This window comes from Salarias fasciatus, chromosome 11, assembly GCF_902148845.1.
Source record: "Salarias fasciatus chromosome 11, fSalaFa1.1, whole genome shotgun sequence".
NCBI lineage: Eukaryota > Metazoa > Chordata > Actinopteri > Blenniiformes > Blenniidae > Salarias > Salarias fasciatus.
In genome coordinates, this window is record NC_043755.1 from 13,434,508 (window position 1) to 13,504,307 (window position 69,800).

The 69,800-nt window shown below is 42.7% G+C and overlaps 5 protein-coding genes and 1 pseudogene across 9 annotated transcripts; 2 read left to right on the top strand and 4 right to left on the bottom strand.

Moving 5' to 3' along the window:
• Nucleotides 1-6,109: 6,109 nt before the first annotated feature.
• On the bottom strand, nt 6,110-15,838 carry trmt11 (tRNA methyltransferase 11). The gene is made up of 13 exons (XM_030103435.1): nt 15,725-15,838; nt 14,652-14,717; nt 14,433-14,506; nt 14,175-14,256; nt 13,957-14,049; nt 13,412-13,546; nt 13,160-13,316; nt 12,965-13,045; nt 12,713-12,877; nt 12,182-12,254; nt 11,463-11,597; nt 8,297-8,417; nt 6,110-6,394 (listed from the first exon to the last, which is right to left on the bottom strand). Exons 1-13 carry the CDS (start codon nt 15,800-15,802, stop codon nt 6,275-6,277), a joined length of 1,380 nt encoding a protein of 459 aa, XP_029959295.1. The 5' UTR covers nt 15,803-15,838; the 3' UTR covers nt 6,110-6,274.
• A 277-nt stretch (nt 15,839-16,115) lies between these two features.
• Nucleotides 16,116-20,998, top strand: LOC115396888 (uncharacterized). Of its 5 annotated transcripts, none has more exons than XM_030102960.1 (12): nt 16,116-16,160; nt 16,659-16,867; nt 16,922-17,276; nt 17,432-17,684; nt 17,803-18,128; nt 18,234-18,318; nt 18,409-18,543; nt 18,621-18,778; nt 19,549-19,654; nt 19,819-20,062; nt 20,174-20,330; nt 20,420-20,998. In XM_030102960.1, the coding sequence occupies exons 2-12, from the start codon at nt 16,659-16,661 to the stop codon at nt 20,696-20,698; spliced, it is 2,307 nt and encodes a 768-aa protein (XP_029958820.1). In that variant the 5' UTR covers nt 16,116-16,160; the 3' UTR covers nt 20,699-20,998. The 5 variants fall into 5 exon arrangements, 4 of the variants coding, with proteins under 4 accessions (XP_029958820.1, XP_029958819.1, XP_029958818.1 ...); XM_030102959.1 differs by having other exon boundaries at nt 16,659-16,853; nt 16,887-17,276; XR_003932411.1 differs by having other exon boundaries at nt 16,659-17,276; nt 20,208-20,330; nt 20,420-20,561.
• A 2,097-nt stretch (nt 20,999-23,095) lies between these two features.
• Nucleotides 23,096-26,460, bottom strand: hint3 (histidine triad nucleotide binding protein 3). The gene is made up of 5 exons (XM_030102917.1): nt 26,341-26,460; nt 25,452-25,569; nt 24,978-25,047; nt 24,475-24,601; nt 23,096-24,048 (listed from the first exon to the last, which is right to left on the bottom strand). The coding sequence occupies exons 1-5, from the start codon at nt 26,449-26,451 to the stop codon at nt 24,001-24,003; spliced, it is 474 nt and encodes a 157-aa protein (XP_029958777.1). The 5' UTR covers nt 26,452-26,460; the 3' UTR covers nt 23,096-24,000.
• A 1,410-nt stretch (nt 26,461-27,870) lies between these two features.
• LOC115396902 (nuclear receptor coactivator 7) lies at nt 27,871-30,344 on the bottom strand. Its single transcript, XM_030102981.1, has 6 exons — nt 30,204-30,344; nt 29,890-30,042; nt 29,649-29,801; nt 29,443-29,538; nt 29,231-29,304; nt 27,871-29,001 (listed from the first exon to the last, which is right to left on the bottom strand). The coding sequence occupies exons 1-6, from the start codon at nt 30,306-30,308 to the stop codon at nt 28,863-28,865; spliced, it is 720 nt and encodes a 239-aa protein (XP_029958841.1). The 5' UTR covers nt 30,309-30,344; the 3' UTR covers nt 27,871-28,862.
• A 13,178-nt stretch (nt 30,345-43,522) lies between these two features.
• Nucleotides 43,523-45,827, bottom strand: LOC115396485 (uncharacterized; annotated as a pseudogene).
• A 6,957-nt stretch (nt 45,828-52,784) lies between these two features.
• Nucleotides 52,785-55,822, top strand: LOC115396486 (zymogen granule membrane protein 16-like). The gene is made up of 6 exons (XM_030102370.1): nt 52,785-52,836; nt 52,936-53,059; nt 53,154-53,253; nt 53,468-53,557; nt 53,642-53,745; nt 55,663-55,822. Exons 1-6 carry the CDS (start codon nt 52,785-52,787, stop codon nt 55,820-55,822), a joined length of 630 nt encoding a protein of 209 aa, XP_029958230.1.
• The last annotated feature ends 13,978 nt before the right edge of the window (nt 55,823-69,800 follow it).

Below are 69,800 nucleotides of genomic sequence, written 5' to 3' on the forward strand. Positions count from 1 at the left end.
TTATTTTATTCTTTAAATCATCCTCCACTGGAAACTCCACAGCTCATAAATAAGATAAAGAAATTCAGAAATGGGATTGCACAATCCACCGCTTCTCTGTCATTATCTCACTTCCAGGACATCCTGGGAGTTGAAGATCGACATTTCTCTTATTTAAGTGCTGGTCTCTGCCTGACTGCCAAAAATTGCATTTGAGACAGACTGCACGGTGATACGGTGGTCAGTGTGCTAATTTCACAGTGAGAAAATCCAAACACATTTACATGTGAATCCAGGCTCAGAACCATTTTGTGTCGAACAACTGACACTTTATTTATGGAAATAATCCTTCCAAGTTCATCAGTGTAATTCTGATTCCCTCTTTGCAGGCAGTTAAGGAAGGGTGACAGAGGAGCGTCACTAACTCTCATCGAAATAATCTGGCAGTTTCTCTGAGAGTCAGTGAATCTTCAGCGGGTTCACCTGTGCATAAAGGACAGGTGTGAGTGTGTTGACTGTTGGGAAACACCTCACAAATTCACCCAGCAATCATAGGGGTGATATGATCTCCATGGGTCCCAGAGGACAAAATATTTAAGCGCAACGCGTGAATCCTGGCCTGGACTAACGCAGACCCCCATCCAAAACACATTCCACCCAACTAAACAACCATGAGAGCTGTCGCTGTGATGAGCGGAGCACAAATCCATGCAGCCAGGGATGCTTGTAGACACAAAATTGGCTGTTGAACACAAAAACACATACACACAGTGCCCCTACGCCTAAATCCACCCACCCAAGAAGCACTGACGTGCATTGCTGAAACCTAACTCCTGCTTAGCGTTTTCCTTACGTTGTTATTTCTCAGGAAAGAGGGGTGCTTATGGGTGAAAACCCCATATGAAGTGGGTTCAAGGACAAGGAGATAAAGAAGGGGACTTCTTTAACATGAAATAAGCATCGGTTGCTACTATTGCTCGTTAAAATTCCAGTGGAAATGGAAGAAACCAGAGAAATAATGACGCAGAGTGTCTCGGACCAGAGGCGACTGTTGGGGAACCTTCGGTCTGTGTGGAGTTTGAACTGGATGTCATGTCACTTTGCCCCTTTTTTCACGGATCATGATGCATTTGATTGGGTCACGAGTGTTGAAAACAATGTCGTAACTTAAAATGTGCTAACACCACATCCAACTGCAAAAGGAAAAGGTTGCATTGGTTAAAATGCTGTAAAACAGATTCAAAACAGCCATAAAAGTGTTCTAGAGAGAGCCATGAAGTGAACAAAAACACCACACTTAAAAAGCTGGCAAATGAAGTAAATATATCATGCAACGCAGAAATTATATTTTCTCTTTGTGGTGTTCTTCCTGTGTTTTTGCGGATATTTCCTTTGGCACCTTCACTTCCTCCTCGCTCTGCAAATACATACAAGTCTGCAGGGACAGGAGACACAAGTTTGCTCATTAGAGTGAATGTCAGCGTGAGGGTGTGTGTCTTTATTTGTTCTGTGGCAGATTGCTTTCCTGTCCTGGTTGTTTTCCATGCTTTGAGCCCAGTGCATGCTGGGATTGGCTTTGAGAAGGTATCAGTGGAAAAAGTATGATTGGATGAAAAATGTTCTCATAATACTTCCTCACCAGTGTCTTATATTAGGCTCACCCAGAAACATTGGTGCTTTATGGTCCTCACAAGAGTAGAAGAGGAAATGTGTCACATCCACAAAATTTGCCATCTTGGCTCTTTTGTGTGTGTCTGTGTGTGTGCGTGTGTGCTTGTGTGTGTGTGCACCCATTTGGCAGTTAGGACTCATTAAAACGGGGTGTGAGGGAGGCATTGAGCGGTTTCTTGTCATTAATGAAGAACAGCACTGACAACCGCAAGAACTCACACATATCCATAAACATTGTAAACAAAAAAACAAACCACACACACGTACAATCCGAACACACTCATTGACTGTTTGTCTCTGGTTCTTCGCTCCCCGCTGCTCTCTCTACCAAACAAAACACATTTTCCCTCTTATTTTCTGGTCGTGGTGTGATGACCCCAATGAGCGCAAATACTGACACAGACAAGCGTGAAATGTTCTAAAACCAACAACGTGTGTGTGAAGGGCTCTGGAGAACTTTAAGGTCAGATGCTAGAATAATAGCAGGGAAACACGGAGACCGCACAGCAGAATTTGTGTTTACTTATACCAAGTAACGCGTGAGCAGTTTGTGCTCTGCTCCTGCAGGATTGTGATATAGCAGTCAGGCGTGTTCGGAACGGGCCGCGGATAGGTGAAGGATGGACGAGGAAGTTGTGTGACAAGCCGTTCACTCACCCCCTTTACTTTCTGGGCCAACAACCCTCACCACTTCCAGGCGAGTATCTTAAAGAGGATGTTGTGCCTTCAGAGTTGCTCTGCATTTTCTCAACCGCAGCCGTATCACTTCAAAAGCTTAGCCCCTGAACTGTTTGTTTACAAGCGGAGCTGCATTGATTGTATGGCAAACAGACTGTATGCAGAGTTACAGTACATACAGCACATGCAGATCTGTCATTATCACTCTTTCTCTGCTCAAGGCTGTCATCTAGTGGCAACCGTTTCACCGGGGCATTGCTTCGCCGCCGTCTGTAAAACAACTGAAAAATATTCAGTCATAAAAACGTCCTGTTCTCCACTCTTCTCCATGTCTCATTTTGTTCTCGCACTTTATTTCAAGCATGGTTTGAGTTTCACACAGCTGCGTGAGATGTGACTCCCGCGGTGATTTGTAGCAGCATAATGACTCTTCCTGTGCCGTGCCGTCTCCTCCCAGACATTGAGATAACAGTTCTCACCTTACCTCCATCATCCACTGAAGGAGCTGGGCCGGGCGTCCCGGGGTGGCCGAGGGCGCCGAGTTGACCCGAGGGCGGCGAGGCGCAGAGGAGAGGGGTGGAGGACTTGCAGGTGTCCAAAACTCCCCTGGCTGCGGACAGGTGCACAACACCTGCGCCACACATGTGCACGCATGTGTGTGTATGTGTGAGCGTGCTGCTTGGACACTCCTGAATACCAGCTGTGTGCTGTGAAGTCTCTCTCTCTCGCTCTCTCTCTCTGTTACCATACGCTTATCGCCTCCATCTCTCACAGCTCAGACACCCACACAATCCTCCAATCCCCCCCTTCCACACACACATCCAGCACACCGAGATGGAAACGGGCCAAGCTCACAGGTCAACGGGAGAATAACCGCTCACTGTGGAGAATCATTGAGCTGATAATCAGGGTTATGTGCGAATTGGCACCGGACAAATGGAGCATTTCTGTCACGCTGAAATTTAGTGGAGTAACTGAACAGATAAACACGCTAATATTAGCAACATCTGGACAAACCCAGGTCAAGATAGGCAGCTAAGTAAACTGGCTGCTCCCTGTCATTTCATATTTAGCACGCTAATGTGCCATAATTATTGAAGGCCCATTAGCTAAGGTCACAGCACAGGAAACAGATTTTCCACACCGTCTAATGAACTTTTATTGTTTCCAGTTGCGTTCTCCGTCCCAATGGTCTCCTTCCTGAAGCATTGTTGTGTGTTTCTGTGCTTTTGGTGATTTTTCTTAAAGTGATTTTGAAAAGCTTCGATTGCTCCTCACATCTTCGCAATTTGAGTTCAGAGCCGCTTCGTTATCGGGTTTCGCTCCGACTCTCATATTGTGTGCCTGTGTGAAAAGGTCTTGAGAAGTACGAGCTGACTCAGCAGGTTGAAGGTTACTGTCAGACCGAGGGGAGTTTAATCAGGAACCACCGATCCAAAACGGTGGTCCTCTCCTCCTGCAGGGAGTTCCCCTTTGAGAAAAGCACATAGGAGGGAAGGGCAGAGGTGAAGAACACGACGCGGCGAAGAAGAGAAGCGCTAGAATGGGAAGGTAAAAACGGAAACAGCACTGGGAGAAAGAAAAGCAGACGCATAAAGCCAAAATCCCACTGAATGCACACAGCGTATGGAATAATGAAACAATGAAAACTCTTTATAATTATCGAGCAGATCATATTTGGGTTTTGGCCGTTGCTCGTGAGTTCGGCCTCAAATCATTTCATTATCGCTGAACAACATCAGGAAACGACTCTGCTGCAGTTTGCATCCGATTTAAAACAAAACCAGATCTCCTGAGTACACACATGCATAAACACACGCACAAACAGAATTTCCTCAACGTCTGGACAGCATTACGCGGTGTGTAGAGGAACCCCCCCCCCCCCCCCCCCCCCAGACAGACACACACACACACACACATCTACAATGCCCCCACCCCCTAATTACAGTCTTCATCAATGGAGAAAGAGCTTTTGAAAACACATTTTTTATTACTATAAAACAGCAACACACACACACACACGAACAGTAACACACAGCAATGACACTGAACTACCATCTTCAGTATTAAGACATTTCTGCTGTGATGTGACTTTATAAGCAAAACAAGATACCCAGCCCGGCAGGACAATAGCAAGATAAGTAAAGAAAGGTCTCGTGTGGAATCAGTTTAATTTAGCTTGATGATGATGGACAACAAAAGGGCACTGTGGGAACTGTAAACAACACACACCACAAACGAATGGCGAGCCGGGTATCATGTGATGGTGCCTGGAACTCTCTCTGTGAAGCAAGGGGGGGGTGGGGGGAGTGTGGTGGAAAGGCAGAGGCCCTAGTGATAAACACAGCAAATGGGTAATGTACATGAAGGCCTGCTCCATTGCTCTCAGGAGATGAATAATGAGCCCGGCTGCATGTAAACTGTGGTTGGAAAACAACAAAAGCTGCTGACTAACTGTAGTGGTGTGTGGAGAGGTGGGGACGCCCTGTCATTTGCACTCTAGACTGAACGGGAGGCCTCCCTCGCCCAAACATGCTACCTTTGTCAGAATTAAAACAGGAAGACTCGTCTAAATGTGTGTCCAGATTGCAGGTTTTTGTGATTTTGTTGCTAAAAAAACCCCCATCAAATCGTCAGTCTAAGTTTAGTGAAAAGGAAACATTGTGCTTTCCTCCTCTACGTTTTAATTTCTTTTATCTTGGTACCTGTTATTTCGAAAGACTTAAAAGTGCAAGTGGACACTTCAAAAGTGAAGTATTCCTCTTCTAAAGCAGCTCATTTAAAAATCTCTTAACGTTTCAGAAAACCATCATTAGTAGTGTGATTTCTCTTTTTCAAATAAACATATCAGAGTGCAAGTCAAACTTCTGCAAATCCAGAAAATTAAAGAGAGGCTTGTTCTGCAGCGTGTTGGACCCACTGTCACGGCTAGACTGATAGGGAGAATATTATCCGGCTGCAATAGAAATTCTCATGCTATAATTTATCTTCCCTCACCACAGAAACATTTTCGCAGTTGGCAGAGTTTCTCCTCCACAGAAAAAAAAAAGTACAAATGGGAATTAAGACTTTTTTCCTTCTAATATAAAACACCATACATGCTTGCTGTTTTTACTTTTGTTGTCAATCTGAAATATAAGAATCTTCCAGACTTTTACAGAGTGTGGGAACTGGTTTGTAAATCCCTTTGTAGTTTTGGCAAAGCTGTAAAATGTTATCAGAAACTGTGTCCGTCTATGTTGGAACTTCAGTAATATCACAATTACACACACTTAGAACATGTGTTGTGCAGACCATATTTATTTATTCATCCATCCTCTACATGAGGTTTAAAAGTATAGATGGATGATCCTGATGATTTTCAAATGATGTGACATGACTGTTGAGATCCATAGATCATAAAAAGGTAGGTAATGGCATTTTGACATTTTGGGGCTTTGTGATAGATGATCTTTCTCTTGTAGCAGTTTCACTTCTGGTTGTGCGCAAAAGCCTATTTAAAGGGAAAAAAGCGTGCTCGGAATAGGAATCCCTCTGATCCCAGAGTTTCCATGCCACTGTGCTCCCTCTGAGCTCTCTGGCATCCAAGATGCATTTATTGAATTGTGGGTCTAAAGCCCCTTTTTGTGATCCAGAATAATGAAGAAAAAAAAAACATCTTGCCCTGCAGTGATCTCAATTAATAATAATAATAAAAAAACTGCAAATATAAAGCTAATTTAAGAAAGTAACGTAAAAGCAAAATATCTTTACCAGACATAAAAAGGAAAATAAGACTTTCACACTTTCAACAACAGTTTATTCAAATTATTTACAGTAGGATGAAATCAATAAAAAAAAACTTCAAAAATGTTTGATAATGACCAAAATCTAAAAGTTGCCCGTCATCTATAAGGGCCTGCTGCAGAGCTCTGCCAATGTTTATGTCCTGATTCATTCACTGATATCAGACATCGTCCCTGCCGCTCTTCTTGTTCAGTCCACTGAAGTACTTCTCTCTGAAGGCGTTGTGTCCCTGGTAGGCGCTGAATCGCGGGTCCGATAGATGAGCCAAGGAGTCCTGTTCCTGTCGAAGAAGGAATGCTGAGGTCAGCTTTCTGGACATGTTCAAACTAAATAAAATGTTAGGAGGACGCTTCTTGAATGATGGTGCTGGCAGGTGACAGTGGCACTGCCTAAAAGTCAAAAATATTGAAAGATATAAAAAGTGACCTGAAGGCTAAAGTTGAGAAGTTCAGAGATAAAGTATGAGAGGAAAGGCTGACGTGGTGCGGACGTGTGGAGAACTGGAATGACTGTTTTGGAGCTGGAGCTGTCCGGCAAGAGGAGAAGGCTGGTGTAGCAGTAGAGGACAGGATGAGAAAATAAAGCAGAGCATCCAACATGAAGGAGAAATGACAATCTGACATTGCAAAACACAAGATCTGAGGAAACAGCTTTCTTCGGTCTTGTTGAAATCTTCAGAATAATTTCACAAATATTACAAAGGAAAAACAAACCTGGATAACAGGCAACTGTGAGTTTTGCTTTTGTTCCCTATTTCAAAGAAACATGACATAATTTCCACTGCAGCTCAGTAAAAACTGTCTGGGATGATTTTCTCACTAATTCCCTTTTACAGTTTCCATGTTTACATTAGAGGAAACAAAGCCGTCCTTGTGTGTGTGTGTGTGTGTGTGTGTGTGTGTGTGTGTGTGTGTGTGTGTGTGTGTTTGTGCGTGTGTGTATTAATAACGTGTATCGACTGCTATGAATCTCGCCTGCTAAACAGTTTGTCTTGGCTGTGAAGTCACTGCTGGTCATCAGAGGCAAGAAGGGAGGAGGAGAGATGCAGGGACAAGGAATAATGAGGTGAGCCGAGCGGGAAGTGATGACTCCAACACCGGGCCTGTAATTTATCAGAGACACCTTTCCTCTGCGTGATGACGCTGCCAAACACACTGGAAACTGTTTCCATGACCGGTCCGAGAGAAGACTCTGGGCAACAACACCGAAGCACCGACGCCGATCCACATGTAATCAGGACAAAAAGGACGTGACCGCATCCTTAAAACAGTTATACCGTCGTGTCTTCTCCTTAGACAAACTGTGTGTCTACGTTAACACACATCGCCGTGCACACTGAGCCTTATTTGGAGTGAGAAGGAACTCCTCCGACCTGAGATACGAGGCAGATAACATCAAACGAGAGCGCGAGTTTCTGCGTGCGTGTCGCACTGGGCCGTTTATGGGAGCAATTTGGGTTTTTTGAAGTGGAATGCATGTCAGATTCAGAGATGGATTGTTTTCCATAAGATGTGTGATGAAGCCATTTGGAGTTCCAGTATAAAAGAAATGAGCCAATCGCAGCCAGATGGAGAGGATTTACCCCAGACAGACACAGCGACACCATCACTTCCAATGGGATGACAGACTAAAAATACACATATTCATGCACACACACACACACACACACATATATACACACTACATTCATGCAGCAAATGCTTACATGGTTACATATATGATACATTTCTGGGAGCGTGTGTGTGTGGCTGCATGAAAAAAAAAAAGGGAGGAACACACATGCTCTCATTTTACATAAACTTAAGTCATATCTGTGTTGCTGTTCATGCTCACACATAAACACAATAAACACATTGTGTGGAGCACTCAGGTCGCTGCCGCGCACGTACTGTGTGTGTGGTCGGCTACGACTGCGCAACCACAACACATAACTTTAAAACTACATGTAGGAAGTTGTGTTTCCAATGAAAATATTTTAAAGAATTAGATTATATGGTTAACTACAGCCAAGCACGTCAGAGGAGAAGTGTATAGTTTAGTTGATTAACTCCATAAGAGGAAAGAGGGCGACGCCTCAGGGGGAGAACGGTGCATATGACCCGGATGAAAGCATATAGGTAGACGACATCTCCACTAATCAACGTGATCCGTCTCACACAAACACACACACACACACACACACCTCGGGCTCTTTGATCTTCTCCATGGTGATCAGCCGACGTGACGTGTGGCTGGAGAGTGTCTGCTCACAGTTACTGATGAGCCGAAGGCATGGATGAAGAGGAACCATCTCCTCGCAGTACCTGGAGAGAGAACACACACACACACACACACACACACACACACACACACACACACACACACACACACACACACACACACACACACACACACACACACACACACACACACACACACACACACACACACACAAACACACACACACAATTTGATTGTTACAAATGAAAAGCTACATACGCTCCTTTTGACAACGGTTCACATTTGAAAGTCTGTGTCAGACACAAACGCAGAATATTTTGAAACAGATTTTTTTTTTTTTTTTTTTTTTTTTAATTTTGCAGTCCACACCTATGTTTCTCTGCTCTGTTCTTCAAAAAGTTTTAAGCCGTGTACTGAAATCTTTCCCTGCTGACACTAAAACATTTTGTGCAAAAAAAAAGCCAAAGGTGGAAAAAGTGAATGTAACCTGACAGGTTGACTGCTGGCTCCATCATCGCCGGCCAGGCCAGGCTAGGGCCTATTAACGCCGGCTGATGGATGTGTTTGCATATTTGTGTCAGTGACAGTTTCTCCAAAGCACCACCGCAGTAGCAACGGCTCGGAGTCCCAGCCAGGCCCGTCCATCGCTGTTTACCTGGTTTCCATGGCCGCGTGTGGGCCTCTGCAGCAACGAGGTGTTTGGTCATCACAGTGAGGAGCAGCGACGCAGACGGGCCGTCGCTTCAGCCTGCCGGTCAAGAGCGGCTGGCAGATTCCTCCAGGTGCTCCGGTTTCATCCATTGTTTTTCATTCCCAAAACATGCATCTGAGTTTTAAGGCTAATTGGCGACCCTGAATTTCCCCTACAGGTGTGCAGAGAGGTTTGACCAGTGACGGAGCTGGGATCAGAACCAGCACCCTATTATAGTGAGCTGGTTAACTTCATTCACAAGGCAAGCACAGAAAATAGACGAACACACGCAGTGTTCATCACATGAGTCTTGCATTTGTTTAGTTGTGAGGAGCAACCAAGAATATCCCCATTCTGAAGTCGCTGCACACTAAATAGTGGACAGTGATCCATGTAGAAATGATCTTTCAAACCATTTGTTTTCGACTCATTTTTCCTCGTCTCTAAACTCCAACTCAAGTAATAAATGAGGTCCTTAAAATGACAACATTAAAACTAATTTATGCTCTCTGTGTCATGAGTGTTGCCTTTCCTCAGACAATACAGCCAGTTCATATCTTCGCTTCGCTTGTTTATGCTGTAATTAGGCCATTTTATAGCTGCGATGATTGATGCTGCGCCATCTGTCTTGATACTTTTTCCCTCTTTAATTTATTTTTCGAGGGGGGAGAAAGGGAAGAGAGTTTAAGCGGTCTGACCCGGTCTAGATGCTGTCTTTTGTTGACAGGGTTTTGTGATACCTGTCATCTCTCTTTCTTTCACACACACACACGCATACACACACACACACACACACACACACACAAAAACCCCCATTTTCATGCAGCCAGGCAGACACACACAGTCCCCACTGTTTCTATCACAGCTTTTGTTGTGTATGTGGGGGCAACAGAAACCTGATATCTCCCCTGTAGAGCCCCAGATTAGACCCAGGAGACAGGCTACGTCTGGGCTTACACACACAGACACACATGTCCAAAAACACACGCGCAGGTCAGCCTACAGACCGTAGAGACAGATAGTTTATATATCTGACTCGCCTGGCCTCAGACGTTTATTTTGGTACTGCGCTCTGACAGGCACGGAGTCAAGCACCCACGAGATGAGTAGCAAAGACAAATGTGTGAACATGATGACACAAATGTATGCATGTGCTCATACACAAGACCACACACAATCACGCGCGCGTTATTGAACACAGAGCCCGAGCTGGAAAGGAGTCAGAAGTTTGCAGGCGTGCGTCTGAACTCTTTGTTTGTGACTCAAACACAAGCAGACGCCGCTGAAACCAGCAGTGTTTTGCCGTCCCGCGCTCCCGATCTTGTAATCAGTAATCAGAAGCAGAGTTCAGGCCCTGCAGCCGTTTTTCTTCCTCTTAACGTCCGTTGCCCGCTGCAGCCTGTTGTGGTTCGTGCCTTTACAGTCAAACACCTGCACTTACAGTCAGCACTTCCCTTCCTGCGAAATGCACGGGACCGCGGAACAATACGCAACTTTGTCTCGGGAGAGCCGGCTTCTGTGCCGCAGCCCCGTCAGTTGTGGTTTACAGCGGCGCGGCTGTATGGGTGAGAAAACCTCAACACACCTGTACGGGACGCTGTGTCAACACTGCCATTCACACAGGTGGTTACACACTGAGGACGAGGTTTTATGTGAGCGGGAAAGCAACACTGCTGGAGACAAACGCCGGAAGCCAGAAAACCAGAAAACCAGAGTGGAAAAGTGCCTCTGAAAGCGCCGAGGACACACCCTGTGATTTTAAAATCTCTTAGCAGCTTGTGAAATTAATCAGTCAAAGCTGATTAATGAAGAGTTACGCACGACTGTCTGTTAGCTTCACATCTCCTCTAATTAATTCCCAAAGGCTACTTTATTTCCATACAGTCATTAAATACATGTCTGTTCTGCTGCTGCATTTAGCAGGGGTTACAACAATCATTTGGCAAATTGTAATTTTCATTGAGAAATGTTCTTCCTGCTGCAACTGGGACTGAAAGAGAGTTCTTCATATTCAAGGTCAAACATGAGCTTCATGTGCCATTAGGGAGGATTTGCTTATTTACAATCCTAAATTTTACCAGCTGCACAGTTTTATTGTTAATTCAAATTTTTCTGGTCGTTTGAAAAATTCATTCTAAAGTAAAAAAGGTGTCAGAGATGTCTGCTGTGCACTATATAAACCTGCAGTGTGCAGCTTGAGTTGATGGTATTAGTCTGCCCCCTATTGTTACATTTTATTACTTCCAGAGTTGCAACAAACCGTTCTGAATCTGAGCTTACAAGAGCAAAAAATGAATCTGTAAATCTTCTTCAGGAGTTTAAGGATGAAATAAAAGGTGCATTAATAAGCACACACCACTGAGGCACACACTGTTAGTTTTATCAGCATGAAAATATTTGCATAATTAAGGCAGAGATATGAAGTTAGTGGACTCACTCTGGCCTGTAGATCGGCAGCCAATAGACGAGCCTCCCGCCAACAACCAGGTAGTGTGCAGAGAAGTTCAACAGATCGGAGAACATGTCGCTGAGATGGTAGGCTTGAGAAACTGGGACGTGAGACTCGACGAAGCTGCACAGAAAATCAAAAGATTTTCACATTTAGAGCAGAGCAAACACGAAAAGAACCCAATAAAACCCAGAAAGACATCTCATGTGGTTATCCTGAGAGCACGAGAGAAAACACACTAATGTTTCTTGGCAATTATTCTTTTTTTAAATGATATATGTAACAAATGTGCTTTTGTGGTTGGAGCATCATGGAGGACTATGTAGCTTGAATACATAGAAAATTTGCCAAACCTCCTCAGACAATGTCAGAGAGTTTCTCTTTGTTGTAGCTGTCGACTCTTTTTTTTGAACTTCTGCTCCATGTTGAGTGAAATGTTCAGATTCTGGTGACAGGATTTAGATCATAGGGCCAAATGGAGATCAATCAAAGTGTCAGGCTGTTTATGGTTCTTCCAAACGCTACCGAGACCCCTGCTGTTTAACAGTTATTCATGGTGTTGATAAATGCAGCAACATTCAAAAGGAAAATAATCAGGTAATCCAATAATATAAGATTTATTGCCAAGAGGTATCTGTTATCAGAAAGAAATAATATTAACCTCTCAAGATAATAAACACATTATAAGTTAAAACAGGAGAACTTACATGCCATCGGGAGGTTTTGTGATGTCTTTGTGGGAGCCTGTTTTCCTTGTGGACTCACGGATTCCATAAGGCGCTAAAGACAAGATCAATCACTTCATCAATCAAAAATAAAAAAATAATTTAAAAAAATCGAAAAAACTCACAAAACAACAACAAATAAATCAATTTAAAAGAAATTAAACATCAGTCCCACTCCCAAAAAACGACAGAAAGCAGAGTTAAGGTAGAGGAGCATATTTTCCAGCAGCTGACAGGTAATAGAGAGGTATGATTTTCAATAGTGTACAACAGACGATACTTTAAGGTAGATTCATATCTATAATGAAACACTTGATTTCTGGTGTTGTGACTTTTAGATGACAATCTTTGAGTTTTTATCTAACTTTTATATTGTGTACAGTTTTTAAATGTTGAAACAGATTTCTGCCAGTTCAAACATGAGTCTGAGGCAAACACTGAAGAACACTAGAAGGTTTCAAACTAAAACAAATCGACTAATGCAGTCAATCAGTCGATCAAGGAGCGACTTACGATCTGTGATGATCGCGTCGAACAGAGGAGCCTCCCTCCACACGGGCTTGGAGGCATCAGACACCATGACGTCCACATACATCCTCTCTGTGCCGTACTGCCGCAGGTTGGCTCTGATGTTCTCATCGGGTCCTCGCCACTTCTGGTTCTTACGGCTGGATCGCCCTGAAACGAGAGCGCATCAACAGCAAATGTCAACCGATCTGAAAGATGATTGGCACTGTGGAATAAAGCCACAGTCAGAGAACTTACCTCTGCCGTGGATGGTGTTGTAGTCAATGTCAGTTCCGCACACATACGCTCCAAAATGAGAACAAGCCACCAGCAGGCTCCCTGAAACAGACCGAGACGAGGGACAGGAAGCATTTACTTGTAGCATGTGTGAGTGTGTGTGTTTGGGTGTGTGTTTCTAGCTGTGCCATTCTTGGGGAAACAGGAATAACGTACCTGTGCCAACAAATGGGTCGAAAACCAGGTCGTTCTCTTTGACCTTAGCGTGGTTGGTCATGATGAATGAGAGGCCGGCGTCCATGCTGGTGTTTCCTATGAAGTGTCTGTTCTTCACACTGTGGGAGCGAATGAGTTCACGCTGCCCGTCTGCGATCTAAAATGCAAGGATACATTTAAGAAAAAAAAAAAAAATGCATGAAGCTGCTTGTCAATTTTCACAATGTGAATTATCTAATTAACATGTCTCACCCATCGGCCAAAGTAGATGTATTCGGGATGCTCAGGGATGTTGTTGGGGTCGGTGCCATAATCCTCCAGCAGGCAGAAGATGTGCTGAGGACTCTTCAGACTCACTGTGCCCTCAAAGGGGAGATACTCTAAAGCCTGAGGAGAACGTTAAGAATATGATGACGTGCATATTTGGGGACATTCAGTGAAGAAATAGAATTAGGATTCACCTAGAATTTCTATTTTTCATATGAAAATTTTCATTTAGTGTCTCATAGGATAGAATAACACTTCAGCAATACTTCATCAGATCAGCTTTTCTCTCACAGTCCAAAAACAAGCATTACACATTAAAAAGCCTACGTTCTTAAGTCTCATCAGAAATACAGGGAAACTTTTTATTTTTCTTGGGGACAAAAATGAGATATATATGGAAAGAATGTCAATTCCGAATGCTTTGACTGAGCAGAATATCAATTTTAACTCTGCCTCACAGCAGTAATGTAAAGCACCTGGACAGCCTTGCCCATAAAATATTCTGAGCTATTATGAGCTTTAATACTCACATCGATCCTTTTGATTCTGTCTTCAAACAACAATGTTTTGTTGAAGGTGTAGACGTTGATTCTGTAGGTGGAATCTCTCTGCATGAAAGGACTCTGTAGAGAAAGGAAGATGATGATTAAGTACAAGTAAATACTTTTACTTTTCATGAACAGATTTTTACAATATCTTCGATTTTAATGTACAGGTCAGCTTTAATTCAAGGCGGAGCATTACACACCATGTTTTCAGATGGGTACTTCAGGAGAGAACTTTTGAGTTCACCGTGTGTTTTTCCATGGCCCCATAACTCAAAAGCAGACCTGAAAAAGGAACAAATTTTTAACTTAACCGCAATGAGACAGTCAAGAAAAGAAGATCAGGCACTGGGCTTTCTGGCTTTACGTTGATGATGTTTTGCTTATAAACGTGAAATGACATCCTTAAATCAGCCCTGACACTGTATTAACTCTGACACAAGCAAATTCCAAACACTTACTTTGCACACACGGATCTGGCCATGATGCAGCGGACATCGTCCTCAGACAAACCGTCCAGACACAAGAAAGGACACTGCAGAGGAACAGACAGCATGTCAGGAAATGAAGTGCAGAAATATTTGTTAAGTTGCTCTCAAATTATTATTTTACAACTATTCAGTTACTGAGGAACAATACAGAAAGCTGAAAGAACAATATGCATATCTTGACTTGCAAACCTTTTCTCTGGAGCTTTCAGAAGGACGGAATGGCTTTCCTCTGAGTGCCAGCAGAGCCTTAATTTCCTAAAAAACACACACACAGAAAACTGTTAACCTTAAATAAATATACAGGCCTAACTTTCAGCAACAATTACAAGTGTCCAATAGAAACAGCCTTTTATAGTTCCTATTTTGATAATTTTATCTTACAGCTCATCAAATCAAAAATCCATTTTTTAAAAATGCATTAATCTAACTCATGTGCTTACAGAAAAGGAACTATTGTATTACTGATGTATAAAACTACAAAGAGTTGTTTTTTTTGAGCAAATTATCTGGCATTTGGCACTGATTACTACATCACTGCACTGAGTGAAGATTTTGAGCTGTTGGCACTTTTACAGCATTATGAGAATTAAAGTGGTTTTAATAGCAGCTCATCTGTATTGTGGCTCTGATATAGCTGAGCCTCTGAAAAATAATTTATTATTATACTTATATCATAAGTAGGATGAGTATGTTGCCTTTGGATGTGATGCTTACAGTTCAGTGGCTCCATTTTCAGTTGAGGATTAGTGAAGCTTGACCAAGTTCCTGCATATGCTTCTCCTGACATTCTTCTACTTTTTTTTTTGTACAATTTATGTCCTTTCAATAACTCCAACGTAATAACGAGTTTTGAAGTGTTATTTAAATAAAAGGAAATGTTATAAATTGAAATCTCCAACGATGAAATTCGGGATCAGAATACCCCGTGATCACATGTCATGGAATAAACCTGTATTTACAAAACCTTCCAACGATCCAAAATGTGTATGTTCAGATTATACGAGAGTGTGTACTTGTTAAGATTAGATATAGTAGAAGAGGCAACGGAAACGTTACATAGCAGATAGAAAAGAGTTCATTTATTCACTGTCACATGTCAAAGGCACAGGAGGAGATCCTGCCATGTGTTTAATGCAGCTTGGATTTGCAGATAGCTCACAGCCTGTCAGTGAAGTCTGCCAAACTCTTTTCTTATCATATAAAAACAATTATATTATCATTTTAAAAGCGCAACAAAAACTTAGGTAGTGTTTTGAAGTTACCGGTATCCTGAAGTCCAGATTATCCTGGGCAAGATGTAATAAATACTGGAAGCGAGATCGACCTGCAGACGTAGCCATTTTTGTTGAGATTTCAAAATACGTCCGATTGGAAACTGCAGTTCGAGACAAAGGTTCCGATTTGGGCTCATGTTACCGTAAATGGTAAAAAAAAATGGGATCGCTGACCTGCACTTCATGACAATGTTTGCAACTGTAACACGCCACACATTGTATTTCTCACGCTGAAAAAAGTACCGGTAAATTTGTGTGGTGCGCCGTTGCTATGGACTAAACCTGTCACTTACCTGTCAATCAAAAAAGGAAAGGGGCGGGCTGAAATAGCGCAACAACCAATGAAAAAAAAGCATTGTTATCACGCGCGTCTGCTACCCGGAAACCGCAGAGACTGGTGGGATGAGCTCCACGCGGGAACAGAGTAAGTCATAGCTTGTTTCAAAATCACAACAAATTTACACATTGTTTTACACAAGTAATGACAACTTGATTGCTTTTACAGAACGTTGCTCAGATAATTAGCATCGATATACGTGTGGGCACAAATACACACACCAGAGAACTATAAATCTAACGTTTGGCAACACCACATGTTTTATAAGAGCTGAGCCAAATATTGTAACTTTTAAATAACTTGTTCACAGCCAATAACAGACGCTGGTCTGTAATAATGACTTGTTTTTAAAGCAGCGTGTGAAAACAGCGTCGTAAACCAGCCCCGCCCACTCCACATCCACATTTGGATTTAGGAGCACCCCAGCTCCAAAATATAAACATAAATAAAAGTATCTTTAATGAATCAGATTAAAGTGCATTGCATAGTCAATTTTTGTTGCTCACTTTTAAAGTCATATCATATTTTGTAACTATAATCCTGGCTAATGATGCATTAATTAATCAATGGGTGTGTCTTTCAAAGATGTCAAGGAAAAAGACAAAACAATCAAGCATCCTCTTATTCGACACGAGAGGAAAGACCCCTAAAAAGCCCAGATTAGAGGAGGAAACTGTGCAGGTGAAAGAAGAGGAGACACTGGGGACACTGCAGGTGGAAGAAGAGGAGAAACTGGAGACACTACAGGTGGAAGAAGAGGAGACACTGGAGACACTGCAGGTGGAAGAAGAGGAGACACTGGAGACACTGCAGGTGAAAGAAGAGACACTGCAGGTGGAAGAAGAGGAGACAGTGCAGGTGAAAGAAGAGGAGACACTGGAGACACTGCAGGTGGAAGAAGAGGAGAGGGTGGAAGACACAAAAAAGATTAAAAAAAAATCAGGAGCAGCCACTTACAGGACTGCTTTTAATAATCAGTGGACCTCTAAATGGCCATTTATTACTGTAGGAAGCACCAGCTCCTATTACTGGTGCTCTGTCTGCCGCCAAGAGAAGTCCTGTGCCCATCAAGGTTTGCGGGATGTGACAAGGCACATAGAAAGTAAGGCGCACCAGGCAAAACAGCAAGCAATGAAGTCAACCAGCACAATCAGAAACTTTGACTTGCCAGAGGCTACAGAAATGAGTGTCCAAGAGGTCAAGGTACATACTGTAACACATTAAACCCAAAAGGTTGATTACAATGTTCATGAATATCATGTTTCTGAAATAATATAACCAATTCTGTTTGTGGCATATATGAAACATTCATCCGTGACATGTAGCCTAAATCTTTATTTAATTTGTTTCTGTTGCAGACGAGGAGAGCCGAGGTGAAAGTTGCCGTAGCAATGGTTCAACACAGTGTCCCTTTTGCTGTGGCTGACCATTTCAGCCCCTTGTACAGGGAATGTTTCAGAGACTCTCCCACAGCTCAAAATTTCAAGAGTGCCAGCACAAAAACTACCTGTATCATTAATGAAGTGGTTGCACCACACTACAAGAACGAGCTGGTGATGAAGATGAGGGAAAATCCCTTTACACTGGTCACGGATGGCTCAAATGACACAGGTATACCTTTGACAGCTAAATTGCATGTTTCCATTTTGTCATGTTACACTGAAATAATACACATGAAGTACATGCATGCAAAATTGTTTATGTACCTAACCGTACGGTATTGTTACAGGACTTGAGAAGATGAACCCGCTAACTGTCAGGGTATTTGACACCACCAAAGTTGTCCACAGATTTCTGCACATGTGCACAAGAAGTGGAAGAAGCTGTGGCACAGCTGATGTCATATACAAAGAAATCCACAGTGTCCTAAAAGAGAATGAAATACCCTGGAAAAACTGTGTTGGCCTGTCAGTTGGTAACGCCCCAGTCAACATCAGTGCCGAAAATTCAATCGCAGCAAAAATGCTTCAGGAAAACCCCAACATTTACATTCATGGATGTCCCTGCCATATCATCCATAACACTGCCAAACAGGCAGGCGAGAGATTTTTTGATGTAAGTTTCAACATGTTTGCTTTCCATTAAATATCTGTTAAGCGAAGACGAAGTAAATAATTTGCTGTATAATCGCAATGTTTGCTCTCATATCATGTTCTGCAGATATCTGGATTTGACACGGAGGACCTCGTGGTTGACATTGGATATTGGTTTAAGGGCAGCACGAACCGCAAAGGCTATTTGAAAGGTTTGTATTTCAGTTAAACTCCGGTGTTATACACCAAAAGTGAGGAAAAATCGAGTTAACTTTGTTTGTTATTCTTACATATTTTGCTAGAATTTTGTGAACTCCACAGCAGTGAGTACATGGAAATGCTGCTGCACATTTCTGCGAGGTGGCTGAGTTTGGAGACGTGCGTCACTCGAATTCTGCAGCAATATGGCCCACTCACCAGTTACTTCAAATCTTTAAGTAAGTCACACATTACATTGACAGGAGTTCAGGATAGTTACTTGAGACACCCAATGCTAACAACAGTGTTTTTGCAGATGAGAGACAACCAAGGTTCAGAAGGCTGGTGGAGGCGTTTTCCAGTCCACTGACGGAGGTCCACCTCCTGTTCTTCCAGGCCACATTGCCAGTGTTCTCTGCGCTGAACTTCCTTCTCCAGAGAGAAAAGGCTTCTATATTCCAGCTGTACGAAGAGGTAAAGGGGAGGGTTGGGCTATTCCGCTTTCTTCAAGGTACAGTGTGTAGTATTTACTGACATTTCTTGGTAAGTTAGTAGAACGCAGTGAACGAAGGATCACAAATTTGTGGTCCGGTGATTTTTACGTTCATTCTCTAAGTTTGTCCCCTTTTGGTATACATAAACAAAGATGGAGATGAAGCATGTCAGCGTCCTGTAAGGATCTACAATAATGTAGAATTTTTAATGCTGATGTGAGAAAACATAATTTTTCATATAGTACTGAAATTACTGAGTTTTTGAATTAAATGTACATTGAAAAACCTCAGCATATTACACACTGTCCCTTTATGTGCAACACCCCTGTGAAATATAGATTGTGTTATTTTGTCATTTGTTGATTCTGTGCATTACATGTCTCCCTTGTTAAATAAGTTGTGCAGAGTGAAAAAATAACTTCATAGTAGTAATAATAATGATAATAATAATTATGAAGCGCTTTTTCCATCATTACCTGATACTCAAAGCGCGTACGGAAACTATTATTAATTCACACCACATTCATATCAGTGGTGGTAAGCAGCACTGCCACAGCTGCCCTGGGGCAGACCGACAGAAGCGTGGCTACCAGTGTGCGCCAAACGGCCCCTCTGGCCACCACTATGATCGTTCACACGAGGCAAGTTTGGTAAGGTGTCTTGCCCAAGGACACTACGACAGCAACTGGGAGAGAGATGACCTTATCTTAATAATGCAATGGACTCTTTTAAAACATTTAAATTTTGCAGATGATGAAATTCATTAAGAAACTCTGTTCGAGGTTCATGGAACCAGCAGCACTGCAAGGAGAAGTCAGTGAGATCCCCTACAAGGATCCACTGCAGCAGCTGCCAGGTAAGGCTTTACACATAGTCACACAGGGAGATAAACCAATACAGTATCTTCTATGGACTGACTGATCTGTCTGATGATGGAAAATGGATACACATATTTAAAAAGAGATATCCTTTAAGATACCTGTATTGTCTACCTTTCTCCATCTCTTCTGTCTGTCATAGGAGAAAAACTCAATGTGGGATTTACAACTAGAGCCACACTCGACAGGCTCCTCGAGGCTGGAGAGGTCACACCAGAGAAGGCACAGCAGTTTCAGCAGGCAGCACTGGCCTTCCTGGTCAGAGCTGTGGAGTACGCCATGGATACGCTCCCGTTGGAAGATGCTCTCCTGAAGCATGCAAGATTTCTTGATGTGCAGCTCAGGGCCGAGTGTGGGGTGGAAGACGCCCTCTACTTTGTAGACAGGCAAGGGTTTTCATATGACTGGATATTTTTAAGTCTAATTGTCATTATTGCAAGCAAATCTGTCTCTCACTGCATTCTTATCACTCTTGTACACATTGTGCTCTTTTTAAGATATCCGGAACTCCTTCCTTTTCATGACCCAAAGGAACAGGACCAAATAAGGCAAGAGTTTATGGAATACCAACTGATGGACATCGCCATGCCGCAGGACCCAACATCCTTTGACGTTGAGGAGTTTTGGGGGAAAATGTCCTCAAAAAAGAACACAGTAAGAAATATTTTGCACACACAACTTACTCATTATTAATATAAAGGAAAACGTGTAAGTAATAGAGGCCCTTGTTTCCTTTTTCAAAGGTGACTGGCTTGAACCAGTTTGAGAGGCTATCAAAGATCGCAACCCTGGTTTTAGTGCTTCCTCATTCAGACGCTGATGCCGAGAGGGTATTATCAATGGTCGGGCTGAACAAAACCTCCCAACGAAACAGCTTGTCTCTGAACGGGACGTTGGCCTCCATCATGACCCTGAACATGGCTGGACTTGAGCCGAACTGTTTTAAGTGGGAGCCAACAACCCAAATGATCAAGGACTCCAAAAAGGCAACAAACACTTACAACAAACAACACCAGTCTTAATCTTTCTCTCTCTCTCCTCTCCTCTCTCACACACACCTTCACATATTCTGTACACAGATATCAGATATTGAATAAAGACTTTTGTATTTCTGTATTTGCTTGAACTGTCAATGCCTTGTCATCCTTTGTAACATTATATAATATTATACATTATTAATAAAAGACCCCCCATGGTGGGTGGGGCGGTGGGGGGTCACTCTACCTCACCCTGTGTAACAGACTTATTTATCTGTTACAACACATATCCATAGCTGGTAAGCTTTGCTGTTTTACTTCGATATATTTTTTAAAATATATAGTTTTGGGCAACTATGCTTCAGTTTTAAAGTTGACTGTGACACTATAAACAAGCACACGTCTGTGTTGTCTTTCCACAACTTTTTTTTTTTCAGCCACAGTGTCCGCCTGTTGTGAACATGAGCGAGTTAATATCCAGTCCCTAATCTGCTTTGCATCATAAACACCTTCCATGGCACGTGGCACCTCTCCCAGCTGCTGATTGGCTGGCCAAGCCCTCTCTCCCAGCTTATTGGTCAATGGAGGTGTCAGTCGAAGTGATTTCGCCCTGACAGAACGGCATCTGCACTCTCACTGCTGCTGTCAGCAGTGCTGTGCTGCCAAGTTGTTTCCCAGTTACAATGCAATCAGGTTCAAACATTAACTGAAATGAAGCTTCGCTGCAGCTGAACTGAGGATCGAGTCGGTGTGTAAGTTTACTTTTGTTAACTTTTCACTCCAAATCTCTGTTGTATTCTTTTACTGGCATGCCCTTCAAGTTACTTGACAAAGCAGGATTTAGTCTTTTTTGAAATGATACATGGCTAAAACAGAAACTGATTCAACGAGTCAGTACTCTTTCTGCTTTGTAGAAATGTTACCATTCCCTGCTGTGGCCAAGTATTGATGTAAAATCCAGTTTGTGTGATACTGAGGTCTGAGATGTATGAAGTGTAAAAACTAATAAATTATTTGTAAGATATAAGATTATCAACTCTAAGCTCACCAAACAGAGCTGTGCCATCTTGTCCTGAACAGTTGACGATGGGGACAAACAGCGAGATCAACGTTGCTATGGAAACTGAGGATGAGGCCCGAGGTCCTGCTCGGTTTGGCGATGACTCCGCCTCACGCATCGTTTCGGTCAAAGGCTTGAAGGAGAACTGGCAGAAGTGGTCCAGCGAGCACCAGGAGTACCAGAAGAGCAACCCCTTCAGTCACGACAGCAGGCCGAGCGCGGCAGCCCCTCAGAGGGGGCAGGACGACTACGGAAGACCCCTGCAGGGCTCCATGACGGAGCAACGAGGGCAGGATGCCCACAAACACATCAGCAGGGAGGTCCAGGAGCTGTGCGAGGTGATCAGGAGCATTGGAGAGCCTCGGGACAAAACTGTGACCGCAAGCGGAAACGACGGGGAAGCGATGAGCGTGACGTTTGGGAAGCTGTTCGAACATTACGTCACGATCTCCAATAAACTGGTGGGAATTCTTCTCCGAGCCAGGAAGCAGGGGCTGGTTGAATTTGAGGGGGAGATGCTGTGGCAGGGGAAGGACGATCATGTTGTTATTACTCTGGTGCAGTGAAGAGCAGAGTAATTCCAGGCATGTTGCAGGTTGTGCATGCAGACCCAGTGGCGGCAATCACATTACTAAATATCAGTTTCCAAGTCATCCATACAAAAAAATACTTGAAGAGATTATTTATGTAAGCAATGAGACATACAACTAAATATACAAGTTTTCAAAGTACCTACCTAGCTAAAGTCCTTGTATAATTGTCAAGAAGAACTTCAACCTGAAAAAAGTGGCTGTTTGCAGAATGATCCTCTGTTCACATCACCTCATCCAAATTAACCGAGACAGAGATAACCTGCTCCGATCCTCAGTGAACGTATTGCTCTGCAGGGTGTTGCTCGTAGTGAAAGTGGAGGAGTGAGGAGCTGAAATGAATTCTGAGGGGTTCATTAGAGGGAACAAAGCCAAGGAGAACACGAGGCTGCCTGTGACAGACAATATGGTGCTATAGGATGAACCTGATCCCTGTTCGCCTGGCCTCCGACCATGTATTTATTACAAGTCTGCTTTGTAATCATGTAGTCCTTTGGTGGTTTGAAACACTGAACTAAAAATGCTGATTCATCGGAATGAGGACTTTACTTAAGTTATACAGAATAAAAACTGAATGATATTTTTAATGATTAGTAAAAGGCGTGTGTCTTTCTTAGTTACATGGCAGGAATGGATTTAATAACCAGCTGCTTAATCATTAAATTAAAGCTACATTACTCCATTGGCTATTGTGTTACCAAAGTACGAGAGCTGTAAGTAACAACTGATGTAAATAATCCAACAGGGTTTGTGTTTGTGTGTGTACACTACTACAGTACTTACAGTCAACATATATTATTTATTCTGCATCAACATGATTAATAAAGTGCATACATCAGACAGAATTGAATTACATCTTGTGAATATACACAGTGTAGCATCTGTAAATGTCACGTCATAATGGACTAACATCTGAATACAAAGGGCATTTTCCATCACGCTCAAGCTTTAATCCAGGAAACACAGCCACATACTGCCATACATGCCACATATATCACTTAAATTATAAGAGAGTGCACGGCTGTAGGGTCAAACACACTTTAGTCTTCCTTTAAGCCATACTTCAGTTTTCACATGCTTCAGCCATGAAAGCAGGCATTATGAGAAATCAAGCAGCAATGTGATGCTGACCTGTCGTTTTATAAGGATGATCAAACAATGAGATACCTGCAGATAAGTCCAGATCAAAGGTTGTTTAACACTGAATATGGCTGCATGGGTGTAGTGGTCTCACAATACGATATCCCTGATTTCATTCCAGGCTTTCTGCAGGTGTTCAAGTTTCCCCCCATAGTCATATTGGGGGTTATAATGGTGCAGAGAAGCACATGGATACAGCAGCTCAGTGCTTTCAATGTACCAGTTACAAGACAGAGTTTAGTCTTTTAAATTAAATCAGATCTGCGGATCCTTGGTCCATAAAGTTGATTGGTTTTTCTTCCAGCTAATAAGTAGTCAAACATTTCAGCAAAACCATTCCTACTTGTACTACCTCTGTTCTTGAACGTCAAACTTAAAAAAAAAAAAAAAAAAAAAAAGCAGTAAATTGTTAACAATTATGTCATCAAATTACTGTCAGTGTTGATAGCTGTAGGCAGACTCACTGTAAATATGCAATATAATGCATGTACCGTCCTGCAAGACCTCTGCAAGAAACTGGTGCCACTTCATTACAATTTAGGGTTTAATCCTCGTGATCAGTTGGTTTCTCCTTTAGAGTTGAGAAGATCAATGAGCTGATCTGCCTGTAAAAGATCAACACGTCAAAAAGGACAAGAATCAGGCTGATGGAGGTAAAGAAGCAAAATATAGTGCAGTCAAGTCCAATGATGTACAGATTGTGTGTGTGTGTGTGTGTGTGTGTGTGTGTGTGTGTGTGTGTGTGTGTGTGTGTGTGTGTGTGTGTGTGTGTGCGCGCCCTCCAGTGGTACAGTAAGGAAAGTCAATTTTTTTCTAAACAAAGTTCATTTTAAAACATCTAATGTTATTAAAATAGCTTTTTAAAAACTCCTGCGCAAGTTCAATATTTGTTTATAAATAAGCAGAGAAAAACTTTCATCACCAGACCTTTCATACACTTTTATATTCTTCAGGTATTATAAAGAAACATTTCTTAAAGTGTATGTGTGTGTATTCAGCTGTAATTCTCTCTTGAGAGAAAATTGACTCACAGTAATGAACCAGTAGGAGTTGAGTCTGTAGAAGAGGCGGGACAGGAATCCCATTTGACTGGCAGGTGCCAGGACATGAAGGTGAAGGTGTGTGACTGAACAGAATGGAGGCCAATGAAAACCAAACCTGTAGAGGAAAAGCATATTTAAGATTTTACAACATTCATGTGAACAAAGTGTAAGTGCCAGACACCCTGTTTTCTCAAAAAGTTACCTAATTGGATGAAATAAGCTTGTGAATTGCCGCATGTATGTTTCTTTACATTGCATGTTTTACCGTCTTTATGCAAGAAACTATGATGAAAACATTGTAGCATTTTTTGCCAGATATAATTTCCTGGAACAGAGTAAAAACCACTGTTCACCTAATAACAGCAGAATGGGAGTGACGATCGACTTGAGGATCATCTCATTAAATGACAAAAACAAGAGGATTTAAAAATGTTTGTGGACATATGGAGTGGCAAGAGCCAGTGGAGCTGTGAACTGGAACATTTCCCCACCTGACGTCACTGAGGTCTGTAACATTGCTTTTCTGCAGGATTTCCTTCCCAGTTTCAACCATCTGTTTCACTGGAACACAAAAGCAGGACCCTTTATAAGCTCCACTTAATCCTCAGGGGCATTTAGATGTTGAAAATAACACTCAATGGAAAATCCCATCCAGAAGTTTTGTTAGTAACACATTTTCATAAAACGCTGGGCCGACATTCATGCAACATGCAAAAAGATTTGTAAATAGTGTTTGTTTGTTCTGTTTTAATTTCATTCTCTATTCCACATTAATATTAATAATATTACTTATTTAATTTAAATTCTATTTAATTGCTATTTCAACTGCATTTTATTTATTTTGTTGTTTCTTTTGTGTAGAGCAATGATAGAATGAATTTCCTCTGGGATTAATAAAGTATATCTATTCCACTGTATTCCATTTAGACATTCATCAGTGATAGTCATGCGGTGTTAACTCTTACCCAGAGGCACGTGTTCTTTATGAAGTGATTTACAGTTTCCAACATGTTTGGTTGGGACTACCAGGTAGTGATGAGGAGCAGCAGGTCTGATGTCCCTGAAACATGAAATTTCTTCATCCTGCAGCACAAATACAAAAAAGTTTAGTTGAAGAAAAATCTAGATCATACATGAACACAATTCTCTGCCTGTGGAGTCTCTTTTTTTTTTTTTTTACATGCAAACACTGTATGAGGTCAGTGTCAACCATGATGTGTTTATGATACACCACACTTTGTTCTGAGCTCAGTCGACTTTAAATTTGGCATCCAGTGATATTCAAGTGATCAACACTTTTCAATTGTTACTTTCAAATTATAGTAATTCTATTATGTTTTTTTTTTTGTAACCCAGGTGGGAAACGGGTTTTCACACACACACACACACGGATTATCTGCTATGGGATAAATTTTAAATTCGTAATCATACTTTTAATTAAACACCACTATTCCCTACAATCAAATCCCAGGAACGATTGTACTTAATTTTAAAATAGTAATTTGGAATGTTTGGATGTATTCAGTCGCAGGTAAGTTGTCAGTTCTGTAGAATCTAAAGTAGTAATGATGGTTTCACTCGATTCAGTATTTTCTGCAGACTCCTTTTAGGTATGCCCCACCCAACAAGCAAGGAGTGATTTCTCTCTTTCATACAAAGACCTCAACAGAAAAAGAACAAATAGTCTTCAAACCGAAAAACATGGATACAGGTGCGAAATTGTTTATTGTGCGTCAATCTTTCCCAAAAATTGTTTTTGCGAAAACCTTAACCCTGCTCGACATATTTCTGACAGAAACAGGAATCACACCACAAACCAAAGTGTGTTTTATGGGGTCATTGCTAAATTCTTACACGGTGAAGAAGCTCCGTGTCCATTTCGTTATTTACAATCTTGCAGAAGATGCATTTCTTTTCGTATCCCTCTGCCGGGGCGGCGGAGACCTCCGCAGGTGAGTCCGCCATTGTTATGAGGCTTCAGGGTCGCTGCCAGAGAACATCGAGCGGCGCAGGCACGACCAAACCGATGTCGAGCGAACTTGATATTTTACCGTACTGCCACCAGAGGGCGCTGCAACACAGGGCCTTGGTTCACAACAAACAGAACTGCAGCTCCTGGTTCTGCCACCAGAGGGCGCAGCAGTTCATCAAGTCCGTTGTTCTATCAGGGGTAATCTATAGTTTTGCATGTATATGCATAGAGCTAAAAAAACAAGAAAAAAAAAACGCATATACAGTATGTGTGCGCGTGTTAGTGCAATCCGAGCCCGGTAATCAGTAATGTGACTTTTCAGTGGGATGTCATTTTCACACATTTAATCATTAATATTGCAAAAAAATGTAATAATAACCAAAGAACATAAAATCTTTATGTGGTGCTGATGGTTGGTTATGTAGGAAAGTTATGTATTAACCCAGTATTGACGTTTATGTAATGAAATGTATGTGGGTCACTGGAACCAACCTGGGTTCACTTATTTAAATAGACTTGAAACAGCTGAGTAATTATTTCAATAGTTTATTGGGTTATACGTGGAAATTAATTCATTGAACTATTTGCAGGATTCAGTTATCTTAAATTACCTCTTTTATTAAAATATACTGTTGGGCTTTGTTGGAATCGGAGTTTGAGGAACATCATGAATGATTCTTTTTTTCTTACTGGTCAAACACTCTACACTTGTTCACAAACCTAAAACCACAATTCAGCTCACTTCCACAATCTTTTCTCCACGTCGGAGTCATTTCCCTGTGAAATTTTGGTGCTTAACACAATATCTGTTTCATATAGGCTTCCTTGTTTTCCAGCATTGATCTTAAAGCACACTTTTGTACAGGCAGTCACACTAACTAACATATAAAAAAATCAAAACAGAAACAACTTTAAATTAACTTTTTTCTCCCCATGAAGTCTGTCTTCATATTGTTACTGAAGTTGCTCAGTCATGTCATTTCAGTTGAGATCACATTGACCATTATCATTTCAGTGTGTGAGTTTTTCAACTTTGTGTCACTGCAAACTCAACAATGATGGGAGATGAGATGATCAAATTCATGTCTGTATGTTTTTTGGTCGGCTATCCATTATTTTCAAAGCTTATAAAGCATTATAGTACAATCATGTAGAACACACGGAGAGTCGCCACAGGACCTGCTCTGCCTCCATACATTTGTGCAGCTTTATGTTGCAGTGGCTGTTTCTCTGTTATTGCCACTCTGTCACAAAGGAACTCAGTATTCATTGTGTTTGCACGGTGATTGAAATATTTCCTCTTGAAGTGTGGAGTTGATGCAGTTCATCCATACATCCATGACCTCTGACCTTCTCGCTATTCCCCCCTTCATGAAATGCATTTAAAATGAAAACAAGTTTCAGTTTCAACAATGAAATATTTATTTAAAAACTTTGATGCAGGTGTACAAAAAACAGTGGCAGTGCCAGCACTACCTAGTCAGCTCAGTGTTTTTTTTTCATGAGTTTTACTTTTATCATTTTCTTATAAAACACAAACATTAAATAGAATAACAGTATAAAAGAGATGTAAAAAAAAAATCAGATATGTTTCCTCAGAGTATTGTCCACTCTCAAACGGCACGCACGTGTCTCACTCATAAAAAACACAAGGAAGTGACAGTTAACCGATGGAATTTGTTCCTCCAATAAACAGCACGCTTCACTCAGCAGGAGCTGTTTATAGTGCAATTTTCACTTTCTGGCTTGCTCCTCACTTGCACAAACAAATTTCTAAATCATTTCAAAACAAATTTCATAGCAAACCTCACATCAGCATACAGATACACACTTCTCAATCTCATCACCTTATAGTGTTTCGTTATTTTTCCATTGAATAATTTATCCTGAGATCATATACACACTTTTAACTGCAAGTAAATAACAACCATTCTTTATAAATAGCACTACATATATGGTTGTTCCACATACAAAGGAAAAAAAAGACAAATCTGTGAAACAGTAAACAGGCTAACAACTGCAGCACACATTTAATCTCTTTTTGTGAACTTTGTGTTATAATACTCTCCAGAATCGAAAGAGGCCACGGACGGCTTAAAGCTTCAGATACCAGCAGCGGACTGGATTTAACACGGCGCTCCTGCTGATTAGCCAGTAGTAACAGGGCCCTGAATCACAGGGTGCCATCAAGCCACTGCTTAACAGGCATTGATCGGCCACACAGGAAGCCCACGCTCCACGCTGCGCCTGGGACCATCTGAGCCAGGTGCACAGTGATTAGCTACTGTTTGAGCAGGACTTGCTTCATAGCGGCTAAACCTGACCAGTTTTTTAAGTACTGTCACTCAAAACAAGGACAGTGACTTTTACTTTGCTTTCAAATTGCCTTTTCAGATGTGTCCCTTCAATTTGTCATGGTCCACACCTCCAGGTCTTGCACAAGAAAGTCCTCATGTGTGGAGAGAGGCGCGTTCTGGAAGGTAGGACAGGAAAAGCTTGCTCCGTGGTACAGATCAGCATCCAGCCACAGGGCAAATCCACTCCTGCAGACCAAGAGGGAAACAGAGCTGTAATCTCAAATCCTTCCAAAGTTAACAATCACTGGAACTCTATAAATTGTGTAACTGCTGCTGTTTATAGAGGAACCTTATAAGAAACCATTAAAATGGATCTTTTACAGTTTGGCTATTTATTACTTTATGACTCTGACGGATGATTACTGCTTTTTTGATGAGGAAGTCATATAAGATCGGTTGCAAAAAAGAAACTTACCCTCCTCCACCAATCTGCAGAGATTCCCAGTTCCCGCTCACAAAGTAGGAGTTCTGACCACTCCATCTGTAAGTCTGAATACATTTAAAAAAAGACATATTATAGACTCTGTATTGTATATTTATGCCCTTAATGAAATGTTATATTTTTCAGGAATTGGAAATGTTCACACAGACGCTTTGACAGGTTACAGAACGAATAACCACTCTTACCTTAAGCTCAGGGTCGAAGCTGAACAGGAAGGTTTCTCCTGTGCCGTAGCAGTATTTACTGACTTTGAATGGGTCTGATGAAAAAGCGCCAAACACCTGAAAATACAAGGGCAACGGTTTATTAAAAGACCTACACCTGCCAGGCAAGGTATCGGTTTGCAGACGTCTCGACTTGCAGATTCTGGACAAAAGACCATAATGCGAACCTTTTTCTGCATGTCCTTGACGACCAGCAGCACGGGGCTCTCCAGACCCGCCATGTTCCTGTACAGCGTCTTCAGGCTGCTTCCGTGGATGGCCGTGCTGTAGACCAGTTGCCACGGGTAACCTTGTGTCCTTGGCGGCATGTGAGCGCAGAGCTGATGAGAGAGGAGGTTCTTTTTTAAGAAGAGATCTCATGAATTAAATTTTCTGCTACATCGATGCAGAGTTGTGGGTGTGTCTTACCCTCTCTATGTGCTGGTCGTCTAAGAGGTGACTGTGGTCGGACAAGTTGGGCAGACTGTCATCACCCTGTTCGTGGTAATCTGCCTCCTCGGCTTCTGACTCCTCGGAGCTGCACATGCTCATGCGGCGTTTGGAGTCCTGAACTTTGATAATCTGCAGAAAAATGCAAGATATTAAGAGTTGATCATAAAACATTTTCTTCCTCTTTTCAAAAAAATCTTACTCTGCATCACTGAGATGTTATTTTAATGAAGTCTCCAAACTCAAGTATATTTTGTCTTGTGAAGCAGCACTCCTTATCATGATGATCTCACCTCCACGTAAGGCTCCAGGTCGTCATTGGCAAAGTAAAGCACTTTGATATTTTCTGGTAGCAGCTTCATTGCTCCTGATTTCACTATCCTCTCTCTGGACCACATGTCTGGTCACACACTGTCTTTGGTTCTCACCACTTTTATACCCTCTGAGTTACTTTCACTGCCTGTGTGTGAGTACTGTATGAATGCGTGTGTGTGTAGAATGTCATTGGTCGGAAATTTGAGAGGACTCCCACTCATTGGCTGCTCCTGATACAGAACAGTTTCTTTTTGCTTTAAACAGGAAGAAGCAGTGGTTGTGGGCTGTAGGCGAGGGGGGAGAATAGGATGTCCATATATAGACAGTCGGGTTTCCCATAAACACTTAAGATAAGAGCCAAGCTCTTCAGCCTCCCGACTCACTGGCTATTAGAAAGACATTTTTATTTTTATAAGGACTTTATAAAGAATAATCAAGACAGCCTTGAACTGATAACACATGGGTTTAATGTTCAATCAGTGTTGTGCCGGGACAAAACGCACCTCCCAGTTTGAGTTGGCAGGGTGGCCAAGGAGCTTGCTGATCACAGCCATGTCCCTCTCCATTGTCAGATAGCAATTCTTGTGTCTCTCCCGGATGAGGTACTGAGGCGGGCAGTGGGTCTCCGTGTCCGCGATCGACATGTTTGGTGACCACTCCGCAAAGAAGGTGTAGAGGTGGTCCACCCTGTGCAGAAAAAAGAAAAATGATGTTCATGATTACTGTTTGTGAATGAGAACCTTCAGTTGCTTAAAGCATCAAATCAGTGTTACAATATCACTGCTATAATGACAAAACAAAATAGCGTGAATGCATGCCTTATGTCGGAATTTCTAATAACAACCCACACGTTTCCCACGAGGGGAAAAAAAAAGCGCCTATCAAACGCTGCAAACCCTTTTGATGTGTCTGAACATGAACTGCTGGAGCCTGAATTGTGCATGAAATGTTTTCAGCGTTAGTCATACTGAAGAGAATCCATCTGAGAAGATCAACCTGCGTTTGAAGGCATTCATGTCTAAGTGCCGTTGTTTCTTCAGTTCGCTTAAGATTTGTTTATGAACAATTGAGTGTTGAAATCAATCTTGGCGTTCTCTCTTCCCCTATCTGCACTATTCTTCCTTTTTACTCATGCAATCCCAGACTTTAACTTCCAGCGATGCAGCCACATCGTTGCTGACACAGTCATTTCTAGAAAATATCCACCGTTTTCTTCCTTTACATCTTTTTCACATTGGATCCAAAGCAATAGACACTTCCACATAAATAAAATTGATCTGGTTTGCATTTTTTTTTAATAACAATAAAAAAAACAACAACCTCATAACTTTTAAAAACTACTATTCTCTCTGCATGAACCCAGCAAGCCAAAAATAATGATCAAATCAGCTCAGCACAGCATCACAGAGTTGACAACAGTCTTAATAAGTTTAACTTACTCTCCCACGCTGTAGGCGACTCCCATGGCTGGCTGTGGATGAAGGTGTGGGTAAAACACAGACAGAGCAGCTTCAGTGTTCTCTGCAGTGGAAGCGGTCTAACGCTGAACCTCTGCCATTCCCGCTCTATATACCTGCCGTTCATGTCCAGATAAGCTCTTTTGACCATTAACCCTTCCTTTCCACACGACCTGCACGTATTCGAAAAAAGATTTCACAACGTTGCTTGAAAGCCAAAGCTGGTTACTGATTAACTCTGGGTCCCTGTCCGCTATTGTGTCCAGAGTTCACAGAGTCACTGTGTCAGAAGCGTCTCAGTGACAGGATGAAGTGACTTGACTGAAAGGGTTATGCCCCTATTAAAATGAAAACTGCTTGTTTTAGGTAATGTGTGTGTGTGCTTGTATATACACATTTACCTAACATGCATTTTTTTTCCTTTAATGATCATTGCTTCTTCCCATTGACTTAAAATATAAGGAGGTTAGAAGTTTTGAGATGAGCTCTGAAGTTTCAGGAGATTTTTAACATCATACTGTATCTAGGGGACAGCTGTAGTGGAGTGTTTTACACAGTGGAATGAGTCCTGGATCCTTCCTCCAACCATCCCTGCATGCCAACACTACTTCCCTTCTGACTGGACGGTGACAAATGAATGAGGAAGGATGATGGGTGTTTGAAGGAATGCTCGTGGCCTGTAAAAAGAGTCAGCGTGATGTTGAGGCTGTAACAGCTGTAAAGTTTCATGATGGGTAGTTTGATTTGTCGGTGGTATAATAACTTTCATCAATTTTCTACTTACGTACACAAAAAGGAACGACATTCAGCTAAACTGCAGCGTGATGATCTATAAAGGTGGTTCCAGAATTGAAACGCAGGCTTGTTCATGTTCTGATATCAGCCCAGCCGATTACAATAGGAACATTCGGAGTCAACAATCAGTACTGATGTCACAACGGGCAAATGATGTAGGGGATCAATTTGAGACGGCGTACAATCTGACAAAAAGGCGAGATCAATAGGCCAACACAGGCTGACAGGCCAATGGGAGCACACACTCAGCAAGTCATGCAGATATGCATGCATCTGTGCAAACACCAGCAGGCAAGCATGCTCTCCTACGTAAGCCCGCATAACCGAAGCGTGTGGCAGCCCCACAAACACACACACACACTGAGGGAAACTCCGTTTTAACAGGGAGACTTCATCATGTCAGATCTTGTCAAGAAGCTTTTTTTTTTTTTTTTTTTTTTTTTTTACTTAATGGACACATAATGTAGCGTTCAACTCAAAACAATAGAGACATTCAACAAAAGGCAAGTATGAAAATAAAATTCAACACAAAATGTGTTTTCTCTTTATTCACATTAATGCTTGTAGCTACCTGCCGGAGTGTTATGACAGGGCAGAGGATGTTCATGTTTAAATTACTTCTGAAGGTGCTGTTCTAATAGAACAAGTTATTAAAAACTGCTGGTTCCTCATCAATAAACTGCATATTGTTTCTTGAATTCCACCCAGCCTAACTGTGTGAAGTTTGCATGTTCTCCCCAACAACCAGGTGCTCCAGTTCCCTCCCACTGTTTAAACACATGCTATTGAGGTTACATGGCCTCTCTGAAGGGCCCACAGGTATCAGCATAAGAATGTAGTGTGTACGATGACTTTGCCCACAATCAGCTGAGATCAAGCCCATGCCGTTCAAACTGACAAAGCAGAAGTCCTGTTTCACTCTGGTGAGCCAAATCAAAAGATGAAATCTCCTTTGACACAGTATTCACCAGCATTGACCTTCACATGACATCAGACTGTAATTTGGTCTCGGGGAAATTACACCAGTTTGTAACCACACACACACACACTCACACACGCAAGTGCGCAGAGGCACGCACTCACAGGCCGTGTTTCCCTGGTTTTCTTGGCAGGTCTGAGGAGCTGTTACTGCTTCACCCCTCCTCCAATTCCCGTAAATCCGTTCAGAACAATTCCAAGCACACGCGCACACACCCATACCCACACACACATCCAGGGGCGTTCACAAACTCAGACCAGCGCAGCGCTGCAGGCTGATGCAGTGACGCGCTCATCCAGCCCTGTAAACATGTGGCTTGCAGTAAATAAACTTCTGACTTTTCAGATTGATGCTTCTTCAGTCATTTGGAAGGAAACTCAGCGTCGTGGACTGATGCAACACACTCAACAGAACAAATAAGGAATCCAGCGTCAGGAAGTTCTGATCAAATGTAAAAATGAGACAGTTTCGTTACAGAGACCTGGAATTCTCACCTAGGGATTAAATTCTCCTGTTTGATATATTTTGTAGTCACCAGATCCAGGCCTCGATCACAAGTGGTACCAAATCGGTATCTGACGTCTTTCAATATGATCGCCGAATGGTCAAGTGGCATGCGTACGGTCGCCATATGATCGGACTGATGCCATGAAGCTGCACTGGAAGAAGCAGACCAGAGGAGGCAACGCTCCTTTTTCTCAATCCCCCTCCTTCCTTTGATTGTTATTTTATCTGAATTGTGTCACCTAATTTCGCACGACCACTTGAAAATGTTGATACAGGCGCTGACTTGTGTGGCGTCCATATTTACTTCTATAAACAGCATGCGGCGAGCTGCCATGCTTTCTTCAGCGTACGCCGGTCATACCCACAGCAAATCACACCGAGTGTTATTAAAAAGCTGCTGTGACAGCACTAAAATTCACTCCACACCACAAGCGTCCATGTAGAGATCACACAACCGGAATGAGGTAAGAATTAACGTGAAGTGACATAGATTTGCCTTGACTGTTCATGGCGACGAGGACCTGAAAGTGGCTGGTGTTCCTTGGCCGTTGGCCACCATGTGACTGAGAGGCAGGAAGCAGCAGCCTCATCACAACTTTATACCTCTTCATTGTTAAAAGATTATGAATGTCACAAATTAGTTATGTCTGTGACGCAAACTCTGGCAAAACTTTGCCAATTCTCTGCAACTTTTGTGTAATGTTTAGCTTAAAATTACATTCAGTGCAATTCGTGATGAGCTTTGTAACATTTGAGATGAAGTTAGGATAAAACGTTGCGTACAATCAAGAATTACTGTTGCTTGAAAAGACCTACAGGGGATGAAAAAAGCATGAAAATACAGCAGTAAGAACACAGATGAACTAAGAAGACATCAGGAAAGAGGTTTAAATTAGTGCTGTCAGTTTTAATCGCATTGATCGCAATTTAATCGCATTGATCGCAATTAATCGTGATTAATTCATGGAGAACTGTCAACAATTAACTTTTTTAAAGTTGAGATTAATTGCAATGAAGAATCTAATCCTCATAAATCAGTCCCAATGTCAGGAAAAAACACTATTATCCACTAGTTCTTTTCTTTGACCCAATTGGCAGACCTCAATGGATTAATCACGATTAAAATTGATAGCACTAGTTTAGATACACCCCGTCAGGCTGAGGAGATACAGGCTGAAACACTTGAAGAGAAATCAGAGAGTGAGAAAACATTAGAAGAGTCACAAGAAACAAGAGAGGAAATACATACTAGACATGGGTTACATTAGAATAAATAAACCAGAAATACAGAACAAAACCATAAATATAAACCCGACAGTTTAAACACAAGAAACGAGAAATGAGAACCAAAACCACACAATAATGGATATCAGATCACGTACCGGAAACACAAGTACTGTGAGGAGGAAGGTGTGAGGGAACGATAGGAAGAAGACATGTAGGCGAAGAAGGGAACATAAGACTTAAGGTCATGACAAATAAGCCCAGTTAGCCAGTTTCTTCAGATCCCATCATTTCAAGTCTTTTTCAGAGCCGCAGAGCATAAATAATGACAGAAGACTTCACCTGTTTTTCTAAGACTCGTTCCTAAAGCTCCGTATTCTACAGCGTTGTCCGTGTGTTTAAAAATTAGACCGAATGCGTGAATGAACACATCTTTTGAAAGGTTGAGATTGTTGCAATACTATAACAGGATTTTCCTGAAGTTATGGGGTTGTACAAGTGAAGAATTCAGAGAAAGTCAAACTACTCAAAATCCTCTAAAGTGCACGCTGCATTTGACTCTCATCCCTCCCAATAAGTCGCACCGTGGCGATGCCACAATGATCTGACAAAGCAGCGCATGCTTCAAGAATTTCCTTGATGGTGCACTTTAGTAACCTTGCATAGCAGATGGGTCTGCCTGATTCAGTTCCTAAATCCTGCAGATCCGTGGCGGACATATGAAACTGTCCATCTGGCATTTCAGGTTAGCACTTTAGTAACGTATGACTTAAATTTGCCAAACAGTTTGCAAATCTCATCATTTTCCAGAGTTGAAAGTAATAAATTTTACTATGTCACGAAAAATCTAAGTTTATTTTGACTCTGATGACCACAACACATCTGAAAAAGTTCATTGCATGTTGCTTCAGTGCCCCAACATTCGAAATCTGATGCCAAGCCAGGTGTTGAGGGAACTGATCAAAATATTGTGGTCCATACTGCGGTCAGATAGATCGACAACACTAGATAAAAGGATGGGATTTTTTTTCTTCCTTCATTTAGTAAAGAGACATATGTTTGAGTTGCACTTTGATCATATTTGATGAAGTAATCATGTCAGTGAAATGTCATGACCACCAGTTGATCCTCTATGAGACATTGATTTTCCTGTTCTCAACTATTCAAAGGTACAGGATGTGTGGGGTTTTTGTGTGGGTCTACATAGGAAACTGTTCAGAACTCTGAGGTGTATTTATGAAAAAACAAAAAGGTGCAGTGTTCTGACAAGGATGTAACTTTGCTTTACAGTAAACAAGTCCGAATGATTATCGAACAGCAGAGGACATTTGTCAGTCAATTTAAAGTGCATGGTCGCAGTCAAGAGGCATCGGGTGAAAGTGTATCAGTCTGGTGTACACGTGAAGCAACTCCAGCTGAAATGCAGCTGTCCATACATGTAGCAGTGGTGGTAAACCCTCGCTTCATTTCTCAAAGGATAGTAAGAAAAGTGACAAGCTTTTGTGAGCAAATTGAAAGTAATCATTGGTGCTAATTTTTAAAAGTTTAAAGTTAAGACTATTGTAGAAAAAAAATGTCAAGATCATTCACGCCATGAATGTCTTTTCTTCTGATCTTCAAATTGAGTGTCCATTAATGTTCCCACTGTCCATAGTTCAGTGCAAATCTCCTTCCCTCTTTTTATTTGATTGTGCATAGTCCAGTTTTTTCTCTTTTTTTTCCCACTGGCTGCTTGCTGGAGAGCTTTCGTCTGCAGAATCAGGTTAATGCAGTTTTTGCTTTGGTGCTTTTTTTTTTTGCTTGACTGCAACAAATCTCTGAGTTCAGATAAAACTGGTTTGTGCTGGATGCAACACTGCTAATCTGTTTGTGCATTGTGTGCTTCTGTTGGAGGATAGTGACAAGAAATCATTGCAGCACTACAAAGAGTTCGCATCCGGTGAATTCTTCACCTTCGGGATTGTAAACCTACATCTTTACATGGCATCAATATTCCTTCTTTTTATGCCTGTCTCTCTCTCTCTCTCTCTCTCTCTCTCTCTCTCTCTCTCTCTCTCTCTCTCTTTTGCCCTGTTGCCCCTTTCTCCACGGCAAACTGCTTACTTAGCACTTAAATAACTGAGACATTTAACTTTAAATGCCATTTAGTGACCTTCTGATGCAACAAGTGAAGCAAGAGACTGAGTAAAGGACAGATTTAGGCCTGTTGGCAGTGTAATAGCTGTGAAACCGGGTTAATCAGTGATGTTTCTGACAGAGTGAGCCGTTCACTGACATACATGAAGGACAGCAGGTCTTTAAGTGAACACGGATTTAGAAATACGTGAAACCCAGAAGAAGAAACCAAACTGGAACTCTCTTTGCAGCGAGCATGCTGTGCATGGAAAGTTTGACGTTAAGGTGTGAAGAAAAAAAAAAAAAAAAACTAGGTTAAACCCAGGAAATGTCTGTCGTGGTTGTCCGCAGATTGTTAACCATGACAGTTAACTCTCCAAAGCAGTGATGATGAGCAGTATGTTATTTGTAAAATGAACTAAGATAACCCAGAGGCTCTTTTTGCTGGAGTCCCATTTTGTCACTGATGTGAGTTCATTGGTTTTCCCATCGACTGAAAAAGTTGAACCGCGTGGGGGAACCACTGCAAAATTTGGGCAAACGGTCACGGACTTTAAAGTGTGTTTCTCATCTGCTCAAACATTAAAACACTGATTCACTATCTTTTTCCTTATATTAGCACTGGTAGAGGCACGTTCCAATTAGCCTGTAACACATGAGATGCTCTGAAGCTGAAATGTAAAGACTCACAAAAAAAAAAAAAAAAAAAAAAAGACTAGAACAGACAAGTGAGGTGGAAATGGAGGGCAAAGCAAATACAAGGTGATCTGAATCATATGGAGCAGAGGGCTGTTAGAGCCTGTCATCTAACCTCCATCTGATCAAACTAATAAAACCATGGAACAGAAAAAGCTCTGCCAGATAAAGAACTCAATCTACACCTGGACGGCATGGCACATTTCTCTGGTGATCTTAAAAAGCAAATTCGATGAATCACCATCTGTTTTCCTCCTGAAGGTGTGGGTGCAGTTTAGAGAAACCGCACCTCCAGCCCTGATGCCCCCCTGCCCTGCTTACAGTACGTCTCTGTGGTGTAGTGTGTAGCTTATTTGATAATTCAGTTTGCTTATGTGAAGGTTGGAGATCCACCTTTTGCCAACGATAAAATAACATTCTCAGACTAAAAAAAAATGTCATTAAAAAGTGCATTTTTTATTCCTGAATCTGTTGTATCTGTGCTGAAGAGTTATTGCAGAGATAAAATAGACCTAAAAAAAAACTCCAACATAACAACAGTAGCAACAAATAACGAAAGATTTTTAACTAGAATAATTAATGTAACCTGAACAGTAAAAGTCTGGTTAAATTGGTGTGCAAATGTGTGTGTGAATGTGATTAACAGTGTAAAGCACTCAAACAGTCAAAAAATCCCATATAAGTGAAATCCAGTTATCATTTTCACTGTAGGCTTGATCAACTTATTCTTCTTTGGTGTTTCATGAGGAATTTAGAACGAGCTGTCCCTTCATTTAAGTAATCTCAGTCCATTCACCGCCCTTAATGTGTCAGATCAAACAGAATATGGTGGCCTGCCAAGATCAACCACACTCAGTAAACTAAACTGCTTCTGGACTTTAGACCAGGCTGGACTTTACAGAGAAAAAGGCGAGGTCAGCTCCATTATTCTGTCACTCTGTGTTCTTTTATGAATCCCAAAAATACTAGACGTGTCTTTTTATGAGCAAAGGATTACATGGAGAAAATTTACATCTTACAAAAGACTGAAATGATGTAAATATACAAATTAGACTTACTGCAGTCAGCACTGAAACTGAAAATATGTTGAAATATTTTATATGAAATATATGAAAAACAGCAAGCAGCCTTGGCATCCACCCAGTAGAGCAGTAGAAAGATGGTTAGTGTGATCAATAATCGACATATGGAAATACTGAAAAAGAGTAAACCTATTGCTCCATGACCTATTTTGGATTGACTAGAGCACAGCTGAAGCCCCACTAGTTGCTTCATCTGGGATACACACAACCCCCGCACATGGAGTAACGCACATTTGCTCGGCTCATTTTACCATAAAGCCAAGATGACACCATATAGTACCTGTGACTCCAAACTGGCTTTAAAAATCTGCAGTGTAAGGCCAGCTCTGCATGAGTTACTGCTGCCTGATGTGAGCCATGCACGTGCACACTGGCAGCGGTTCGTATCAGAGGTCAGTGGAAATAGCCTGTTTTTATGATACGTATAAAAACATTACTTAGCAGGTGTGCTGACATCACTGTGTTCTCAAACGTGCGGCACGTTATAATGTGAAATCAGACGGGCCTGCTGAATGCAGAATGTTTGTTATCGTTCTAGGCAGGAGTATTCTTTTATTATACACCTCAGTTTGATTGCCTTTCACCTCGACTGTTTTATGAAGTGCAAAGATATGGATATCCAGTGCCTGCTTTAGCACATCAACCAGACCTACGACTTGTAAGGCCACGATTGAGGCACAGAACTTCATCTTTTGAAGCAGATTGAACATCAAAGATGCACATCATTTACCGTTTTTAATTGACTCAAGACTGAAACATTTTAGGCTTTCAAATGTGACCATTTGCATTTTTCTTAATGTAGCTTGTTGGTTTCTGTTAAGTACTTTAAAAAGAAAAAATCTGGACAGCAAGAGTTTCCTTACAAGGCCTGGAAGAATAAAATGAAACATTGCAGGCCTTTAGACACTGTTATGAAACCTCTTCTCCCTACTCACCAAGCACTTCCTGAGATTAAAGCCACTTTGCAGAGTAGGAGAGACTCCATTTCATAACTGAGCTGATCATTCAGATTGTATCAACAGGTTTTGTAATGTGATTACTTGAACTATTTTGAGGGACTGTGATACTGGAGGTAATGTTGCTATTATTGTTCTCAAATGAAGTTTGCTGCAATCAAGCACTGCAGTGTTATTAAGTAGTTGGTGTAGTTTTTGTTGTTTATTTTAGATTTATAGTTATATTTTAGTTTCATTACAAGACAATATACAAACTGTAGAGAACAATACCTTCCAAAAAGTAATAAAATGCATTGATTAAAATTGTTGATACAAAATAGAAGTGAAGGGTTGCCTTGGGAGAGAAGGAGAGATGGGAATTTTCTGAGATGTGTTCAATCTGTGAGCTCTTTCCCTCCAATAATTCCTGTCTCCTAGAGACAAGTGAGTGATGAGATGCTCCGTCTTGCAACCCAAATACTTTAAGCATGTGGACAGGAATGTCTGCAGTGGGAGGTGTTGCGGAGGCAGATCCAAATGTTTGTACATGTCTGACTTAAAGCTAGGGTCGACGATCTTGGAAAACTAGCATGCAGCACAAATGTAGCATCTCCCCAAGGCTCCGCCCAGCTCCCACCCCATTGGAGGAGCTCCCGTTGGGAGCGAACACACTGGACGCGGAAGTGCCGCGCGCGGAAGCACCACCCGCACGGAGTTTGTGATCGCCTCCAATGTTATTAACCTTTCTGACTGCCCGCACACAACGTGCATAGGAGCGCAGCGCGCCTGCTCCGCTTCCTTCTATTTTTTTTCACACGAGTCTCGAGCGCCGAGAGCGCCTTGGCAACGCGCGCACACTGAACCAGGGCCAGTGCACGCCACTGAAATGTACGCGCAGGGGGCTGGTAGAATGGCGAAGGGATTTGATTGGTTTCTTAAGAGCGGTCCGTGCCTTACGATTGGTCGGAGTTTTTACTGTCCTGTGGCCGCTACAGTGGTCAGATTTTTTCTGCACCTTTTTCCGTACACATAATGTATTGACTTCTCCCAGGGGGCAAGGAGCATTTCACTCAGTATGACAAGAAGTTCTTTTGGACAACATCGTCTACCCTAGCTTTAATGAAATGGCAACCTGCTCAGGACGTCACCATAATCAACTGGGTCCGATGGATGGATGAATGGATGGATGGATGGATGAACACTTGCATCAGGGACTCTTGCTTTAGTGCCGCTTTATGCCTTTATGAAGATGATTATAATAAGAAGTTGGCCATAGTCTCTCTCTCGTTTTTGTTGCTGTCATGCATTTTTCGATTTATCTTAGGAGACAGTGTGATTTAGTTTAATGCCTTAGAAGACAGACTTAAAATAAAAACAAACAAAACCAAGAATGTACAGCTGTGACGGAGGATATAAAAGTGGGTCACTTCCTGAGACCTATAGTTTCAGACATCACAGTTTCACCACGTCACTTGTCCTTGTTCACTTTCAACCGGTGAACTTTTGCGTTTATGTCTTAGGTAGATCTAAAACTGGGGACATGGTGGGACATCTCCTGCGGGAGAAAATTTGCAGCACATGTTGATTGGAAAATGAAGAAAGGTGTATTCTTTGATGACTGACAACCTGCAAGATAAACTTGCTGTCTAATGTAATTACAGCCAGAGTTATGTGCAAATTAAGCCATGCATGCAGGTTTTCTTGCTTGTGGAAGCTCAATGGCGGCATCTAGTGGACAAATGAGATATAGGAGGCATTAAACTTTTTTTTATCATCGAACTGTTTGCATGTTCCTGACCTTTTGAACATGAAGATAGAAATCGTTAGTTATTGATAGATGATATACACAATAATTACATAAATAAGATAAATAAACAATGACAACCAAAACAGCACAGACTGCGATCTTACTCAACAACATGAGCGTCAGTTTGATCAATACAAAAAAAAAAAAGTTTGATCAATACATGATTACACCTGCAGCCATAATAATCTCTCAACATTTTCAAGACTGGTTCCACTTGAGAAACCGAACAGGGATATAGACATTGTCAGAGGCCCTGAACAATGCCTGCAAAACACCAATTAAAAGAAACTTCAGAGAACACCAATTAAAAGAAATGACAGAGAACAATAGTTTATTTAAAAAAAAAACACACACACACGCACAGATATTAAATTTTTGGCATCATAAGGAAAGGAAAATCATCATAACAAAGAATTGTGAGGGGGTGTACTTAATAGTGTTCTAAAAACAGATTTAAAGAAGTGAGCATCTCTACACATTACACTTTATAGACAAAGAAAATAAAGTATATAACATGAAAAATGGAAATTAAGTGAAACCAAAATGAAATTAATTGCTTATTTCACTCAATTTGAGCATGATTTAACTAAATGGCGAATGTGTAACATGTTTCACAGAAAATATGATTTTTTGGAAACTCAACGCTGAAGGAGGAAGTGCATGGCATAAAATACACTCACAAGAAAACCAGATGTTATCAAATCACTTACAGTAAAGTGGTATATATAAACTGCTGTATGTGCAGATCCTGTTTCATAATTAGCAAAGATTCAACAACTTTACACAACTACTTTGGATAATATGATAGTGTTTCACATTACAAAACCCTGTGATAACAAAATTAACCAAAAAAAAAAGAATTTCCATCAATGCACTGAACTGAAATCATCATATTAAAATTTTTGGTTGTGGATAACAGTTTAATAATATTAAGCACTTAAATCTGACTACATTTAAATACAAAGTTTCAGTTGGTATTCAACCAAGCTTCTTCAACAATCAACAAAGATAATCAGATGGAACACTGCTGATGATAAAACAACAAACACAGGCTATTATTTTTATATTGTGGTGTACATGGTTTCTTCATAGTGTGAAACTAGGTCACTTTTAATTAAAGAAAGATATGAGGCTAATGGTACACTTACTACTTACTACCTACAAATAATAATGGTATGTTTATTTTGGCTCTGACTTTTCTGCTCTCATTCCAATATTCGTTCAGCCAGCTTTTGAACGAGTAAAACAACTATTTCTCAGCAGTGGGAGGAATTTGTACTTGATTTCTTCAGACAAACAAAACTCATCGTCAGGGTTTGAGAGGACAAACAAAAGGTTTGACTCTATCATGCCTTGCTGACATAGTAGCTGCCACACACTTTCAAGGTAGATGGAGGCTGATTTCGCTCCAGAATAGCCTGCAAGAATCAAGGCAGGGTGGGTTGGTTCCTCTGAGGTGACTCTCACCCTGCCAAAAAGACCCCAAATCATTTGCAAACACCCCCCAAATGGAGATATCAGTCTCCTGGTGTTCGTTCTTACATACATCAGAATCTTCTGATGCACCTGAACACATCATCAGTGATGTTACCTGAGATCATCAGATGTTTCGGGTCTTTCAAACATCATACATCCTACTCAGGCGACCCAGCCACTGTTGATCAGACCGTGACTTGTGTTCAGGTGGCATTCACTAGTCCTCATGGTTCTCCTCTCTGAATCCAGAGCCATCTCGAGGCTTTCTCAGTTGCCTTCCAGCCTTGTGCACAACAGTCGGTGACCAGCTGTTCGTATTTGGTCCTCTTCCTTTCATGAGCCTCCCCCAAGCGATCCTCCCATGGCACTGTCAGCTCCATAATTACAATGTTCTTAGTTCTCTCTGAGACTAGAATGATATCTGGTCTCAGGGCGGTGCGGGCAATGTGCTGGGGGAACCGTAACTGCTTCTCCAGATCTACAGAGAGCTGCCAGTCCTGGGCTGTTGCCAGGATCCCGGCTGATGGTTTGTTATGGCCTGCCTTTGGCTGCTCTCCTGCTTTGACAAAAGTTATCGTGCAGGCGTTATTGTGCCCTCGGCCAGAGCTGCTGATCCATTTGCTGATGGCTTCCACAATCAGCTTCAGCACTTGGTTGTGATGCCAGGTGTAACAGCCCTGGCCGAGCGCTTTTGGGCAGCAGCTCGGAATGTGTTCCAGACTCCCTCTTCCTGAACACAGCTGGCAGTTCGGGGTCTCCACTTTACCCCAGGTGAAGAGGTTCGCTGGGCTGGGTAGGACGTCATAAACTGCCCGGACCAGGAAGCTGATGCGGTGTGGTTCGCTCTGCCAGAGATCCGTCCAGGTGACTTTACGGTCCATAGCATGCTCCCATCTGGTCCAGGCCCCCTGCTGCCTCAGACCAGCCGGTCTGCTTGTCCTTCCTTCCTCCACGGCAATCCTGACCTCCTCCTGTATCTGCCTAAGCTTCTCCTTCCCTTTGCACTCCCTGCGACGAGGTGGTGTTGGAAACATCCCCAGGCCTGCTCTGCCCTGGGCCACCACTCCCACCAGATCTTTGTGGCGCAGTCGTGCTTCAGCGTCCAACACAGCTGCTTGGGCACTCCACTTCCTTCCAGTCTTTATCACCACCCCTGCCTGGGCCACCTTCGGGTACCTTGAGTCTCTGTACATCAGTACCTCTTGTGTCCGTGTCACCTTGAACTCCTCTTCCAAAGACTTCAGGGGCAACCAGAGCTTGGTGGTGTTCCCATAAAGGGCGATGCCGATGAGGCTTCTGGGCAGCCCCAACCATTTCCTGAGACAGGTGCTGACTTACCTCTCCAGGATCTCCACAGTGGAGATGGGGACCTCGTACACAAGCAGCGGCCAGAGGCAATATACCATGCTGGTATATCCACGCTTTGAACTTGCCTGGGAGGCCAGATCTATCCACTGCTCGAAGCCAGCTGCCCAGTTCCCGGCAGGTTGCCTGGACAGAAGAGGAGTCTTTGAGGCTGCTGTCAAAGACTTTGCCCAGGCTCTTCACTGGCTTCTCTTACCCCTTTCCCACTGCAACTAGCGGGTCGTCCCGTGTCTGCGACCCGCTAACTATCGCCTTTTTAGACGCCTTTCCCACCGCCTGCTGACCCGCGTCTCACCTCCTGCTGGTGAGCCGCATCGCTGCGTTTTCCCGCACTGATGGTGTCCCACGTTGATGACATCATCAGCGCGACGGAGCAAAACGAAAGTAAACAGTGCAGCGGAAAACAGTCCCTGTTACCTGTAGACAAACCTCCTCTTCCCCACGGATCAGGGGAAGCTCTCTGGTCTCGCTATCTTGCCATTTCTGGGTCGTCTGGACGAAGGAAATCTCACGTTGTGTCCAGAAACAACAACTAGCGCGCTTACTTAGCCGCGCTGCGTCGACGTCATCATGTAAGTTCCTCCCACTAAAGGCCGGTAGAAAGCTGACCCGGGAATTTACCGAGTCGATTGCAGGGTGAACGACCCGGGCCGAAATCCCGGTCAACCCTTTTCCCACTGCCACGACTTAGCGGGTTTAAACAGGTTTTTTGGCCAGTGGGAAAGGGGTATCTGAGACTGATGGTATCATTGACCCTTCAATGTTGAAACGGAACCTGTCCGTGACCTTGCCCTTCTTCACGATGAAAGATCTGGATTTGGCTGGTTTGAATCCTATCCGGGCCCAGCGGATGAGTCTCTCCAGCCCTTGGAGGATCCATTTGCATCCTGGCACAGACTCTGTGGTGACTGTCAGGTCATCCATGAATGCCCTTATTGGGGGCTGGCGCTTCCCTGATTGGGTGCATGGGCCCCGGCACTCTGGTTCCGCAGACTTCACAATCATATTCATTGCCAGCGCAAACAGGGTCACAGAGATTGTGCAGCCTGTGATTATCCCCATCTCCAACTTGTGCCACTCTGATGTTACTTCTCCCGCAGTGACTCTCATCCTGAACTGGTCATAATAATCCAGGATCAGATCCACAACACGATGTGGCACATGGTGTTTGGGTTACCTAAGCAAGATGGTGATTTGACCCATCTAAGATGGCGATTTGAAACCCAGCACAGCCAATCCTGTCCTGTTTTTTCTGACATCACGCCCTCACGCAAGTTAAGCCCCTCCCACAAGAACAAGCGACGAATGCCCCTTGACCAATCATGGTTAGAGCCTCATGGGCTCTTCTGATTGGTCAAAGATACCTGGAGCTGTCGAGATTCCTTTTCAGCTCAGAACAGAGACAGATGGAAACGCTGTGCCCTTGTGGTAGTGCAATTATGCTACACTCCTAAAGGATTATCAATGGATACTCTAACATTTAATCAGGGGTGAAAGTAAGATAAGATTCTTGCAGGAACTGTGCAACTCAAAAAAATGTTTTAGTTTGCGCGCAAAGCGTGCGAGCGTCGTACATAACAGATATTGATAAAGCCTGCTTTTTTGACATCCTTGAAAGCATAATGTTTTTTTTAACTGCTTTAATTTTATTTTGAATGTGTAAATATGATAAATATTGTGATGGCGGCCTCTTCATGATGGAGGCAACAACTGACGAGAACTGCTACCCTGTTGCTTAAGGTTTTTGTTGTTGTAACAACAAAAATATACTGAGAGCATGTTACTCACACCAAACAATGTCCGCACAGAGGCCATGTCACTCTCACACCGACCCTTCTCACTGTTGGTCCAACATAACATAAATGAAACTTAACATAAAAAGACCGGAAAACTGCATCAACACATAGAAAAGCAATAACTTAACACACCTACAACAAAACGAAGTACATTTTAACAAATTTTAACACAAAATACATCTTGAAACGGCCCGAACAATCCCCTCCCATGATGCTTTGCGGCACCAAACAGTATGGCGGCGCCGCAACAATATATATATATATATATATATATATATATGTGTGTATATATATATATATATATATATATATATATATATATATATATATATATATATATACATGTTGTTTTTAGTTACATTTTTTTTTCTTTGCATTTTTGACCTGTCCTGGCTGTCTCTTGAGATGGGGACAGGGGGGAACGGGGGGGAGGGGGGGGGTGGGGGGGGGGTGGGGGGGGCTTACATTACCAAGGCAACCAGCCATCCAATAAAAAGAACGCATTGAGTTTACCTCACTTCCACGTGCGCTTGTTTGCGGAAGGAGTGATGCTGCTCGCATGACAGAGAGACGACGCGTGAACCCTCACAATTTATTACTTGTGGATTTATGTTTTTTTCATTTTGCAAAAATGACCACCCTGTTGTCTGCAAAAAACACACAACAGTGGACATTGGATTAAAGTTACGCTACAGCGAGAGACTGCCGCTACAAGCTGCAACCTGTCACGGTAAGCGAGTGCTCCAGTGCTGGTCAGGCGCATTAACCTTGTTCAACACATCACAGAAGATGTAGTCTGGAGATGAGTTTTATGTATTCATCAATTTTATACTTATTTCGGGAAAATTTGCTTGGAAAAAAAAGGGCTCGCTTTGTATGCATGAGGGAAAGTTGCTTTTCAGAGGCGTTCCGGGGCGTTCCTGTAGAAGAGGCCAGTATATTTCTTACCGGCACAGCGTTCCGGTGCGTTCCGGCTTACTTTCACCTATGCATTTAATCCAAAGAAAACACAGAAAAATTAGCATTGACTAGCAAAATCCTACCTACAGCACCTTTAAATGCAATTAGAAAATAAGTCTTGACATGGTAACTTTCTAAGAGGCAGGCGAAGTACAGGGATTAGCACTGTTAGCTTAACTGAAGAAGTAGCCAATTTACTCAAGTGCATTTGGTAAAGCAGAACGAAATACAATGCCAACACGTCCATTTTCACACAAAATACTTACTTTCACAACTGGACCGAAGCTGGTCCTCTTCGGAAAAGTCTTCTGATCTTATTGTGCTGATGGTTGACCTTGATAGACCACAAGGGAGAATTTGACCGTGCAGAAAATATGGGAAACCCCGGTCTTCAGGGATTGCATTATGGGATTTTTTTCCTATTGTTGTGCCAACAACAATTTGAAAATTGTGCTAATTTTTAATTACATATTTGGTCATAATTGAGGTGCACATTGTTGGTCTGACATGTATTTTCTAGTTACGTAACAGCTATTTTACTTTTCATGTTCACACAATTAAGAATACAAGCTCTGGTGAATAGATTGTTGTTGTCTTTTTAACAGGCTGGCCAGACAGTCGCAGCCCACCTGAGAAGTTGCTGGGAGACCTGCGGACACCGGGAGGACCTGGTGCCACTCTGGTGGTTGATTTTGGAAATGCCTGAAATGTTGTCTGACTGCACAAGTACGTGCCTTCATTTCAGGTATGGCCAAGAAACATTTAAGGACCAGGTGTACTGCTTGAGACTGCTGCCCCACACAGACCGCTGTCCCCGAACTGCACCGTGTCACCAGATGGCACCCCACTTTGAGAGACTGGCATCTATAGTGACAGGTGATCGCACTGACACCAACAAGTGAAGGACCGCAGCCTGTCTTTGCAGAGGTCACTGGGGACTCAAGCCCCCAATTAGGTGGACTGCCAGTGCCTACACCACTGAGGAAGGCCCTCACAGGACCAGACCCAGACAGTTGCGGCGCCTCTAGGTACAGAAGCTCTAAGGCTGCACACATAACAACTTTTATTGAGTCATCTAGCTGCCACACTCAGCAAAGTCCGAGCTGCTAATGAGGACTGTGGTACTGACACCATGTAGGCTCTCATCATCCTGGAGGAGGGCACCACTGGTAGCGCAAGGGTGAGAATCTTCCATTGTGCCCAATTTCTCACTTCTTATGCGCGATAAGCTGAGGGAAGGGGGCAAGCATGATGCCTAGACAGCAGACGGCTGAATCATCAGTACAGTTTGTCAGTAGCTATGACCAATAAATGGTAAAATTAGTGTCTTATAGATGTTTTTCACAAATGATCGATGAAGATAATAAGAGAACAATGCTGACAATAAAACAGCCAACACAGCCTGTTTTGCATTTATTCTGGTCTACGTGGTTTCTACGTGGTGAAACTGGGTCATGTGGTATGTATAAAAGCGAGGAATGAGGACAACATATTTATTAAAGTATCACTTATAAATAGAGATGGTATCTGTTTATTTTGGCTGTGACTTTTCTGCTCCCATTCCAGTATTTGTTCATCCAGCTTTTGAACTAGTCAAACAACTAATTCTCAGCTGTGGAAGTAATCTAGGTTGCTGTTAGGTAAGAAGTAATGTGAGGATGAAGCAGGTCAACAGGGCGCCGTTTGAACGCAATTCAGAAAGAGTCAAAGAACTGTTTAACTATGTGCAAGTGAATCCAATACAGTCCCACAATTGATGCTTACTCTCAATATATTTCAGTATTGTTATCAAGTGTGTGCTTCACAATAGTGACCACTCCATGTCTATTTTTGGTATTGCCAGGTGTGTTTCAGAGAGTCCTTGAGCTCGAGGTAGCTGCAGTGGAGCACCAGTCCGTCTACATTGATGACATTGGATTCATTGGTCGGCATGACATTGTTGAAGTCCCTGGCCAGCATGGAGGGAACATCAAAACTGTGATTAGCCACCACAGCATCATCCATATACTATCCATATACCCTTGGCCCCTGCAACACTGTCCATCTGATCACACTCCTGGACACCCGACACAACACACTCATTCCACCAGATCAGACTGACGTCCTGGAGTCTCTCAGGTACGTTGTCATTTGGGACAAAGTAAATTTCCATTGGGCTGCTCTGGTTCAAAACTAATTCACTGCCCACCTACGCTTTTTAGTTGTTAATCATTGCCCATATTCTCCTTTGTTCAATCTCATTGAGGATTTTTTTTTTTTTTTCTGGCTGGAGATGGAAAGTGTATGACAGAAATCCACAAATGTATATACCTCTTCTCCGAGCCATGGAAGACACACGTGAGAATATAGAAGTTGAAGCTTTTCATGGCAGGATTTGCCCTGCTAGGCGATATTTCCCTCACTGCAAGGCCAGTGGAAACATTGCTTGAGATGTGGATGAAGTACTGTGGCCAGACAGAAGAGAGGATACAGCATAGTCTTCTTTTATTTATTTGTTATTGTCACTGTACACAGTACACTGTACACAGTTTTGTTTTATGTGGCCAACTTTGTGTTGGTTGTGATGTACATTAAAAAAAAAATCCATTTGTTTGTTTAACTTCTCATCAGTTCTCTCTTTCTTGGAGGTGATTGGCTGGGACACTGGCATGGAGGCCCGCCCATGTGAGTGCAGATCATCACCCTTATTGGACTGACCCAAGTGGAGCCCAGGGGAGGGGAGGTTTCACTGGGGGGATTTGCAATGTGTGGTTTAAAGGGAACTTAATGTATAACTTAAGATGGAGAAGATAGAACTGATTGCTATTGTACGTTGAATGATGTAAATAGGATATCTTAATTGTGAAACAGCACTAATTCAATAACTGATAATGTAATTGAGCACAACCCTCTGCATTTTGGGTGGGTGGTTTAGGATTTGGACAGAGGGTTGCATGTTGTTTGTGGAGGGGAGATGCTGCCACTGTGTCCCGGTGTTAAGCATAAAGGGAAGTGCTCTGAAAGACTTTGGGCTGTTCATTTGTTGTTCTCAGATGTGCTGGCAGTCCTGGGCTTGTAAGAGCCATCAGAACAACTGAAAATCTTACAGTAACACTGAACAAAAAAGGCTTAAACAGTTTTTTCACATCCATCAGTGTTTGACACCGAGCACATCAGTTCTCAACTGGCTTTTTAAAATATCGATTCATCTGATGGTTTGTGAGTGTCATTTGAAAACAAACATTTTGAGAAGAACATAAATTATTTTGTAATTAAGTTTCCTTTTATAGTTTGGATTTTGGATTTCTGTGTAGAGGTTTGAGAGTATGAGGCATGTTTTCAGAAAATCTCTGTAAATAATTGAGAATAACTGCATTTCAGGGTTTTCATTCTTAATGAAAAAAAAATATATTTTGACTTTCAGTGCCACACACTGCCAAAGGGATGATGCCTTTTGAGGGCACTGACTATTTATGGTAAAGGGGATACAGTCAAGTCGGCCCAAAACCAAGCCATGGTAAAGAACTGTAGTTTTGACACTTGAGTGAACTACCGGTACTGTATATTGAAGAGATATGAGCTTTGACAGGTGAACCGTAGTGTTGCGCTGAACCATCCAGGTTATTTTGGCCAAAGGACCAAGAGTGTCTGGAGAAATGAAATTGATGAAAAACTGAAAATAAAAGGGAACCAAAGAGATAGAGGTTAAAGATTATCATTTACTTTTAACACTATCTTGAGTATGATGCTCACAAAAATTAGGCTTGGTGCACAAGTGAAAAGTGTTATATTCTGTATTTCAGACTTTAGCTGATAGATATTACTTTATTGATCCCTTTGGTAGGATACATTGGGGTAATCTTGACTGTAAACACAACAGAGCACCAGCAGAAAACAAGAAAAAAGTTAAATAGTCAAAACAAGAAAGAAGATTTATCAGTGCTTATGTCGATATTTGTAGAAATGATCTTTCCAGAGTAAGGGAGGGTTTTGTAACGAATTCCTCCTGATAGAAGTTTGATCATCATTTCACATTTCACCTTGACTGTAACCAACCCCACTGTCCATTTGAAATGAGTCAGTCTGCACAAAGGGTTGGTAATTCCCCTGTACATTTTATCTTACGAGCAACATCTAGAATCAAAAGTATCAGAACACTTCTGAAACATCGGTGTCATGTCCCGCCTCAAAAGACAAGCGCGAGAATCGCGGGTTCGTTCAAAATGCAGTTCTTATTTTGTAATCAGCAGGACAGGCAGACAAAATGGTACATGTGAAGAGCTCCTCACAGACATCTCTCCCTCACCTGCCTCTCCAGCTCCAAGCTCTGGAGAGGTCTCTCTCACCTGCAGCCACACCTCCCTCTTTATCGTTTCCCCACAGGTGCTCTAATTAACCCCCACACTCACAGAAAAGAAACTAATAAACCACTCCCCTTTAACATACCATAACTTAATGACTCTACTGAGAAAGATACAATGATGGGATAACGTTCATATGGAATAAGAGTGAAAATGATGATTAAATTGATTGGCCAATCAAAATATAATAAGCTATGGCAATCTTTTATACAACCTAAACAACAAAACATTAACTATACATACTCCCAGCTACTCAACAAATAAGGTGTGTATATGTGCGAGGGTGTGTTACACATACAGGGCAGCCGGCCCATGAAATCCTGCCTTCACAATCTGTAAAGCAGCTTGTCATACTAAAATTCTACAATCTACAAAACTGTTGAATTGTTCTTGGTCCATCCAGACTGCAGTGGATCAAGAAAAGCTTCCAAACATTGCAGGAGGGATTCCATCAATATTACTCAAAAAGTCCTTCTGTTCACAATAACCTTATCACCTCGAGAGAAAAACTGCAAGACAGCAGTAAAAAAGTGGCAAGAACATTAAAAAAACAGCAAATATTTAAAGTCAAAATCATTTGAAAAGGTAAAACTGTAATTAAAATCCTGATGTTTGATGAAGAGTTGCACAAAAACAAACGCAACACATTATTCTATCTTACTGTGCAGTTTATCTTTTGTAAGTGTTGATGACTGAGTGTAAAATCAGAATCTTGTCAGACAGGTAGATGGGTGTGTTCGTGTATTCATGTGTGTGGTAGGAGTGTGTGTGTGTGTGTGTGTGTGTGTGTGTGGGTAGGTGGGTGTGTGTTGGGAGGTGATGGATATGGATAAAAGCCACTGTTTTGCTGCATGCAGACTGTCTTTGCTCAGGATCACGATTGCTGGTAAGTTTGAACAACTGTTCATTTTTAGAATAATTTGAACTCTCCTTTTGTCTCGCACCAGAAGATGTTACTACAAATAATCTTTCTGCTTTGCTGTCATTTCACCTTGCAGTGTTTCTCCCTGCCGTCACGCCAAGCCATGTTCTCCCTCCTGGTCATTGCTGTGCTCTGCACCAGCTGCCTGGCAGCACGTAAGGACTCATCCTCTCTGCATCAGTTGTTTTAAAATGAACATCCAGCTTCTAATCTGTTGCTCTTGAAGTGACCTCTGTTTTTCTTTTTTTTTTCAGCATATGATTTGAGCTCCTTCTCTCTTCCTGTTGGAGGTAGCAGTGGTGATGCCTTCTACACACAAGGAGACGGAAGGATCAGTGGAATTCGGGTCTGGGAAAATCGAGCTTCTTACATTACAGGGTCAGTCTCCATTCTCCCTCACCTATACATATCTATTTTCTTCCCCTAACATTAGTCGTTCCCTTCAATATACATATCTGCTGTCTTTTTGTAGCCTTCAGGTACGTTACGGTACCACTTGGTCGCCCACTATTGGACGGGAATTAGGAACGGCACAGGAACTGTTGTTACAAGGTCATGAAGCAATTACTCAGGTTAGACAGCTTTGTGTTGATTTTTTTTTAAACATCACCTTTCTTAAATTATATAAGCCATAATGAATTATTTTGATTGGTAACATGGATGTCTAGGTTGCTTTTTAATAACTACTTCATGTTTTTGGGATTAGTTTATATTTCATACTGCTGCCTTCATCCTCGTCCTCGTCCTCATGTAAAGAAGATGTCATTTATCAACTTTTCTTTGAAGGTCTCTGGAAAGTACTCCACCAGCTACATCTACCAACTGTACTTTGTGACCTCTCACGGACGCATCCTGGTGGTAGGCCAGCCAGCTCAGGTCATTAATGACATTTCTTCCTTTTGAAAAACTCAGAATGAATTCTGAAGACTGAGTGTACTAACATTTGGTTTTCTTTCACAGAATTCCTTCAACATGTTCCCTCAGTACCGAGGAGCAGTGCTCAAGACTCTGCATGGACGCGTCAACAGTGTAGGGATCACTTCTCTGGGAGCTCAGTGGGGAATGTTCTACTTTTCCAACGCTTATTTCCATGAATAAATAATTCCTTGAGGAGATGATTGCTACAGGATAGGTTCAGTTTATTTTGTATTGACATCCCAATGTAAAAGCAATGCTTGTGAAACAACAATGTATGAAAACAGAACTCTTGCTGATTATACAAGATACATTTATTTTGGCTGTATAAATATGAGATATTCATTCCTATAAGTGTGCTTTATATCAAAGGTGAGCAGTAAATAAATACATTTTGCAAATTCAGAGCAGTTAAAAACAAAGATGCTGGTTTTGTCATTGTCAATGTTAATTACACACCTATCGAGGTTTGAAGACGTCACATAAATATTGGTTTGGTTTTCATTTATGAATAACTTCACTGTCTCCTGGAGGACATTTTTATTTCCTCCCTCTGTAATGGTTTATGGTGGTTATTTGAAAAGTGCAAAATAAAAAAAAGCAACTTCTCTATTTTGTGATTCTTTTAGAAATATTTGCCGAACTTCTAAAATCAAATTTACAATTTTACTGACACAGATGGGCTGCACAGTCACATTTATATCTTTTTTCTCTATATTTTTGGCATTGAACAAATTGCTTTATGGCACAGTACATCCTCCTTTGTCTTCAGCTCAGCATCAGTCAGACTGGCTGTAAAGTCCTCCCCTCTCCTCAGATGCTGTCGTTCCTCCGGCTCACATTTTGAACATTGTCAAAGCAGAGCAGGAAGTGGTGGAACTACTGCTCCTCTTCTTGGGTTTTCCAGACCCGGTAGCTCAGATAACCACTTCCCGCATAGCAGAGTGTGGTAAGAGATGCAAAGAACTGAGGGAGAGTCCGAAACAAGAATAAATTGTTGACAAAATTAAAATTAAAACGGAAACAATAAAATAAATATATACAATGACTTTCTTTCTTTAAACTCCAATATGAACAACCAAACCTAATTTCACATTCCAAACAGACGCGCAAAATGTTATTGGAATACAAATAAAACTCTCCTGTACTGTCTCTTTCAGTTCTTGTCCTTTGTTCTCAAATCTCAGAAATCCACAGAGTTGGTTATTCCCCATTAAAGAAAAAAAAAAAAAAAGCCCATCAAAGAAAATAAAGCTTGGGTACCCAAAAAATACTATAGAGCTCTGTAGGAAGAAAGAAAAAAATATGATACTCAAGTGGCACATGAGATGAGCTGGATGACAGTGCTTGATCAGTCCTGGCACCACGAGGTAACGGCTTGGCTCTGATCCACTCGCGCCACTAGCAGTGTTCCTGAGGGTCGAGAGGGAGAATCATCTCGGAGGCGTGTCCGCATGGCGAGTCAATCAATGAATCCCACACTTTCTCAGTCTTTGCTTGCTGCGACCCATTTATTTTCTTGGCGCACATAAATCCACTGTTCACAGGTGAAAGTTGGAACAGGAAAGCTCATACGTTTCATTTCCATAAGCCAGGCAAACACGACCCACACGCCGATTAGACACGATCAAAAAACTGTCAGCCATCCCTCTCTGCACACCTGCAGCTAATCACCTGTGCGCTCCTAATATATCTTCACCCCTCCTGCTTCCCCTGGTGGTTGATTTAAAGAAATGATAAATGGCTCCTATACACTGGCCCCTAATTGTTCATGTCAGGAAGACATAACAGTTCAAAACATAATTATATAATGGAGCCAAACAAATAATTTCAAATAAATCAAAGCAAACCAGAAAGGAAAAACCAACCCAAAACCCTTTGTGCATGTCCATCAACAATATTTCATTAACTGTAGCTCATGTTGCAGCGTCTTGCAGAAGACAGTTTGCAACTGGCCTGTCCAGTAAATTAGATATAGTTTGCAGAACATATCGATCTACCCTTATGACAGCTCTTTGCAAACTTCCCTGTCCATTTTCATTACTGTTTAAACGTCTTTTCCACAGTTCAAGGCTGAAGTCTCTGAGTCTCGAGACAACATGTGGAGGCAGCACTGGGGCCTTCATCCTGCTCCTTTCTGCCTTCACTTCCTCCTTCAGTGTTGTCTTCTCCGCCTCCATCATCAAAGATGTGGAACATCCAGCGCAAGACGTCCGGCCGACATAGTGGATTTAATGTCTTAGCAGGGAGGGCACTGTGAAGTTTATCACTGGTACCACTCCTTCGATGTCCAGACTTCCCGCTGCCATCTCTGTGGCCTCCAGGGTGTTCACGCCTTTGTCTTTTTATTGTAATTGAGGTTCTGGAGCCTCTTGTTCCGATTTAGTTTTCCATGGAGTTCTCTGACCTTCAGGCCCAACACTACCAACAGGATGCGAAGCTCGAGAGCTTGTTTCCCAGTCCCAGTGATAGTCCAATAGCTTAGCTCCGAAATATCCGAAATATAAAGAAATCGTTCAGTTTGTGATACAAGCATGAAATTTGGTACACGTATAGCCAAAGGCATTCCAAAAAGATTTAGATATGGAGGCATCATGAATTTTCAGCATGACGCCCATGGTAGCTGTTTTTCAAAATGGCTGCCAGCAACAACTTTTTCTAGAGTGATGGGTACAAAATGTCATTGCAGACAAGATTTGTTGAATTTATTTAGCATATTTACTTGGGCCGTATGGTGGCGCAGTGGTTAGCAGTCTTGCCTCACAGCAAGAAGGTCCCAGGTTCAAGTACTGGCCAGGGGCTTGGGGCCTTTCTGTGTGGAGTTTGCATGTTCTCCCTGTGTGTGCGTGGGTTCCCTCTGGGTACTCCGGCTTCCTCCCACAGTCCAAAAACATGCATGTCGGGTTAACTGGTCACCCTAAATTGCCCCTTGGTGTGAGAGTGAATGGTTGTATGTTTGTATATGTTAGCCCTGTGACAGACTGGTGACCTGTCCATGGTCTACCCTGCCTTCACAGCTGGGATGAACCTGAAAAGGAGTAAGCAGTATTGAAAATGGTTGGATATTTATTTGGTAATGTGTTTTTTTTTTTTTTTTCAATAATTGAACATTTTATTGAAAATTCAAAATGGCCACCATTTCTTCAAACTGGTTACATACAGATGATCAGTCAAATTATACATTTTTCTTGATGCAGATTTTTTTTTTAAGTTTTTATTTTTATTTTAATTTATTTATTTTTACTTCTTAATGCAGAATTTGAATTGCAAATGTTTTAGCTCACATGAGTCTTAAGTGAGGCCACCGAACCTAAAGCTGCGTCCAAACCTGGATGGTTCCAACGACGTCATTACATTCAATGTGATTTCAAAGAAGAGACGACACACGGCTGTGCGCAGCGCGAACGGGGGCAGCGCGAATGATCCGAAAGGGCTTAGGGGTGGCCAATTGGTGTGAACTCCACCCATGGTGTCCTGACAGCCAATCAGCATTGATGTTGTCTGGAGACACAGACAGGATTTTGGTGTTTGGAGTTGGAAATGCCTTTTTTCTGGGTGTTTCGTCTTGATTCCAACAGGACATGGTTCTTTTACCAACGCAGACTGGCGCGACCAAAGTGAAGCAATAGAAGCCACTAGAATAGAAGAGAATAGAGGTTTGAACCCAGTTTTAGGTCTATCACAAGGAAGACTCTTGACACTCGCCTTCACAGAAAGAGAGGGCAGTTCACTGTAACTTATTTTTTGCACCTGCACTGCCCAACGCAGCCCTTCTTACATTTGCGAGCGATGCATTCATAACTGGACTAGCGTGCATATGGTAGGCAAGTCCAGAAGGAAATTTGAAGGAAATTTGAATTTTGCATCATAAAAAATGACTGATTTGATACCGATATCACCTATATCAGAAAATCATACAAGTGACGGCTGCCATCTTGAAAATGGTGGCCATCTTGAATATTTATGACAACTTTTCAATTATCCATAAGACATTTATCAAGTACTATGAATGGTAAATATGTCTTAAATATATCATTTCCATTACTCATAAGAAAACGTTGCTCCCAGCCATTTTGAAAAATGGCTGCCATGGGCACCATGTTGTATGATCCCTCCATATCCAGTTCTTTTTGGAATACCTTTGGCTATATGTGTACAAATTTTCATGCTTGTATCACAAACTGAATGATTGTTTTAGTTAACCGCTGCGCTATGAATAACAAGCGGTGATCCTGGCACATCCGAGTCAGTAGATCTCACATCTTCACTGGAATCTTCATTGTTCTTTCTTGACGCAACAACGCCGTTAAGCTGAGATCCTTTCTCCTCAGCTTTCTTCATCTTCCTAATACTGACCATTTTTCGGTCCAAGGGCATCACAGCTCTCTTGTACTTGAGCTGCTTCATCGCCCAGTTGTCCTTCTTTTCCTATGTACATTCGTTAAAATAATTTTTGTACTGGTCTTTCTGTAGCTCCTTCAACCTTTCTGTGGAGATCCAATTGACAATAGCAGCAGGATGGTGACCGTCGCATTGCTCATCACTGCGTCCTGAAAGGTTGCCATTAACCACCCACCCCAATATGGTCCTAACAGCATATGGTCAATTCCCATGACTATTAATCACTTCCCAGCATTCAAGCAATCTGGAGGTGTTAGTACCTATTAACAACCCCATCTCAGCTTGGATGTGAGGAATGCCAATACCATCCAAATATGGCCACTTGGACAATTCCTCCTTTTTGATGATGTTGTCTGTGTTTACAGTCATCTTTTTCTGGGAATACCTCTGGTAAATTATAGAATTTATTTCCACTGAGACTTGAAATCTCCAAACCTGTCAATTTGTAACTTGGAACTGATGTCTTTGAGTCCATTGTCTGTAGATTGATTTGAGTTTTCTCTCCATTTAAATTGGGCATCCTCATCAGCTTCTCGGAGCAGAAAGTGACTGTACTTCCTGAATTCAGAAATGCATATGTTTGAATGTTTTTGTCTCCTTTGCTGGACTTGATCTGCACTGGCAGAATGGACAGAATCCCGTCGCTGATCCCAGCCCCTGTACGACCACGCACTTGCAGAGAGACCTGTGTGCTGCTCACTGATGCTTCTTCAGGATCTGTGTCATTCTCTGCCAACTTGTGTTTGATGTGGAGAATGCTGGGATGGGTTTGGCGGCACATACTACAAGTCAAGTGGTTTTTGCAGTCCTTGCTCCTATGCCCAATGTGAAGGCAGCCAAAGCAGACTTTCTCCTCATAGCCCGTCTCTCAGAACCTCAGAGTTCACACTGAACTGGTGACAGTTGAGACCTCTCTTCTTGCTGCAGCTGGAATGAAAGAATCACGGAACTCATTGTTGGTGCATTTATTTGATAGAATTTCCACAACAGTGGCTTACATGCTGGAGACCGTCTGGGGATTAGAAGCTTGAACATGGACTGCAGATGGAGTGAGCAGGCGTATGACTTGAAGAGACGAGATGAGGCAAGGCAAAGCAAGGCATGAAAAAATCCCTTTCTAAGCTTGGCAGAGCAGAAGAATCCTTTTGCAGCAGCAAAGGTGCCTGGAGAAGATAACAACCCCACAAGGCACAGGTGACAGAGAGAGGTTAATTTAGGCAGGCAGAGTGGCAGTCCTCAGGTGAATGCAATCAGCAATCAGATGGACCCAGGGAGCCTGAGACTGCCTGCTGCCTGCCTGAACAGAATCCTGACAGAGACTATTTTGAATGCAGTACAAAAAATGCGAGAAAATTACATGGTGGACTAAAGAAAAGACAACTGAGTAAGTTCAAATTTATTGCATGTTTTTTTACTTGTACTGTTAAAAAGCTGCTAACTTGTAAAGTGCAAAAAATTTTCACTATTAAACATGCATTTTTCCACACAATGCCTAGCAGTTTAAAGCAGAACTATGCCCCTGTTGCTCTTGCGCTCCCCCTACTGGTCTCCTGTGAAAGCTCACTGTCATTAACATTTGCATCCATCCGTCACCCCCCGCCCCACCCCCACCCCCACCTCTGCCCCCGCGTTTCCTTTTTTCTGTTCGTCAGACAAAGGTTTTTTCTGTCTTTTTGGTTCTGCCATCCGTGAGCACACTTAGGGTGGTGGTGCTAATGCTAGCGAGGGTTTCATGTTTGTTTTACGCACTTTTATACTTGTACTTCTGTTTGAGTTCCATGAAGTAGGTTTGTTCTCGTGAGATTTACTTGGGTCTGATCCTCTGAAAGTTGCAAATGCTGCATTCTGGGCACAGACACCAAGGGGAGGGGAGGGACTGGCGAATCACAGCACCAAGTCTTTGTTTACCCCCACAGGGATTCTGAAAAACATTTATTGAGGTAAAAATGTTACTTAGTTCTGCTTTAAACATATTAAGTACTTGTATTTGACTGGGTTTAAATAGAATGTTTCAGTTGATATTCAACCAAGCTTTTTCCCCCAAAACTGAATCAAACTGAATTTATCTGAAAGTGTTCCAACAATCAGCAAAGATAATCAGATGGAACAGTGCTGACGATAAAGCAACAAACACAAGCTGTTACTGACACTGGTGTACATGGTTTCCTCATACATGTGAAACTAGGTCACTTTTAAAACAAAGATATGGGGCTAATAGCACACGAATGAAAGTATTACCCTATAAATAGTAAAGGTATCTATTTATTTTGGCTGTGACTTTTCTGCTCTCATTCCAATATTCGTTCAGACAACTTTTGAACGAGTCAAACAACTACTTCTCAGCAGTGGGAGGAATCTGTACTTGATCTCCTCAGACAAACAACACTAGCCCTCAGGGTTTGAGAGGACAAACAAAAGGTTTGACTCTGTCATGCCGGGCTAACATAGCTGCCACATACACCTTCAAGGTACATGACCCGCAGGCTGGCCAGACAGTCACAGTCCACCTGAGAAGTTGCTGGGAAGCCTGTAAACACCGGGAGGACCTGGTGCCACCCTGGTGGTTGATTTTGGAAATGGCTGAAATGCTGTCTGACTGCACAAGTATGTGCCTTCATTTCAGGTATGGCAAAGAAACATTTAAGGACCAGGTGTACCGCTAGCAACTCCGCAGGTCACTGATGTGATTTGCGCTGCCCTGCACAGACCACCTTCCCCAAACTGCCCCATGTCACCAGATGGCACCTCACCTCGAGAGACTGGCATCTATAATGACAGGTGATCGCACTGACACCGACAAGTGAAGGACCGCAGCCAGTCTTTACAGAGGTCACTGGGGACTCCAGCCCCCATAGGATGGGCTGCCTACTCCATTTAGGAAGGTCCTCACAGGACTAGACCCAAACAGTTGCGGCACCTCCAGATGACGCTCGAAGGCTGCACACATGACAGCTTGCATCGAATCGTCTACTGCCACACTCAGCAAGCTCTGAGCTGCTAATGAGGACTGTGGTACTGACACTATGTAAGCACGGCCAATCTCATCATCCTGGAGGCGGGCACCACTGGTAGCACAATGGTGCAAATCTTCCATTGTGCCCAATTTGTCACTTCTTATGCGCGATAAGCTGAGGGAAGGGGGCAAGCATGCTGCCTACACAGCTGACGCATGAATGCAAGGTCAGTAAAGTTTGTCTGTAGTTATGATGAGTAAAGGGAATGGCCACATAGTGGTTCCCTCTCCCTCCTGCCATCCTGCTAGTGACACCATGTGCTGGGAACGGGTGTCGCGAATGCCGCATTCACCGTCCACAGCCAGAGCTGACACCAACAATGTTGCTCAGTAGACTGGATTGGTGAATTAAAGCTTGGGGAAGGGCACAAATGTGATTTTCACCAGTCAGGCTACAGACCAGCAATAATCATGCCGTTAATGGTGGTCGGCACAAATAGACCTGGGGAGCAGCTCAACGTGACCTTCCCAGTCATGGGCTACAAGCTGAAACTAACAATGTGGCTAGGTACGATGAGACAAGGTCGGTGCGTGAAGCTGAGGGAAGGGGGCATACGTTACCTACACAGCAGATGCAAATTCACCAGGCTAGTAGCTTATCTGAAGCTAGGTCCAGGAGAGGGAACATCCGCATGCCGGCTCCCTCTTCCTTCTGCCCTCTCAGAAGACGCCACCCATCAAGAGCAGGGGGTGCAAATGCTGTCTTTGCCAGTCATAGCCAGTCATGGCCAAGCTGACACTGATAGTATCACTCAGGGTCACTCACCAGATAGGACCAGTGTTTTTCAAACAAGTGAAAGAGCTTTAAAAAGTGTTCACTGTTTTTCACAATTGATCAATGAAGATATAAGACATAACAGTGCTTACAATAAAACAGCCAACACAACCTGTTTTACATTTATTTTGGTCTATGTAGTTTCTTCATGTGTGTGAAACTGGGTCATGAAGTATAAGAGGGAGAAACGGAAAATAACCGGACACTGGTTATAACGTTTCATTTGTTTTATTTGAACAATTATTCAAAGCTGTCGCCTTCAAAGTAATTCCCGCTGGTTTTAATACACTGTTGCATCCGTGTTTTCCAGCTTTCAAAGGCGTTTGAAAACTCATGCATATTGATCCCATTCAGTGCGTCTTTCGATTTTTGTTGAACCTCCTCGACGTCCTCAAATCTCCACCCCTTCAGCTCTTTTTTCATTCTTGGGAAGGGAAAAAAATCACAAAGTGCTAAGTCCGGTGAATAGGGTGGATGAGGCAGCAGGAGCATCCCGTTTTTTGCCAGGAACTGCATTACGCGCATGGTCCGGTGCGCCGGCGCGTTATCGTGGTGCAGCCACCACTCACTATCCCGCCAAAGCTCCGGACGCTTCTGCCTCACTGCTTCTTGGAGCCGCCTCAGGACTTGGATGTAGTGGTCCTGGTTAACAGACTGCCCAGGCAGCACAAACTCGCTGTGGACTACCCCTTTCGCATCGAAAAAGCAAATCAGCATGGCTTTTACCGCTGACCGGGACTGGCGCACTTTTTTCGGCCGAGGGGAGTCCGGGTGTCGCCACTGGCTTGACTGCTGCTTCGTCTCGGGATCGTAGGCGTGACACCAGGTCTCATCCGCCGTAATGACTTTGCCCAGCAGCCCAGGATCCTCTTCAATGTGCTGGAGGATTTCCCGGCACACATCCACACGGGCCGCCTTCTGCTCCAGAGTGAGGACACGCCGGAACCATATTCGCTGCGACCCGCCGCGAGCCCAAATCCTGGGACAGGATCTCCTGACAGGAACTCCACGGAACCCCCGTCAAGGTGGACACCTCCCCGATCGTCCTTCGCCTGTCAGACAAGACCACGGCTTCTACCTCACGGATCTTTTCCTGTGTGTGTGAGGATGCGGGTCGTACGGAGCGGGGCTGGTCTTCAATGGACATTTGTCTTCTTTTAAAGCGCCCATACCATTCAAAAACCCGCGTTCTCCCCAGGGCAGCATCTTTATATGCCTCCTGGACCATGGTGAGTGTTTCTGACGCTGTTTTTCCCAGCAGAAAACAAAATCAGATGCTTGCGCGCTGATCGCGTTTAGTGATGTGTTCCGCCATTTTGTGCTTTTCTGAAGAAGGGGGTCCTGCTCTGTTGACGTCAGCGCTGTTTGTGCTTTCCCTGTGTAACTTTGTGAGACGATAATTTCCAGAGATCTGCACAAGAACATGCTGTAGCAAGATTGAATAACCAAAAATCTGAAGTCATTCTTGTTTTAATTTTATAAACACAGTCCGGTTTCTTTCCGGTACCCCCTCGTATATAAAAGCGAGGAATGAGAATAACATATTTATGAAACTGTCACCTTCAAATAGAGATGGTATCTGTTTATTTTGGCTGTTACTTTTCTGTTCCCATTCCAATATTTGTTTGTCCAGCTTTTGAACGAGTCAAGCAAGTAATTCTTAGCTTTGAAAGTCATTTAGGTTGTTGTTAGGTAAGAAGTAATGTGAGGATGAAGCAGGTCAACAGGGTGCCATTTGAGTGCAGTCAGAGTCAAAGAATTGCATGATAACTACGTGCAAGTGAATCCAATAGCAGTTCCACAATTGATGCATACTCTCAAGACATTTCAACATTGTTATCATAATGTTTGTGCTTCACAATAGTGAACACTCCATGTCTATTTTTGGTATTGCCAGGTGTGTTTCAGAGAGTCCTTGAGCTGAGTTGAGAAACACTGATTAAGATGTGGATGAGGTGCTGTGGCTTGACCAAAGTAGAAGAGAGGATGCGGCACAGTTTTCTTTTATTTGTTTTTTATCTCCACAGTACACAGTAAATTGTTTTTGTGGAAAAAATAAAATATATTTGATCATGTATTTGTGCTCTGATTATAGAAACAATATTCTCAAATATTTTACAAAACACTTAAGTCTGGACTGCATGCAGTAAGTGTAACACTGAACAAAAAAAGTTTTAAACAATTATAATGAATAGAAAAGTGTTTCACATCCATCACAGTGTTCGACAGCGAGCACATCAGTTTTCAACTGGCTTTTAAAAATGTCTATTCATATGATGGTTTGTGAGTGTCATTTGGAAAGAAAATATCATTTTGAAAAGAAAATACATTATTTTGAAAGTAAAGTTTCCTTTTAATGTAAAGTCGGTCGCGAGGATGAACAGCGCCATGGTGATTTTCCTGGACGAGGTGGAGCAGGCCAACTCCATGGAGGAGTCCGGTATCACTGTCGGGGACAGGTTCGTCCCGGTCCAGCTGCTGTCCCAGCCGGCTGTCTGGGTCGTCCTGTCCAATGTCTGTCTGTTCGTGCCAGACGAACTTCTGATTCGCGAGCTGTCGAGATATGGGAAAGTGGTGTCCTTACTTACTTAGTGCTCCAGCGTGGGTCAGGGTATCCCGTCCCGGTGCATTGAGCCGACCAGATGAACCAGATTTTTCCAGTGCTGGCGATCTTGTGCCAACTGCTCTGCATCCTCCACAGCAACTCCGTGTTGTTTGAGGTCACCTGCAACGACGTCGAGCCATCAGGTGCGGGTTTCCCTCGTGGTCGTCTCCAGCCTGAGGCCTTTGGGTCAAACTGGAGAATGGCTCATGTCGGATGTTCTGGTGGTAGACGAAGGACATGGCTAAGCCAGCAGGTGCGGCGTTGTGCGACCAAGGAAGATGCTCGGGGCCAGCCTGTGCAGGCTCTGAGCACTTCATTGGAAATTCGCTGGGGCCACCTGATGTTCTCGATGGTTCTCAGAGTCCTGCTATCAAAGCCATCGATTCTTGCGGCCAGAGTGTCGTTCAGGGGCCACGTTTCTGAGCCATAAAGCAGGAAGGAGAGAACGGCTAATTTATAAATCCGGAGCTTCTTTGTACGTGAGATGGTCTGGTGCCGCCAGAGTGGTGTCCAGAGGGACTGCAGAGCAGATGCTGCCAGAGCTCGTCTGCAATCAATCTCTGGTTTTAGGTCCCTGCTGCCTGTTACTGTGGATTCCAGGTACACAAAGTTCTTGACAGGCTCTACGATGTCTCTCCCAATTTGCATGGGAGGTGGATCTGGTCCATCACCGACATGCATGAACTTGGTCTTAGTCCAGCTCATTTGGAGGCCAAGCTGTGCTGCCTCCTCACAGTAAATGCCCAGAGTGTCTCTCAGCTGACTGTAGATTGTGCCAAGCAGGATGGTATCGTCGGCGTATTCTAGGTCAATCGAGTGGTCGTTGCCGAAGGAGACTCCGGGGATCTGCTCGCAGACCTTAGACATCAGATGGTCGATGATGCAGTTAAAAAGATCATGAGCAGCCTCTGGCGAACGCCACCGGAGATGGTAAACCTGTTGGAGTCAGTACCATTAATACGGACACAGCTCTCTGCGTTGCTGTAGAGCAGCTTGAACAGAGCGATGATCTTGGGTGGTGCTCCGAGGGTTTGGAGGATGTTCCACAGTGAGGAGTGGTAGATGGTGTCAAAGGCGGCCTTCAGATCAATGAATCCGTTATACAGATGGTGATCTTTACGAAATTCAGGGAATTCAAGTGGTGTCCTCCGTGAAGGAAATCCTGTCTGGATGTAAATATTGCCTGCTGGAAAATGCTGTATGTCAAGGAAGAAACATGTTTATGATACTCAGTGACCGGAGTGAGAAGCTCAACCTCAGATTCCACGTGAGAGTAAATGATTATGATTACGTGGTTTTCGCTAACTCAGTTGTTATTAAGTGTTTTGGTTCTGGAGAGAAGGGACATACAGTGAAAGCCTGTGCACTGGGTTTTTTGTCGGCTACGTCTGGTTGGCGGGATCCGGTTCGGTGTAGCCAGGCTCGGCGGGGCCAGGTTCTGCCAGACCTAGCGCTGCCACCGTAGCCGCTCCAGCACCGCGGGCCAATGCCTAGCCCTCCCCCCCCTTTTTTTTTTTTTTTTGAAAGTCTGACACACACTTTAACACTGAAAACTGTGTGAATAAAAGTATATTTAGAAATAAAAAAAATCTCTCTCTCTCTCTCGCTATGCTTCACATTTCCGTGTGTCTGTGGACTCATGTGCACTGATACCTGCGCCCTCTCAGAGAAAACAAGCTGCGCGCATGCACATAACCAAAATGGCAACCAAGAGAAAGCAGAGGGAGACGCAGCTCCTGTTTGTGCTGTATTTAGCCGAAAAAAATGAAAAAACAAGCGTCAGTACAGTGTTCGGTGGTGGTACTGGAGAACACTCTGGCTGGCGCATGCGCGACAGACTCTGGCTCATTGGCGACGGATTAGGCCGCTCAGCACATGCGCGACTACCATATGCTTAACGCGGTCACAAAATCTGGGTGCAGCGCGGATGTCCGTGGATCGATCCACGTGGACCCTAGCGGACAGGAATTCGGGACGATTTTTACATCACTGGGACAAAAGTACCACTATGGGAGACTAAAAAGTCAGAACACCAAAACCCTGGATGAAGAGGTTGTCTCTTAGGTGGACTAGAGCCGTGATTGAGGGACCACAAACAGAACATCATCGCAGATTGATCCATTGATCTGATGAGACAACCTGGACTCAGTCGGTGCAAACAGTTTATAATGGGGCATCAATCAAAACAGCTGATGTACACCCAGTGGGTGCAAGTAGTTTATTTAACCCCAGCCTCCTACCATGTGGAACCGCCTCCCAGTTCTGCTTTACTTCTCTCATTTTTTTAATGTAATGTGATGTTTTATAACTATGTGTCGTTGACCATTGTTTCTCTTGTAGTCTATGTACTCTCTGTTTATACATGAAATGTATGTAGATACAGTGAATGTACCTGTCTTTCTCTTTCTGTCCCCCCACTCCAACCGCAATATCAGGAAGCCCCCACCTCTGAGTCTGGTTCTGCAGAGGTTTTTTCCTGTTCAAATGGACTTTTTCCTTTCCACAGTTGCTTTTGCTTGCTCATGTGGATCTGTTGGGTTTCTCTGTAAAAGTGTCTAGAAATGGCTATGTTGTAATTGGCACTTTATAAATAAAGCTGAAATGACTTGAATTGAGTGATGGTGTTGTCCTGAACTGAAAGACTGGTTTGTCAAGATAGGCGCACCCTCTCTCTGAAAGCTTTTCAATCCAATTTGTGTGGCTGAAAACAACTGACTTCAAATCCCGGCAATAAACTTTGAACTCCAAAACATTACATTAACTAGGTGAGCAAACACTGAAATCCCTTCTTCAAGATGTTTTAAGATTGCTGAAAACTGCAGGGAATATGACAGAAGTGCGTTGGAATTTTTTTAGACCTCCTGTCCTCGATGTCTTTTCACTTAATTACCGATATGATTTGTCCAGATAATCAATGTCCCTAGTTATTATAAAGTGTGACCTAGTATTTTTATGAGCACTCTCATAATTCTGTCCTCTGTTGGGATTATTTATGACCTTTCAGCTCTTCCTTTTGTCTTGTCTGTTGTTTTGAAAAATGGGTGACCTACACACCTGTTGCTGCTACAGGTCAGACATTCAACTATGCAGCTTCAGGCAATTAGCGGCCAGCCAATAAGAAATGTGTCATCTTCGGCTCCTTTGTTCTCAGAAGGCACGGAAGAGGTTACCTGCATTCTTTAATGTAGTCATGCCTTCTTTCTTTTGCAAACAAGTACTTCTCCTATCTTCCACAGAACAGGACTTTAGGCATCGCAGCATTTTATGAAGGGGAAAAATATTTCTTGGTTATGCATGAAATTCTAATCATCATTTTGTATTTGATGTTTCTGTATTGAATCCAGGTTGTATCAGTGGTAAGCAGAGACAAATTCCAAAATTATCATCTCCATCAATACACTCTCCTTACGCTGTGGCTTAACATCCATCAAACTTTGTCTGAGTAAATTCACCCATCTGCCTCAGCTGCTATCCATCCTGAGACTCACAAGTACATCAACAATCAGTGGTACTACTGCGCCTCTTCTTGGGTTTTCCAGATTTAGTAGGACAGATAACATAGCTGAGTGTGGTGAGTGACGCACAGAAGTGAAGAAGAGTGCAAAACAAAATGAAATTGTTGAAAAAATTAATAGGGAACCAAAGAGACAGAGGTTAAAAGTTAGCAATTACTTTTAACACCATCTTGAGTATGATGCTCATAAAAATTAGGCTTGGTGCACAGGTGAGAAGTGTTATATTCTCTATTTCAGACTGTTACGTGCCGAGGGCACGATCAGCTGTTGTCTGTTCCGGGTCAGGTGGTTGCCAAAAAGGAGGCAGCAGACCTGGGTGGTATGGTGCACAAAAAGGGTTTATTTACAAAAAAACAGGTGAGGTGTCTAATAAAGAAACAATGGGCAAAGAACAATCACAAGCTGGCTCAGGACGTGCTGCTGCAGGAGGCCAAGACCCACTGGTCAACTCCTGCGTTGTTTCCTGTGTTTTCAAACAAAGTCCGGCACACCCCCTCCAGACAGACCCGGTGACAAAAATCGCCCCTTTAACACCTTCAGGGGGCCACGAGTGGGGAACAACAGGAACACCCTCTGGTTTTTCAGCTCTGGGCTTCACTTTGTCATCATTTTCCACAAGAGCAGAAGGGGGCACACAATCCCCGTGGAAAACAGGACCACAGACAGGGTCACCCAAGTCAACATCACCCTCCTGAGTTACTTTCTAAGCCTGCGCTCGGGACAGGACACTCACGGAGAAAACATCAGGATGTTGACTAGCCAGATCATCATCTGGATCAAGGATTGGCTGGGAGACCACTTCAGGGGAAGGATGGACTTTCCCACCAGCAATGTCATTTCCCAAAATGAAATCCACTCCATCAATTGGAAACCGGTCCTTCACAGTCACCGGAAACACTCCACTCACTAGGTCAGACTCAAAGTGGATGTTATGCAAAGGGCTGGCACGTAGTCCAGCCCAATACCCCTCACTACAGTACTCACTTTACAATCAGTCTTATGGCCAAGGGGCAGGACACCAGAAAGAATAAATGACTGCAAGCCACCTGTATCATGCAGGACTCTGACTGGAAGCTTAGATTCTCCTGGTACTGAAACAAATGCCTCAAAAATGAATGTCTTGAAGCACTCGTCAGGAGAAGTGGCAAGCGGAGAAGACACGGCAGTGGGACCAGCTGGGCAAGTCTTAACCAGAGCAACACCTTTGGGTTTTGGCTCGGTCGACCTGCGTCGACGGAGCACAACACAATCCAAAATAAGGTGACCAGTTTTATGACAGTAGAAGGATCTATCAGACATTAGCTGAAAGATATTACTAGAGATGCCCCGACCCGATCTCGTGATCAGACATTGGGCTCGATCACGTGTTTGTGGACTCGATTGGAATTGGACCTTATTTCCTGATCTGGATTTGGATGTATGGAGAGTTATTTTCATTACTTTGTAAATCAGATCTGGAGTTCTGCAGTGGCTCAGAGTGGGTCCTCTCTCCTCCACAGAGAAGGGAAAGTGCATGCGTCATGACATGACTTTCTTTCTGGTTACAGCTCGAGTAAACACGGAAGCAGCGTGAAGCTAGTAGCGCGAGAATGTCTGATTGGATCAGGACTCGGTATCGAATCAGTTCAAAATGTAAAAAGTTAAATTGTCAAAACAAATTAAGAAGATTCATAAATGCTTCTGTCAGTATTTTTAGAAATGATCTTTCCAGAAAAAGGGAAGGATTTGTAATGATTTTTTCTAGATTGAAGTTTGATCATCATTTCACATTTCACATTTCACCTTGACTGCAACCAACCCCACTGTCCATTTGAAATGAGGCAGTCTGCACGAAGGGTTGGGGATTCCCCTGTATATTTCAGCTTATGATCAACATCTAGAATCAAAAGTATCAG

Excerpts from the sequence above, each read along its gene's own strand:
- trmt11 (XM_030103435.1), bottom strand. The coding sequence starts at position 15,802 with ATGGCTACGTCTGCAGGTCGATCTCGCTTCCAGTATTTATTACATCTT. Across the intron at positions 14,718-15,724 it reads ATCTGGACTTCAGGATACCG|GAAATTAAGGCTCTGCTGGC; the intron begins GTAACTTCAAAA and ends TGTGTTTTTTAG. Across the intron at positions 13,547-13,956 it reads ACAGAATCAAAAGGATCGAT|GCTTTAGAGTATCTCCCCTT; the intron begins GTGAGTATTAAA and ends CGTTCTCCTCAG.
- LOC115396888 (XM_030102958.1), top strand. The coding sequence starts at position 16,659 with ATGTCAAGGAAAAAGACAAAACAATCAAGCATCCTCTTATTCGACACG. Across the intron at positions 18,779-19,548 it reads TATTCCAGCTGTACGAAGAG|ATGATGAAATTCATTAAGAA; the intron begins GTAAAGGGGAGG and ends TAAATTTTGCAG. Across the intron at positions 19,655-19,818 it reads TCCACTGCAGCAGCTGCCAG|GAGAAAAACTCAATGTGGGA; the intron begins GTAAGGCTTTAC and ends TGTCTGTCATAG.
- hint3 (XM_030102917.1), bottom strand. The coding sequence starts at position 26,451 with ATGGCGGACTCACCTGCGGAGGTCTCCGCCGCCCCGGCAGAGGGATAC. Across the intron at positions 25,048-25,451 it reads TAAAGAACACGTGCCTCTGG|TGAAACAGATGGTTGAAACT; the intron begins GTAAGAGTTAAC and ends TTTGTGTTCCAG. Across the intron at positions 24,602-24,977 it reads ACAGACCTCAGTGACGTCAG|GTTTGGTTTTCATTGGCCTC; the intron begins GTGGGGAAATGT and ends TTTCCTCTACAG.
- LOC115396902 (XM_030102981.1), bottom strand. The coding sequence starts at position 30,308 with ATGTGGTCCAGAGAGAGGATAGTGAAATCAGGAGCAATGAAGCTGCTA. Across the intron at positions 29,539-29,648 it reads TCAAGGACATGCAGAAAAAG|GTGTTTGGCGCTTTTTCATC; the intron begins GTTCGCATTATG and ends TTGTATTTTCAG. Across the intron at positions 29,002-29,230 it reads CTGCAGATTGGTGGAGGAGG|GAGTGGATTTGCCCTGTGGC; the intron begins GTAAGTTTCTTT and ends CTTGGTCTGCAG.
- LOC115396486 (XM_030102370.1), top strand. The coding sequence starts at position 52,785 with ATGTTCTCCCTCCTGGTCATTGCTGTGCTCTGCACCAGCTGCCTGGCA. Across the intron at positions 52,837-52,935 it reads CACCAGCTGCCTGGCAGCAC|CATATGATTTGAGCTCCTTC; the intron begins GTAAGGACTCAT and ends TTTTTTTTTCAG. Across the intron at positions 53,558-53,641 it reads TGGTAGGCCAGCCAGCTCAG|AATTCCTTCAACATGTTCCC; the intron begins GTCATTAATGAC and ends TTTCTTTCACAG.